The 51,559-nt window shown below is 43.4% G+C and overlaps 5 protein-coding genes across 9 annotated transcripts; all 5 read left to right on the top strand.

Moving 5' to 3' along the window:
- Positions 1-3,940: 3,940 nt before the first annotated feature.
- pask (PAS domain containing serine/threonine kinase) lies at positions 3,941-14,854 on the top strand. 3 transcript variants are annotated; one of them, XM_010894593.3, is made up of 21 exons: positions 3,941-4,300; positions 4,693-4,925; positions 5,682-5,917; positions 6,100-6,270; positions 6,473-6,610; positions 6,785-6,919; positions 7,016-7,259; positions 7,402-7,577; positions 8,209-8,347; positions 8,918-9,016; positions 9,108-9,267; positions 10,010-10,194; positions 10,291-10,974; positions 11,078-11,220; positions 11,340-11,516; positions 11,798-11,923; positions 12,129-12,263; positions 12,411-12,610; positions 13,350-13,483; positions 13,694-13,843; positions 13,988-14,854. In XM_010894593.3, exons 2-21 carry the CDS (start codon positions 4,706-4,708, stop codon positions 14,149-14,151), a joined length of 3,816 nt encoding a protein of 1,271 aa, XP_010892895.2. In that variant the 5' UTR covers positions 3,941-4,300; positions 4,693-4,705; the 3' UTR covers positions 14,152-14,854. The 3 variants fall into 3 exon arrangements, with proteins under 3 accessions (XP_010892895.2, XP_010892894.2, XP_019897545.2); XM_010894592.3 differs by having other exon boundaries at positions 7,399-7,577; XM_020041986.2 differs by having other exon boundaries at positions 3,942-4,300; positions 4,837-4,925; positions 7,399-7,577.
- A 203-nt stretch (positions 14,855-15,057) lies between these two features.
- mterf4 (mitochondrial transcription termination factor 4) lies at positions 15,058-17,839 on the top strand. Its single transcript, XM_010894595.3, has 4 exons — positions 15,058-15,132; positions 15,756-16,182; positions 16,599-16,783; positions 17,267-17,839. Exons 1-4 carry the CDS (start codon positions 15,109-15,111, stop codon positions 17,654-17,656), a joined length of 1,026 nt encoding a protein of 341 aa, XP_010892897.1. The 5' UTR covers positions 15,058-15,108; the 3' UTR covers positions 17,657-17,839.
- Positions 17,840-21,129: 3,290 nt separating this feature from the next.
- LOC109615080 (probable G-protein coupled receptor 148) lies at positions 21,130-25,436 on the top strand. Its single transcript, XM_020043495.3, has 2 exons — positions 21,130-21,408; positions 22,913-25,436. The coding sequence occupies exon 2, from the start codon at positions 23,014-23,016 to the stop codon at positions 24,016-24,018; it is 1,005 nt and encodes a 334-aa protein (XP_019899054.1). The 5' UTR covers positions 21,130-21,408; positions 22,913-23,013; the 3' UTR covers positions 24,019-25,436.
- A 547-nt stretch (positions 25,437-25,983) lies between these two features.
- Positions 25,984-27,552, top strand: LOC105024584 (probable G-protein coupled receptor 148). Its single transcript, XM_020042911.1, has 4 exons — positions 25,984-26,264; positions 26,535-26,795; positions 26,916-27,078; positions 27,157-27,552. The coding sequence occupies exons 1-4, from the start codon at positions 25,984-25,986 to the stop codon at positions 27,550-27,552; spliced, it is 1,101 nt and encodes a 366-aa protein (XP_019898470.1).
- Positions 27,553-28,941: 1,389 nt separating this feature from the next.
- On the top strand, positions 28,942-50,807 carry klhl24a (kelch-like family member 24a). 3 transcript variants are annotated; one of them, XM_020045386.2, is made up of 8 exons: positions 28,942-29,193; positions 30,910-31,002; positions 31,307-32,151; positions 34,192-34,376; positions 39,608-39,726; positions 47,191-47,379; positions 48,143-48,331; positions 48,910-50,807. In XM_020045386.2, exons 2-8 carry the CDS (start codon positions 30,928-30,930, stop codon positions 49,111-49,113), a joined length of 1,806 nt encoding a protein of 601 aa, XP_019900945.1. In that variant the 5' UTR covers positions 28,942-29,193; positions 30,910-30,927; the 3' UTR covers positions 49,114-50,807. The 3 variants fall into 3 exon arrangements, with proteins under 3 accessions (XP_019900945.1, XP_019900944.1, XP_010892898.1); XM_020045385.2 differs by having other exon boundaries at positions 30,906-31,002; XM_010894596.3 differs by having other exon boundaries at positions 30,899-31,002.
- Positions 50,808-51,559: the final 752 nt, after the last annotated feature.

Below are 51,559 nucleotides of genomic sequence, written 5' to 3'. Positions count from 1 at the left end.
CATAATGCGTCAAATAATGCACCAGTTTTCAATGGGTGACAAGTGTGGAATGCAGGCATGCCAGTTTAGCACACAGACTCTTACCACGGAGGCGTGCTGTTGCAATACCTGCAGAATGTGGATTGGGATTCTCTTGCTGAAATAAGCAAGGCCTTCCCTGAAAAAGACATGGTCTGGTTGGCAGCAGAAGTTGCGGCAAAACCTATATACAGTGGGAAGAAAAAGTATTTGATACACTGCTAATTTTGCAGGTTTTCCCATTTACAAAGCATGTAGAAGTCAGTAATTGTTATCATAGGTACTCTTCAACTGTGAGTGAAGGAATCTAAAACAAAAATCCAGAAAATCACAGAAATCATACAAAGTAATTAATTTGCATTTTATTGCATGACATAAGTATTTGATACATCAGAAAAGCAGATTTTAATATTTGGTACAGAGACCTTTGTTTGCAATTACAGAGATTATACTTTTCCTGTAGTTCTTGACCAGGTTGGCACACACTGCAGCAAGGATTTTGGCCCACTCCTCCATACAGACCTTCTCCAGATCCTTCAGGTTTCGGTGCTGTCGCTGGGCAATACAGACTTTCAGATTTTCTATTGGGTTCAGGTCTGGAGCCACTCCAGGACCTTGAGATGCTGCTTACGGAGCTACTCCTTACTTGCCCTGGCTGTATGTTTTGTTGTCATGCTGGAAGACATGACCCATCTTCAATGCTCTTACTGAGGGAAGGAGGTTGTTGGCCAAGATCTCGCGATACATGGCCCCATCCATCCTCCCTTCAATACGGTGCAGTCGTCCTGTCCCCTTTGCAGAAAAGCATCCCCAAAGAATGATGTTTCCACCTCCATGCTTCATGGTTAGGATGGTGTTCTTTGGGTTGTACTCATCCTTCTTCTTCCTCCAAACACGGCAAGTGGAGTTTAGAGCAAAAAGCTCTATTTTTGTCTCATCAGACCACATGACCTTCTTCCATTCCTCCTCTGGATCATCCAGATGGTCATAGGCAAACTTCAGACGGGCCTGGACATGCGCTGGCTTGAGCAGGGGGACCTTGCGTGCGCTGCAGGATTTTAATCCATGACGGCATAGTGTGTTACTGATGGTTTTCTTTGAGACTGTGGTCCCAGCTCTCTTCAGGTCATTGACCAGGTCCTGCCATGTAGTTCTGGGCTGATCCCTCACCTTCCTCATGATCACTGATGCCCCACGAGGTGAGATCTTGCATGGAGCCCCAGACCGAGGGAGATTGACCGTCATCTTGAACTTCTTCCATTTTCTATTAATTGCACCAACAGTTGTTGGCGGCCTATTGTCCTGTAGCCCATCCCAGCCTTGTGCAGGTCTACAGTTTTATCCCTGATGTCCTTACACAGCTCTCTGGTCTTGGCCATTGTGGAGAGGTTGGAGTATGTTTGATTGAGTGTGTGGACAGGTGTCTTTCATACAGGTAACAAGTTCAAACAGGTGCAGTTAATACAGGTAATGAGTGAAGAACAGGAGGGCTTAAAGAAAAACTAACAGGTCTGTGAGAGCTGGAATTCCTACTGGTTGGTAGTTGACCAAATACTTATCTCATGCAATAAAATGCAAATTAATTATTTAAAAATCTTACAATGTGATTTTCTGCATTTCTGCATAAAATTCCATCTCTGACAGTTGAAGTGTAACTATGATAAAAATGACAGGCCTCTACATGCTTTGTAAGTAGGAAAACCTGCAAAATCGGCAGTGTATCAAATACTTGTTCTCCCCACTGTTTATTGTTAATGGTGCCTTCACAGATATACAAGTCACCCATGCCATGTGCACTAATGCACCCACATACAGCACAGATGCTGGCTTTTGAACAGAGCACAGATAACAAACTGGATGTTCCCTCTACTCTTTTGCCCAAAGGACACGGCATCCATGATTCCCAAAAACAATTTCAAATTTTGATTTGTCAGACCACAGGACAGTTTTCCACTTCACCTCAGTCCCTGAGCTTGGGCCTAGAGAAGGCGGCTGTGTTTCTGGATCTTGTAAAACATGAGTTTTAACTTGCATTTGTGGATGCAACGACATAATATGTTCACAGACAATGATTTTCGGAAGTGTTCTTGAGCCCATGCAGTGATTTCCACTACAGAATAGTGTCTGTTTTTAATGCAGTGCCACCTGAGAGCCCGAAGATCACAGATATCAATTACTGGTTTTCCCTTGCATACAGAGATTTTTTCAGATTCTCTAAATCTTTTAATGATATTATGTATCATAGATGATGAGATCCTCAAACTCTTTGCAATTTTTTGTTGAGAAATGTTATTCTTAAATTGTTGAACTATTTGCCTGCACAGTCTTTCATAGAGTGGTGAACCCCACCCCATTTTTACTTCCCAGAGACTCATCCTCTCTTGTGAGTTGTTTCACCAGGTATTTATTTTTTGCATTGCACAACTTTTCCAGTCTTTTGTTGCCTTATCCCAGCTTTTATCCCAGCTCCCGGCATATATTTCTCAAGAAATAATAACATTTCTCAGTTTCAATATTTGATATTTTGTCTTTGTACTCTTTTCTATTGAATATAGGGTTTGGTATAGGGTTTTCTTTACATTTTACACAGCATTTGTTTTGGGAAATGGGGTTGTAGAAAGAAAATCAATGATGGGCAGCCAAACATAGCATTTCAATTGGGTTTTTTAAGTACTGACCCATTTCTCTAGTACAATTCATCATCTCTTCTGCTGAAAAATATTGCGGGCATGTACATAGTTCTAACATTGTGTAAACAGCATCACTTGACTCTATCTACAGCCCACAAAGCATGTACAGGAGCATTTTCATTTTAGCTATGACTTAGGAATGCCGTATATTATGCTCTTTGTCATTGCACCGGGGGTACAACTGAATACATGTCTGTTCAAATGTAAAATTGTATGATGACATCAGTATGCTTAGCCTTTTGGTTTTAGTTGAGACTATCAGTTGTTGTTAATTTGTAAATATATCAATAAATATCCAGTGTGAACAACTGTATTCTCTGTTCAGAGAGCAAATTAGCCAGCATTGCAAATATGTTTAAAAAGTAGGATTTATGTAAGACATACACAGATTTCCAGAAGCAAAATAAGGGAGCAGGTCTACAGGTTATTGGTGGTTATACCTGGCAAAAATAGAACAAATGACAAAACCAAATTGTATGATATGTTAGCATCAAAGGGGTCAATAAGTCACAATATAAAAACATTGAAACTGAAACATCAATATTTTCATAATTTCTTTGGCAAATATATATAACAAAGGTGATTGGTTATTTTTTTAAAGAAATTGTTTAAACTGTGTACAATTTTAGTTAGATTACCAGAAAATGTCCGGAAAATTTCGCCTGTCCTGTGTTGGTTTGAGGAGAAATGATCGAGTGCACGTGGGTAGGAGACTTTGAATAAAGGGCGGTGCTTGCGAAATGACAACAGAAGTCGATGCGACTACAAATCAAAGTATCTGAAATGTATTGTAAATTTATTGTAAATTTATAAATTCAGTTATTGATTACTTGAATATTAATTACTTGAATATCAATAACTGAATGTTTTTGAGAGGTCGATTTCACACTAGAGTGGATAAGCGTGCATATGACACATGCATTTGTTTTTGTCTGAATTCGATCGAGACTTGAGAATATACAAAACGAAATACCATCTAAATAAATCGTTCATTTGAGGTTTACTCTTCTAAACCGTTTTATTTTTCACCTGTTTATCTTTTGAAATAGTTGAGTGAAAGTGACCTTTGGAATTTCGTCAGCAAGTGACCACAGAGGGCATTCCAAACAAGTGGTAGAGGTGCGCAGTCACTCCACCCTCTTCAAATAGCCCTACAACCGTGGCAAATAATCTGCCCATCAGCATCACTCATTGGATAATTGCCCTGGACGACTTTGAATCATGATTCTCTGATTGGCTCGAGGTTCTTTCTCAAATCCGCCCGTGCTGTGACGTAAAGCCCGCGGTTTACAAACTTTCTTAGTAGCAAGAAATAAACAAATCAGATTTCATTATCTTTCTGTGATACAATTGTTTAAATTATTTTTTAACCAACTAATGTCACTCTACTCGTTACAGTGTCGGTTGTATTGCTTATCTTATAGGAGTCGTCGGTTTTTCCTCGGATTCTCTTCCTTAGCAACCAATCCAGAAGCCAGCAAGATAAGTCAACACAGAAGTAACGTTAGCGAGCTAACGATTATCAGTACTGTAGCTAGGTAGTTTAGCTATCTAAAATTGTTAACAAATTATTTCAGGTTACGAATATAAAGGTGAGTGTTGACCAGCAAATGTTCACCCGTTTTATGAGATGTGAAGCGAATGCCTGTAAACTAGCTACGGCGTTAACAATTCTAGTCGACAATGGTGGGGTGGAAATAGCTCTGGTCCAGACATGATATCATTTGACTGGTTTCACTAATTTCTAGTTACAAATGTTGCTAGAATGTTCAGGAACATTTATCAATATGCACCCGTGTAATTTCACGGAAATCCGAAACAGCAGTCAAAATTGCTTTGAACACTTATTTGTTTCTACAGACAGTTGTTGAAACCAGTCACTAGAACATAACAATATTGGACCAAAGCTACTGTGTTGGCACAAGCGTTTATTGTACCAGATAGACATTATTTTAAGACTGAATGAAGTGAATCCTTTCCATAGACCAAAACTGACAATGTCGCTGTGGGCTGAGTCTTGTTGGAAAGAATATAAAGGAACCCCTAATACTAAAGGGAGAACAGTTTGCGTTGCCCAGGATGACTCCTTGGATCTCTTGGATGATGAAGACTCATTTGACTTGAACAGGTCTTACCCGTGTGCCCGACGGCACAAGAACGGCCTGCAAAAGAAGGGCCTGGGACTAGGCCACTGGCGTTTTACTGGATCCATGACAGGTGAGTGGGGGTTGTGTGCACATTTTCCTCCTATCCATCTGTGCTGTTTATGGGGCATGTAAACTGGTTCCAAGCCAGGGTTGCCAGGTTTGTGTATAATTTGCAGATAAAATGACCCAGCAAAACCCATCCGTAAAGGCAAGACCCTACAGTCTTCCTAAAAGTCTGCCACGCAATCACTGAGCAACAGTCCTGCTTTACTTTCAGTGGTGAGCATTCACCCTTTGTTAAATAAATACACATACTTAAGCCATGTTGGCCTCAGTTCAATTTAGAAGTATCATAGAAAGCAACCTGTGGCCTATATATGCCTAACAAATAAAAATGCAAAATAAAAAGTATTGGTGTTGTGCACAAAAGTATTTACATTCCTGTTAGTGACCATTTTAGCCAAGTTAATCGGTCCATCTGCCAGGTGTGTTTACCCTGAAGGGATGTGACCTATTGAGGCATTTCTTTATTCCCAGTTGTAGGAACTCTATAGATCATAGCGTATTTGCTAAATTTAAACAACTTATTTCCTTATAAATTTAACTCAATAAAGGTTCTACAGGGCTATAGTTAACGGCTAAAATTGCGAAAGCTGAGTCTCCTGTCATTTGGAGTGTAACCTGGGCCAGCTCTGAAATGGGTGGGGACTGGCTTGTGCTGTGTATGGCAACATAATGCAGTGGGCACAATGTTATCCTGCAAATCTGCTCTGTATCACTGTCATTACAAACCCCTGTACCTCATCACAGCTTCCTGTCTTTTCAGCTGACTCTCAGGACGCCCGTAGCTCTGTAGCTATGAGAGACATTCAGATCTCTAGCCTGCATGGCTCAGGATCTCCCGGTCGTTCAGACAGCTTGCCAATGTACCCCTCCACGGTGTCAGAATCAGACAGAAGCCCGCTCAGCCAGCTGATCTGTGGAGCCTCAAGTCTCTCAGGACATCCTGCTGTCCACAACCCCAACAAGGCAGTCCTTACTGTGGACTGCAAGAGCACAAAGGTAGTGGGTGCTGGCCATTGCGCTACACAGCAAATGTTCCCACTCAAGGCAAATATCTTTGAAATCAGATATCCGGTTGTTTGCAGTTCGATTTAATATTTTGTCTATTGTAGAAGGAGGTTTTGTTAAAGTGTCGGGACTGAGATTTGCCTGCTTTTTGTTTGCCCTCTTGTTTTCTGAAGATATTGGCTGCCAATAAGAAGGCATGCACACTGTTTGAGCGTACCTGCAGTGATCTGATTGGTCGAAATCTGTCCTCCTTACTGAAGAAGACTAGTCAGGTCCTGGATGAAGCTTTAAGTGAGGCATATCTTCAAACTGATGGAAATGTGGCTGTGGTGTCTGGAAAAGTGGTGAGAATATTTAACCAAAAAAGGGCTTAGTCATTTGTGTATAATTGTTTTTAAAATGTTTACTTCTGCGCAGCCCTCAGTGTTATTTGTCAAATTAGTAATTGTTCAGGACTAAGTCGTCATTTTGTTTAAAATCGAAAGTCATACATTCTTAGACCAGTTAATTGTGTTTGAAGTACCCTGTCTTACTCCCGGTTTATAGATGGATGTGCTGAGTCAGTCTGAGGCTGAGGTCCCAGTGTCCATCTGGGCCCAGAGGCAGTCACAGGAAGGACAGAATTGCCTGGTCACAATTGAGCGGGTGGAGCGACTCTCGGCCCAGGTTTCCTTCTCTCAAGATGTAAGTCAATCACACTTTTGCACATTAAAAACATTCAAACCAACCGCAATTTGTGGGTGCTGTACCCTTGTTTGTGGAGACCACATCACTGTAAACTACACTATTCTTGAAATGGCTCCTACCTCTTACAGTCAAGATCAGATTTCTCCACTATCAAATTGCTGTTTCTTCCAGGGGAGCATCTTGAGCTGTGACCGGGCCTTTGCCCACCTGCAAGGTTACCGGCAGTCTGAGGAGCTGACGGGGAGGTCTATCAGAGAGCTCCTCCCCTCTCTACAGATCCCCCTCCACAGCCGTGCTCTCCCTAAGGTCAGCCCTCACATGAGTTAAACGCAAACACACACCTCTTCCTGTATATGGCACTCCTCTTGACCCGAATCTGAGATAACCCCTCCCCTTCCTCAGATGCTCAGAGTCCAGAAGGTGTCCAGTCAAAGCCTGGGGGGGCCCTCCTTCCCCCTGTGTGTTAGACTCCAGGGGGCCGTGGTGTGTGGGAAACCCCCGCCACAGAAGGGTGGACGCCGGTCAGGTTTCCCTGGAGGAATGGACAACCAGCAAGGTCTCCTCCCATCCCCCGTGTGCAGTTCACCACAGTCCCCACAACCGGAACACTCAGAGGAGTCCCAAGGAAATGAACTGTCTGTCTCTGGTAGGGTGCTGTGTTTTTCTTATTGTCAGTTATTTTTCTAAGGCATTTCTACTGCGCAATTATGCTTCATAATTCCTTAAGATAAAGGTTCCATCTGGCTTATTTCCTCATCTTTATGTGCCTCTCTGCCATTCGTCAGAAGTCGTAGAGGACAGTCTTCTCTCGCCAGGTTCAGGGCTGGTGTATTCTGGGACGGTGTGGGTGTTCGCCCCTCTCAGTTGTCTCTTGACCCTCCACCCTGATGGCTCCATCCACAGCATCCCCAACCAGCTGGCCCTGACCCTTCTGGGCTATGGTAATGCTGAGCTACAGGGAAAGGTATGGCTATGACAACGGTGTCATTTACGTTATGGGCCTTCATTTTAATAATTGGAACCCATGATGCTTGTGATACTCTATGACAATGTGATGGGTTACATTTGTGAGACGCATTTCCTTTTTTTTCCATAAATACTGTAGTTTAATTGCACAAAATGGAAGGATCCCCTTAAAAATGTGGAATATGTTTTCTAGATAAGTGGTGGAAAAAGTCGGTGACTCAACCCTTTAACTGGAAAAAATCTATAACCCCTCCACACACACACACACACACACACACACACACACACACACACACACACACAACCCTCAACTGGTCATATCTATAACCCCTCCACACACACACACACAACTGGACAATTCTTGCAGCTTACATTTTATTTATTTATTTTTTCAAAAAAAATCCAACGATCTACTCAGTTAGTTTTCTGCCCTACACACACACAACCCTCAACTGGTCAAGTCTATAACCCTTCCACACACACACACACACACACACACAACCCTCAACTGGTCAAATCTATAACCCCTCCACACACACACACAACTGGACAATTCTTGTAGCTTACATTTTATTTTTTTTTCAGAAGAAATCCAACAATCTCCTCACAGTTTGTTTTCTGCCCTACAGGATGTGACTTTCCTGATGCCTGCTTTCTATGAGTGGTTCTGTGACTTTGAAACTGGAACCTGTCCCCTCGACCGTCGCCCTGAGGGGGCTTGCTTTCTACACACGGGCTCCTCGCATCCATCCACCACCAGCAACGCTGGTGACTCGCCCCTGTAGTTCACTTCCCCTTTCTCTTCCACATGGGGGAGCTTGTTCCCACCTGGTGCCAAGACGCCTGATTCAGCTAATTTACTATTGATGAAGAAAGTCTGTGGCCGAGTTAGTGATGGTGTGGAGACCAAGGCGGTGTGGTGCAAACAATGGTGACCGGCACAAGGCCAATGAACCTCTTGGTTCAGCTCCAATATTGGCATTGTTTCAGCTAATACTGAACATCTTGGTTTGGCACACTTCTGGCAACTTAAGTTTAAAAAAAAAAAAAATCCTGGTTTTCCAGAAATCCTAGTTGTGACTTAGGGGTTTCATGCTTACCCCCACCTGATTCCTGTTGTCCTCCATCTGGGATTTTGGCTAAACCAGGGATATGTTCAGTTGAATGCAATGTTTCTGCCATTTGTTTTACATTGTTATCCAGTTGGCCCTTTCCCCTTCATGAAAACAAACGCTTATCTGATGGTGACCAGATAAGTGTTTTTGTCATGTTCAGTATCTTTGCTTCTTGCATGTCAAGTAGTAACTGTCTTGTTGTTCTCCATCTCACTCCTTCCAGACCCCTGTAGATGCTCTAGTCCTGGTGCCCCGGCAGCTAGCGTGGCCCCCCATCCCAGACACTCTCTCCCAATGGCCTGCAAACCTAAAGATGCGAAAGGTTAGCCCTCATCACTAACCTCCATTTTTCATGTAACCCGTGATCATTCCTGACATGAATTCTGAGCACCAGTTAATAAATGTGTTTCCAGACCCCAGCGGTCTGCCGGCTGGTGACATGGCACTGGTCCAGCGGTCCGGCCTGGGGAGAGGCAGGATCTACACTGGGACCGGTTCCAGGCTGGAGCAGCCAGGCTACCCCCCCTCCACCCTGAGCCCTCCTGGGGTGTCATCCACCCATACTCATATCAGGTGACTCCCTTATGGAAGGGTTGGGTCTGTTCTGGTATGACCGCATGGTGAGGGAATGCACCCAGTCATATTCATGCTGGTTGTCATGTCTGCCTTCCCTAGCAAATGCTATTGATTGTCTTTCCACATATAAATCAAATACTAAAGGGGTGGGTTGGTTTGCTAATACATTCGTTCCGGTTCAAAATGAAGATCAATGGTAGGGCAACACAATGATTCGAGTTGTCGGAAATGCCTTGTTGACATGGGCAATATCCACATCACAGGAAATGGTTAATGAGACGTGGGAAAAAGGTGAATAAGAAGGGCACTACTCGAGCCGATGGGCGCGCATCATTCATCCTTTATTGACGTAATATTGGTTTCTTGGCTATTGCATTGTTTGGTTCAGATACTTCAGTGTCAGTTTTGAGTTCACACTGCACCTGCTAGAAACATTTCTGCTTTAAGCAGGTCAGTGGCACAGAGATATTCTCCCTCATTCCCAACAGCATGTTTATTAAGCCTGCTTTAGAGAGGACGTACCTTGAAAGCGGTAGTACGTTTTGCATCTTTAAATAACTTAACTTCAACTTTTTATTCAGTAAGCGCATTATGTACGTGATTTATACAATATCGTTTTAGAAGAGAAGTTATCAATGCTGCTTACATCTGTGTTTAATTCCTAATCGTTGTTGCGAGGTTTGAACTGCGCTTGACTGTCCCGGAGTTTCCGTAGGCCTGACTCGGTCTCTCTGCACAGGGCTGAGGATGCTACAGAGCTGGTGGAGGACGCATCATCGCTGTCTTTGTGTCCCAGCCAGGGTGACCGTCTAGACACCACCCGTGTCCTGCTACAGACCTTCGCCCTGGTGGAGGGGGGCGAGACACTTTGTCTGTCACCTAATAATCCTCCAAGATGTCAGCTCCTCAACGGGGAGGGACAAGGTATGAGTTTGGCAAAGTTTGGCAAATTCACTTCACGTCTACTTCTGAGAAAGGGCTTATGTGGTATGGAATTTTTTTCTTCGGTTGCTCCCCAAGGCACTCCAACGCTAGACGAGCGGAGCCCTGGCCGACCCTGCCGCCCCACCCCGCGCCATGCCAAAGACCCAGGGCACCAGGGTGACCTGTCGGCCCTGCACAACTCCAGCTTTGAGATGATCTCCCTGGGCAGCCGCTCGTCGTCTGGGTTCTGTGAGAAGTGTCATGGGGGGTCCAGTCCGGAGGTCAACTCGCTGTCAACTGAGGTTGTGGATTCTGTCAGCTGTTACCTGGAACTGGGATCTAATGGGGAACTGGTGACCCGGGCCATGGCTGACCTGGACCTCAGTGGAAGCGTAGAGCTGTCTGATGATGCGGGTGAGGATGTATCCCGCACCTCTGTTGATACTGCTGAGCTCCTGCGCACCCCCTCTCCATGTATAGTAGAGTCCGAACCGGATGAGGGACCCATCTACGTGGAGGTCCGGACCGATCCATTGAAAGACGCTGACGGGGAGGAAGAGCAGGACCAATGGGCTGTGTTTTCTGCTCTCCAAAATGGCCACAGCCAGGACTCCACGCAGATGACCGGGGGAACGCAGTTGCCTTCAGACCCCACTCATACCACCTCCACCCCTAAGAAGCAGCAGGGGGACGGCTGCTCTCCGCCCTCCTCGGCCTCGCGTCAGATCTCAGAGGGGTGCTATGAGGGGACCATGTACCACAGGGATGGGGCAAGAATCGGTTGGTACCTGTTTTGGTCCTTGACCTGACCCCTTCGTCAGCGACTCCTTAAGGTGCAGTGTTCAGTGCCTGGTTTGATGGTGTTGGTCTTGTCTCCTTCCAGAGGTGCAGTGTGAGATCCGTCGGGCTGATGTCCTCGGGGGGCGGTGTGTGTTCTGTGTGTGGTTGAGCAGGCCTGGTCAGCAGGAGGCCATGCATTCTAATGGAGCTTCCCCACAGGACACGTCCGCACTCAGTCTGGGGGAGGTCAGTATACTGGGGGGTGGGGGGGTCGTCTTTGTCCCGTGTGTTGATTCGGCCATGTGATGAGCACATGTATTCACATTCCTCTTCATACCAATGAGACATGTACCGTTTTGACTCAGGCTATCATGGAGGCCAGCCGCGGCGGTGCCGGCGAAGCGCTGCTCTCCACCATGGACCTGGAGCATTCCCATGCGTGCGAGGGCCAGTTCTCAGAGGAGTACCGGCCGCTGCATGCCGTGGGCAAAGGAGCCTTCGGCTTTGTCTGGCAGGCCTGCCGGATCTCTAACGGACAGAAGGTGAGACTGACCTCCCGCTGCCCTTCTGCTGGTGAAGATGAAGACGAGCACTACTGACACATGGTCACGTCAGTCCACAGTCTGGTGTATTCAGTACATCTGAGGTTAACAAGGCAATGTGCTTCATTGTGTGAGCTACCCAAGATCACTGTGTCCGATCTAGAGGTATAATATTTGATCCAAACGGCTGCCAAGCCTCCTGGTTCCGGACCCGTTGTTTCCATTTGAGAAACGAAAGACAAATGAAGGGGTCTGTGCGGGTGTGTGTTTTGTGAGTGCAGGTGGTGGTGAAGTTCATCAGGAAAGGCCGGATCGTGAGTGACTGCTGGGTGGACGACCCCGTGCTGGGACGAGTCAGCCAGGAGATCGCTATCCTCACCCGCCTGCAACACCACAACATCGTCAAGGTACTCTTCAGCAGGAGGGGGATCACAGATGTTCACCTCTTTTTTTTACCTTCTGTTTTCTCCTCTCTTTTTGTGGTTTTTCTATGTGCTGGCTGTGACATCTATGTTGAAATGCATGACAGTCTTTCCCCTGGGAAGTCCTTCCCCTTGTTTTATTAATGCTCTTTGGCTCTATCTAATCTCATTGTACATCTGTGTTTTCTAGGTGCTGGAAGTGTTTGAGAATGAGGGTTACTTCCAGATGGTGATGGAGAAGCATGGAGAGGGGCTGGACCTCTTCGAGTTCATAGACAAACAGCCCCAGTTGGATGAGCCTCTGGCCAGCTATATCTTCAGACAGGTACAGGGCAGGAGAAGATTGACATTTATTTTTGTTGTCTGTTTGACTATCTGAGAAAGGATGGGTGCTTTGTCTCTTCACCTTTGTGTATGACGTGGGCACAAACAGAAATAATGCTGGGTGTTCTACACTGTCCTTGTTCTCCAGCTTGTGGCAGCGGTGGCGTATCTAAGGAACAAAGGGATTCTCCACAGGGACATCAAAGATGAGAATATTATCATCAACACTGAGTTCCACATCAAACTCATAGACTTTGGCTCTGCCACGTTGCTGACCGCAGACAAGCTCTTCTACACCTTCTGTGGAACACTAGAGTACTGCTCTCCAGAGGTTCTGCAGGGCAACCCGTGAGTATGCATGCGTGCGCGCACAGTTCTCGTATCTGAGGGGGATGGAAAACATGACACAGTTCCAAAGATTTGGATTTGGAAACATCATTTAATGTAGTGTTGGAGTAGTACATCCAGTGCCTTGCAAAACTGTTCAGGCCTCTGACCAATGTTCGCATATTACTGAATTACAAATGATGCATTCAAAATTTTCACATTTTATACACTGATTCAGAATGTTATGTTATTAAAAGTTATTACTATAATGTTGCAATTATTTATTTTTTAATAACAAGGACTTATTTAGCCTTCGGCAGTGAGCCATTATAGTTCATACATGTCACGTAGGGATAAAAGACCCAAGGATCATTGGTCAGGGTGTCAATCTGAATGAAAATGAAGACTAAAAGAATTCTACTGAAGTTACTCTGATACAAATGCATAGATTAGAAAATAGGGTACAAAATAATATCCAGGTGTAATGGTGCACCAATCAACCATATCAAGAGCTCTGCGTTACACTGGATGGTGGCAAGAAAGAAGCCAATAGAAGAAAGAAGCTCTATTTGCTTCAGTCTTGTGATACAGTCCAGCCCCTGCCACGTCCCAAAAGTCCCACACACAAGGTCAAAGCGATATTGGAGCCCCAAAATCATATTTTCCCCCAGCACTGTATTTGAAAAAATGAAAGCACAATGTTGTTTAGTTCCCTCTTTGGTATGTAAGTGTTTGTGTTTTTGTGCTGTGTGTTATGTAGTTACAAGGGCCCGGAGTTGGAGATGTGGTCTCTTGGGGTGCTCCTCTACACATTGCTGTTCAGTGAGAACCCCTTCTGTGAATTGGCAGAGACCATGCAGGCCGAACTCAAGCCCCCATTCTCTGTCTCCCCAGGTAGAGCCGCTGTCATGAATTCCATATGGTCTCACCGCACCACAGTGTTAAGCTTAATCTTGCCATTTCAGGTCATACATTTTTTGGGGGGTAAATCATGCATTGTATCCTGTCACTGTTTTTGACTAATTTCAGTTTTTCAGTCAAAACCCTCCTACTGAACAATCCTGTTGTGTCTTAACCCCTGACCTTTCACCTGTGCTCTTCTAGATCTGCACGCTGTGCTTTTAGGGCTGCTGCAGTGTGACCCCCAGCACAGGATGACCCTGGAGCAGCTCCTGATGCAGCCCTGGATTCGACAGCCCATTTGTCTGGCCGATTACAGCTGGGAGGAGGTGTTCCCCGACAGCAAGAGCCAGGGTCAGTGGATAGGCTCTTGAAGTATTTTGTTGTCGTTTCATTCTTATCACCATCGCAGCTGCTAGACAGGAAACCACTTCTGTATTAGACAACATCCATTTTAGGCCCCAGACATTCACCAATAGTAACTTCTTGTCTTCACAGCTCCCCCAGACTACCATAACTCTGAGTTCCTAGGCCAGGGACTGTACCCAGATGCTGGTGATGATGCATCGCTTCCTTCTGATGATGATGATGATGATGAGGATGAGAAGAGGGCCATGGATGCCCTGAAAATTGAGCTTATGAAGTACCTTGCTGATGAATGAAGTCTAATGTTCCACGTTGCATCTACATAGTCTGACACTTCCTCTCATATTCCCTTTATAAACGCCACCCTGATCTGAAAACTATCCCGATGGAACCTACCTTAGACTATTGAGATGCACCCCCAGATCTCGTCCATGTAGATACACCACTAACAAAATTCTGGGGCAGCATCTACAATGTTTTGGATTAGGAGTTCTTGTCTAGGATCTGTTCATGTTGTCATTATGATCTTAAAGACAATACTGTTTGTAGATCGGCACTGAGAGGCTTGGTGAATATATGCCTTGGACTGACTGAAGAAATGTTAAATACCAAGTCTGCCTTTACTACCTAAAAACAATTTTACTATGGATTTGAGGGCGGGGTTGTGATGTAGAATACAACATATTTATTGACTTTGAGTGCAACCAAAGAAAGAGAACAAATTTAATAGTGGGTGGGCTATTATTAGCTATAGTCTATAAGAACTGTGTAGTATAACATGGAAATATCAGGGGGGAAATGTTGCTGACAAAGCCTGCTTATTTATTATAAGCTGAATAATAAGGTTCACAAAATAATTATTTATCCACAGAAATTAAAATTCAGTAATAAGCAGTAGTCTAAATACAATCACTTTGCTTTAAGCTGTTATCCGATATATTAAAGCAGACACCTTAATCAGGTATAGTAGTGTCAATACCTTATTTAATGTATTTAGTGAAAAGTTGTAAATATGTATTTTAATTTTTTATTAAATTGATCAATATATTATTGAATAAATGCTTTTATCACAGTTTGAATTATTTTCTTGCCCGTTTTAAATATATGTCAATTTGTAACTGCTTCATTCAATACAAAAGAATCATGTTTTGCTCTTTGAGTTGTTTGTGTGGAGCCGGAACCAACATTCTATATATTTTTTTTTCTGAACGAACGACACAAGTCTAGAGGAACTATTTTGCTGACGGACGAACATGAGCGTTGTTCCCGGGCGACAGGTAAACTTCGGTTTTTAATATTTCTAGAAATATGACATTTGGAAATAAATATACAATATATTATGGGTGTCTAAACATTTTCCTCATAATACCTATCTGTGTAATTTGAATCAGTATTGATGGCAGGCGCAAGGCTTAATACTAGCTAGCATGCTTGATAGATCAACTAACCTATCTACCGGTATGTTGTATTTTGACATTCAGGTAAATGCCTGACATGAAAGTCAGTCGTGGTGTGTTATGTCGCCTAATTGAGTATGCAATGCACATGTATTTGATTCAAAGTGAACTGCTAGTGGATGTGCCGATCTTGTAAAGGTTACGTATATATCTGGAATTTATTTTGACAAAGTATTGTTTTAGTGACCATTACGTAAAACGTTTTTGATTGTACTTCAACAATCTGGTGCCGTTCCTAACGTTGCTTTTTCTCAATATTTTAATTCGAAAAACATATAGTCCATATTGTGTTATAAATGCAGTCTAACGTAGGAGGATTTGTAGTTTGTTGGCTGGAGGTACTGTGTATGTATGGATCTAAAACCGCAAGTGCTTGATTTTAGTATGAAAAATGTTGTCCAGTTTGAAAGATAATGAAGATTTCTAAAAAACATTGCCTGCAGGTTCTTCAATGGACTCTGAGAAATGCAACCTGCCCTGTCCTGAGTATAAGAACCATCCTTGGAAGACACAAACCAGTTTTCTCAATATGCAGGCTCTACTGTTCCACCCACAACCAGGCTAGCACCCCTCATCAACCCACCACCCTGTCACAGCAACAACTGCAGCCTGGGAGGGAACTGTCCCTGCAAGCTCTCCTCGACATGGGCTTCACAGACACCCAGGCAGATCAAATGCTTGAGCAAGCAACCCAGGGTAGAGCAGGGCAGAGTGAACATGCCACTTCTACTCTTATGGTTCTGTTTGTTCTGGGCTTCAAGCCATCTAATGTGCTGAAGGTGTTGGAAAAGTGTCCAGAGTTATTCTGTGTGAAGGGCACTCATCTTGAGCAACGTATGGACAACCTGAGGAGACTGGGTCTGCTTGAAGGTGAGTCGGGGCCTTCTTGAATTTACATTCTGTAACTTTTTAGTCATTTAGCCAATGCTGTTGTCCAGAAGGATGCTCAGTATGTGCGTCCATTTTAAGAGTGCTATGTGAAACACGGCTTAGTATGTAGTGCAATCTAATCAATTAATTAGGTGTCGCAAAAGTAAATCCCGGAAAGAACGTACCAAATAACATAAACAAGTTAACCTAAAGAAAATACTGTATTACACTGTGTTTCCTCAGGTTATGCAGGTCGATGGGGTTCTCAATGTTGCTGTTACCACTTGAAATGTTTTGATTGGCCATTGATGTCCAACATCAAGGGCCAGTCTACCGTATTCACAAAACTATTGGATGTGTGTGTACATATGGATAGTTTGTAGTACAATCTCCCCTGTGTCTATCACTCGTTCCAGGCGGTCTCCAGCGGGTGGTGATTCACTATCCTCAGATCCTGACCCTTCCTTTAAAACGGGTGAACACAGTGGCCCGGTTCCTCAAGGAGAAGTGTGCTTTTACTGTCCAGCAGGTCACCGACATCTTGAGGGACTGTCCTGCTGTGGTGCAGTATGACCTGGGTCAGCTGGAGTACAAGTTCCAGGTCAGAGGTCACCCACTGGAAGTTGGAATTATGTTTCGTTTTTAAATTGAATTGGTAGGGCATTTTGGCTACTGTGTCTTTTCAGGTCAGGAACAGTTATAATAGGGAGAATATACACATAAAATGAGACTTCACTGCATTTCCACAGGAAAGAGAGAGATGTACACATACCTTATTATGTTAATTGTGTCAGTTACCATGCACATCGAATACCTTAAACGCTAAGAAATTGTCACCAGACTTATCTGTAATCCCTACAAAGATCAACATCCAAACATGGAAACGTTATGTACACTTCATAAACTAGCAAGCCACATTACACATTTTGCTGACAACTAATCCCCAAACATATGCTATCCAGATTTCAGCTGTTGGATAGGATTAAATACATGTAAATATAATAAATGTGAAGTCACATTTATTATATTGGTCTATGTTTTACCAAATGTCTTTAATACCTGTTATATTTATTCCTCTTGGCAGTATGCCTATTTCCGCCTGGGGGTCAGGCAGTCGGAGATTGTGAAGTCCAAGCTGTTCCGTGTCCCTCTGGATGAAGTACGCGGCCGTCACTGCTTCCTGGAACGGAGGGGTCTCTACCAGACCCCAGACAAGAAGGGCCAGACCCTCATTGTCAACCCCAAACTAAATGACTTCCTTGCTGTCCCAGAAGAAACCTACGTAACCAACGTCGCCATGGCAACACAGGAGGAGTTTGAGGTGTTCAAGAAGCTGATGGCAAGGGAATGGCTAGAGTACGATGATTGTCAGGAAAGGGACATGGTAGCTGACAGTGATGATGCGGAAGATGACGATGACAGCGAGGATGAGGACAATTTGAAAAATCCGTACAGGAAAAGAAGAAAGCGATGATGGTAAAGACTGAGTGTGACATCTGATATCTGAAAAATAATCGACATTCAAAATGATCTAGCCTGAAATCACAATACAAAAGAGGTTGATCGCTTACATTTTGACTGTTATATGAACATTGAGTACCACTGTGTGTCATCAATGACTGTCCATTCATTGAATAAACGGACAATTGTAAAAACACTGACATGTGTGTTTGAGAACATATCACTTTGGCATAGCAACTCATTCTTAAAAATACACCTGACTGCCCAATGCTCATACACTTTATTTACTTTTCCAGTTTTCTCCGAGCCGCCAGGTATCCACGGCAATGCTAGGGTAAAGTGAAGTGGACACGCTGAGACCAATATTGACTTGTGTTCCCTTCAGGATTGACCTGGCCCTGAGCAACATATGGCCGCTTAGCCTTTAGTGTCTATCGGTCTCATGCGGATATGAGACCACGATGTCAAGTCCATGAGGGCTAGTAGATAAGAACACTTTGATCTGTGGTGGTTTACATCTGCACTGTTGGTTGACTTACAGCTGGAGGGGAGGGGTAGAGGGCTTTTTCACTAATAGGTCTTTCTATAAACTAGTACCAGTGAGTGTTTCTTCCAGTGGACAGCTGTTTGGTTGGGTCAAGTCATTCATAATGATTTGCCTTTTTTTTTTTTTTTCTTAATGTGAATATATTAAAGAAGCATTCTGGGATTTTGGGCCGCTGGTAGAAAAAAAAGGCCCTGTCAATCCAGAATAGGTCCCCAAAATGTGTGTATTACACTCACCTAAAGGATTATTAGGAACACCATACTAATACTGTTTGACCCCCTTTCGCCTTCAGAACTGCCTTAATTCTACGTGGCATTGATTCAACAAGGTGCTGAAAGCATTCTTTAGAAATGTTGGCCCATATTGATAGTTGGCCCAATCTTGCAGTTGATGGAGATTTGTGGGAAGCACATCCAGGTCACGAAGCTCCCGTTCCACCACATCCCAAGGATGCTCTATTGGGATGAGATCTGGTGACTATGGGGGCCATTTCAGTACAGTGAACTCATTGTCATGTTCAAGAAACCAATTTGAAATGGTTCGAGCTTTGTGACATGGTGCATTATACTGCTGGAAGTAGCCATCAGAGGATGGGTACATGATGGTCATAAAGGGATGGACATGGTCAGAAACAATGCTCAGGTAGGCCATGGCATTTAAACGATGCCCAATTGGCACTAAGGGGGCTAAAGTGTGCCAAGAAAACATCCCCCACACCATTACACCACCACCACCAGCCTGCACAGTGGTAACAAGGCATGATGGATCCATGTTCTCATTCTATTTACACCAACTGTCCAATTTTGGTGAGCTCGTGCAAATTGTAGCCTCTTTTTCCTATTTGTAGTGGTGATGAGTGGTACCCGGTGGGGTCTTCTGCTGTTGTAGCCCATCCGCCTCAAGGTTGTGTGTGTTGTGGCTTCACAAATGCTTTGCTGCATACCTCGGTTGTAACGAGTGGTTATTTCAGTCAAAGTTGCTCTTCTATCTGCTTGAATCAGTCGGCCCATTCTCCTCTGACCTCTAGCATCAACAAGACATTTTCGCCCACAGGACTGCCGCATACTGGATGTTTTTCCCTTTTCACACCATTCTTTGTAAACCCTAGAAATGGTTGTGCGTGAAAATCCCAGTAACTGAGCAGATTGTGAAATACTCAGACCGACCCGTCTGGCACCAACAACCATGCCACGCTCAAAATTGCTTAAATCACCTTTCTTTCCCATTCTGACATTCAGTTTGGAGTTCAGGAGATTGTCTTGACCAGGACCACACCCCTAAATGCATTAAAGCAACTGCCATGTGATTGGTTGATTAGATAATTGCATTAATGAGAAATAGAACAGGTGTTCCTAATAATCCTTTAGGTGAGTGTATGTCATGTATATGCCGATGTGTGCTCCATGGCAACAAAAGCGCTCATTTTCATATATGGGATTTAATGGCTGACTGAGGTATCGTGGTGTTCTACATGTAGATTAGGCTCTTAGAAACAACATATTACGTCCATCCCAAAATGGGTGGTCAAAAAAGAAAATAGTTTTTTGCAAAAGTCCCAGAGTGTACTGTATCTTTAAGATGTTAAATGGGGCCATGGATACAATTCATATAATTAATAGCTGTGTTTCAAAATAAGTCTCCAGGCTTTATTGAGTTCAACCTGTGGTCTGAATTGAACGTTCAAAAGTTCAAACCTGAGACTGTCAAAGATCTTGAAATGTAATACATGGAGGCGTGGTCCACGATCCCTCCAAAAGTTTGTGCCAATCCTATCAGGCTTTATAGGAAGAGGCTCAGTGCTGCTTTCATCACCAGCCTTCACAAAATATGGGTGCCACACATTTTTGAACCTATGTATTTCAGAAAAATATAATACTCCTTTTTGTCAAGTTTTGTGATTGAGAAATATAGTGTTGATATATAAGTATACGGCTCCCCACTTATGTTTGAGGACAAAATATATTTTGCATTAACTTTTTCTGCATTTCATGAAGGGTGCCAATACTTCTTGAGTTGATTGTATGTAATATTACTATTTCCACATCAAAAGGGCTAAAGCCATGTTTTCAGTAAACACCTTTCACACCGAGTTGTTTTTGCACAGTCTGTGTATTATGATCAAATGGGTATCATAAGCAGCACTTAAGTGTGGTGGTTGGTTGATCAATTGATCAGTTGTGGGGGTCACTGCCACTGTCTTATCATGGTAATGGTTGTGAAACGCTTGCTTCCTCTGATGCATTTCCTTTTTTCAACACATCCTCTCGTACCTCCTAAAACACCATTGGATGAGGCCAGACACCCCTCTTGCAAATTCTTATCCAAGTTGTTTTGTTAAGGGAGGAGGGAAAGAGGACATGAGGAACCAAAGACTTCTCCCCAAAGTACGCTGAGGGGAGGGATTGACGTTTCCTCCCATTGGACTGCCATGCGCTTTCAGAGAACGGCACAAGGTGGAACAAACAAGAACATAGGAAACAAATGGACCTGATTACTAGACATAACAACAACAAAAAATGCAGGGCCCTTGATTTATGTAGACGCTTTGTGGTTGCAAGTTGGTGTTAATCCATCATTGTGTCAATCTAGACTTGTTTCTGTAACAGTGAATATGCAAGAACATTGTATTTAAGTGTTCTGTATACTCTGTCATGTTGACCCTGATGTTATACATCGGCCCCTCTTTTTATAGAAATAACATGCCGCTCTATGGGTGAATTTAATTTAACTCAATTGCTTTCATATATGCTACAGGACAGGGGAAAGCGATATACTGACAATTGTGAATACTGACTTACATTAATCATGTTTCTCACCTGTGATTGGGACTGAGTAAAGCTGGAGGGGAGGAGACATAACTCTGGAATGAAACTCAGCCTCGTCTCTGTGAAACTGCTAAGTGGCTACGTCTTTTTACATCCCCTGTGTTATCCTGGGAGTCAACAGAACGCGCATCAGAGCTGATAAGGACTGTGGTGTTAGTCAGTCCCTCAACGGATCATTGATTCATCGAATCGTTAAGACTACTGCATCGTTGATTTATCAAAACAGTAAGACTACTGGGTCGTTGATTTATCGAATTGTTCAGACTACAGGATCGTTGATTTATCGAAGCATTAAGATAACTGGATCGTTGATTTATTGAATCATTAAGATTCCTGGATCATTCATTTATTGAAGCGTTATGGATGAATGTCAGTCATTGCTGTGAGAATTAGGTAAGAAAACCCCCTTCAACTTTTGTTTGTTTTTGACGGAAAATTATGAATGGAAAGTTGCCTTTGACTTATAAATGCATTGTGTGTGTGTGTGTGTGTGTAGTGCCACATTGCATTTAATTGTAGTATACCGGCCTAATTCAACTAACTGCCAAACTTTATTGCTGTTATAAACCATTTACCAATGCAATTATAACAGTAATTTTCATTGTCATAACCCTGTTGGACAGTTTCATATACCAAACCTGTTACACTATCATTATTCCTAAATAATCAATAGAATGTTGTGAAATCTCTTTGGATTTGAAGCCGAACAACATAGTGAGCAAGATTCATGGGTTAGCTGGCTTTCTTTTTATAGAAAGATACAGTTAAAAGTAAGTAGACCCCCTGGAAAGTTTTCTTTTTTAAATTTTTTATTACATATTTGGCTGATTGAATGGTCAGGATGGAGGGATGAATAAACAGAGCAAAATGCAGAGAGGTCCTGGATGAAAACCCTATCCAGAGGGCACAGGATCTCAGACTGGGGTGAAGATTCTCTTCATCGTGTCAAAGACCCAAAGCACAAAGCACAAAGACAACGATGGAGTGGCTTTGGGACAAGGGGGTGAATACTTCTTAGCACTACTGTACATTAAGAACCTAGGGCCGTGCTTACTTTTTTAACACTATGATATTGCATTTCTGTAGATTTTTGGTGAATACATGATTGCAAAGTATAATCAGTGTTATTTTTTTCATTGGGTTACTTTTATCCGTCAGTATTGTTGAAGTATAGAATACATATGTTCAAATATGTAAAACAAATAAGACAAAACAGTCTACAACACTGTGTGTTTTATCAAAGTTTCTGTAGCTGATTAACTCTTATTAAAACTTTTTTTATTCTTCAACTAGCCTAAATTTTGTTTTAGTTAACCAACCTTGTGAATCCATGTAAACAACAAAAACTGTTTACTCAGAGACCAAGGTCCATAGATATGACTTTGATAATAATACACCGTAGTTGGAACTGATGCAGGAAAAATCATGTTAATTTGAATATCTTTGCATAATGCAAAGTAAAATAACCAAGCATTTAAATTACCTTCTTGTGGAACCAGAGAAAGGAACAGGGATAAAAGATTACTTTTCATTGAAATAATAATACTGCACTGTAGCCATCTGCTATGTTGTAGATTTTTCTTCTTTGCTGAACTCTCCAACCTTAGTCTCTTGTTAAATTAAAGATCATATAATGCAGATAAGAGTCAGTGATAAGATAACAACCTTCAGATGATTACCGCTGTTTTGTTTTATCAGTCAGTTAATTAAGGAACACAGAGTGACCAAGAGGGTCGTCATATGGTTCAAATGAGTAACGTCTTTCCTAGTAACTCAAACAGACTGTGAGATTAACATAATTTAAAATAGTGTTTTCAGTGATTTACCATAGAAATTAAGTCTCATCTATTCAGACACACTGCACCTGTTAACTGAATTATTAAACATGTGTCTACAGGGAAGCACAAGAGAAAGCGAGGACTGCGTTCCCCTGATATACCCGGCCCAAGGAGGTATGATTTATTCGCCTAAAGAAGCACTTTGCTACATGGTGCACTAATGAATACAACCCAGGACCTAACCACAGAGTTCCAGACGGTTCGGTCGGACAGCATGACATCCAAGGCCAACGTCTCGGACCAGTGGTACGACGCTCTGCAGCGCTGGCACCTGGAGCTCTTCCTGATCCCCACCTGTCTCCTCACCCTGGCTACCCTGCTGGCCAACCCCGTCCTCCTGGCATGCATCCTCCTGTCCCACTCCCTACGCCAGGAGACCCGTTACCTGCTCTTAGCCAACACCCTGGCCGCGGACGTGCTCTTCGTCTCCCTCAACCTGGTGAGCGTGGTGTGCAACGCCCTGGAAGTGGCCGTGCTGAGGGTCCTCTGTGAGCTGGTTACGGCCGGGACCGTGGCGGCGTACTGCTGCGCCGTTCTGACGGTCACCCTGAAGGTGGTGGACACCTACGTGGCGGTGCGCTGGCCGCTCCGCTACCACGACCTCCTCCCCCCGGCCCGTACCCGGAAGATCCTGGCGGCCGTGTGGCTGCTGGCGGCCATGTACCCCCTCTCCCTGGTCATTGTGATGGAGGCGATGGAGGGCGCCACACCGGATAAGTCCAACGTCTGTCTCGTGCTCATCTCCGTCGGCAACATGGGCGGGGAGATGACGGTGGGCCTTCACATGTATCTGACAGTCGGGGCATTCGTCTGCACTGCGCTCATCCTCTTCTGCTACTTCCGTCTCTACTGGGTCACCAAGACCCAGGGCATCTGGCAGAACCGCTACTCCCGGGCCCGGGTCACCCTCCTGGCGCACGGGGTGCTGCTCCTTCTGTACTTCGGCCCGGGCTTGGTCTTCACCGTGGAGCTGGTTCTGTATCAGCACAGGACGGTGAGCCAGGACGTGCGTGTGTGGATCAACACAGTGAACATGTGTGTCATGGTGCTTCTCCCCAGGGCCTGTGCTCCCTACCTGTACGGTCTGTGGTACCGGGACATCTCCCAGACTCTGCTGGCGATGCTGCGCAGACACCGCAGGCTGAGTCAGGTCACCGTGGCCTAAAGAGGCTGAGACACAGCCACAACACACTCTGACATACCCACAACGCACTCTGACACACTCACAACACACTCTGACACACCCACAACACACTCTATAGCAGAGGCTGTCAAACCTCTCCCCGCGGAACCCCAGACGTCCCAGGTCCTAGCTCGGCTGTAAAAGTCGTCGCAAAAATTTTTTGTTTTTAGTCAGCTCGAGAGTTTAATTGGTACTATTACCAAACTTTTACTGTTGTAGTCTTAGCTAAAATGTCTTGGCTGAAGACACTTTGAAGCTTCTTTTAGGGGAGTCTGGGTTTGGTTGTTACAGGGGTTGTTTTTATTGGTGTTTATTGGTCAGAATCCAGGGAGTCTGGTGTTATAAATTCAAGGTAGAAATGTGTCTACAGCCACGTGGTCAATCCAGGTGAATATCTCAAAATATTGAGGGGAGAGCAATTTCTTCATTTTCATGAATACAAATAAATATTAATATTCTTTTTATTTATTTAATATGTAGTTGTATGATGAGAGTATCCAAATAACCTGTTTTAAAAGAGGAAAGGTGGAGCTTTGTTTTAAGCCAATTTGTGAGTGTACAGAACAATCCAAGAAGTATACCATAATTCAGTACAGAAGAGTTGAATTCAGCAGAGGACAAGAGAGGGTCAGTACATCTATGACTGGTTCAGATTTAGTTCGGCGTAGACCTGCTTCTCAAACTGAGTCATGCGACTGACTGAGAGGCAGCTACATTTAGGGCTTAGACTACACACATCATTATGGGGTTTCAGTTGAGAGTTCAGCACCAAAACCACCAACATCCAATCGATTTCATGGACGACCTTTATGTGTCTCCCTTTAGAATTCCCTCCACAGCACGCACACGCACTCCTGTTTGAAAAATAATTCCTTGTTTGAAGAAACTGTTTTGTTAGCACAAATGTATACAGCTTTTTACTTTATCAAAGAGTTTCACTTTCCTCTAAATATCTGTTGATGACCGTTTGATTAGAAATACTGTTCAATCAAAGGCATTCATTTTTCTAAGAACATTTAATAAGGTTCAATGTAATTATGCTGATATAAATTAATGGCCAGCACTGTGATTAACCCCATACAGTGTGTAAACCAACATTTCTATGACATTTGATGGCTTAAAATGCCACAAGGGAATCAGGTATGAGGATCGATGGGGTCCCATTTCAACCCAAGACTTTGGGCTTCCTCTTAATAAAGATTATGGAAAGAAGTTGTGATACTGTTGTTGAGAAATACTCTAATTAGTCAAAGTATGACAACCTCCCCTGGTCTCCCAGAACCCTCCCTGATCACTCTGCCAATGCATTTATTTTTCAACATGTCTGACATATTTTAGGTTTGTGCCTGTTTTGGAATGTACTCATGTCTCTCAAAGGAATTAAAACATTCTTCCCAGTTTCTGCAACCTCTTATTTTCACATTACATATTCAGCTTTAAACTTGGAGACTTTATTAAAAGGGCTTGTGTTTCTTTGTTTTTTGTTGGGTGTACAGAAGTAGAGAAAGTAACTTGTTATGGTTGTTTTCCAATATACTTTTTCTTGTGTCTCGTGTCATGAACTGAACTGTGAGCATGTTTAAGACCCATTTTAGGGGGGTTGAATCAATTGTAAGTGACCTAAAAGTACCTGTAACACGTGTAATGTCAACAAACCACCTAGGCACCTAACACTTAGCCCTGCTTTATGACAGCAGTATCATCAAGTAGAGCAGCAGTTCTATCCATTTGCCTCGAAAAACGTGTTTGCTTTAAACCAGTCGTCCACGGAGACCAATAACCGACGAATGCCCGCCTGTTAATCGAAGACTTCACTCTCCACTGACATCCCTCTCTGAAAGGGGCGTAGACAAGAAAAAGCCCCATCTCCTTTCACTCGGCGCTGACACAGTCCGCTGGGCATGGTGGGCAGAGACGACGGAGTCACTGCGCGTTAGCTCCATATAGATGGCCACTGAAGTGGACCAAGTGGTTTGGTCTCTCCTGTGTGCCTTCGGGTCCTGGTACAACAGCTCTGGCCAGGCGGAGAGACATAGCAGGATCTCCTCCGAGACACACAGCAACACCTCATACAATGACACCTTCCAGAGAAAGGTGGCGCTGTTCACCCATGAATGGCATGTCTTCCTCCCTCAGCACCACTCCAGGGCGTTTCTGATTGGCCCCATCCTGGGGTTCCTGGCTGTTTCTCTGGTGATTCCTGGGATACTCGCCCAGGTCTTTATTAGGTAAGTCACCCCAGCTCCCTAAATGAACCCTTATCCACCAGGCAGACCTGATGGATAAGCCAGGTGTGGTGGTGTGTAGCGCTGATGAAGAGCTAGTTGTGATGATGTAAGCCACTCCCTCCAGCTTATGAGAAGAATGACGAAGGCATTATTTTATGGTTTGCGTCTATGAAATGTGTTCAGCTCTTCAGAAGAGTGACAGTGAGGTTCATTTGGTATTAGCAGAATGAAACATTATCGTCGTCGTCGTAACCTTCCTCGTCCTCCTAGCCCCCGGATGCGCCAGGAGAGCCGTTACCTGCTCCTGGCCAACGCACTGCTAAGCGACCTTCTGTTCGTCTCACTCTTTATGGCGAGCACCTGTCTGAACGTGGCGGGCGTTTTGATGTCAGAGTGGTCGTGCGCTGTGCTCCTCTTCCTCCTGGGGTCGCTGTACAGCGTGGGAATCCTCAGCACCAACGCCATGGTGCTGGACACCTCGCTGGCCGTGCTGGCCCCACTACGCTACTACGCCCTGTGGCCCGTCTGCAGGTAAGGGAATCGCGGGCCAGCGCCGGGAGGCGCCCGTCCTCGTCACGGCACTTTGTTACGACGTTTAGAGAAGCCAACCCTCTCTGTGGTAACGCTCCATTCCACCTCTCCTCTCTGTAGGACCCAGAGGGCCATCGCCGGCATCTGGGCTGCGTCGCTGTTTCTGCCCGCAGCGTTCGTGGGGGTGTTTCTGTGGTACCACTCCACCGAGCCCTGCTCCATGCACATCTGCTCCCTGCCCCTCCTCATGGTCCTCACCGTCAGCCAGTCCACTCCCATGCAGGTGGCTCCCGGCCCGGTCCGTCACGTTATATGGAACGTCAGACAAAATGGATCCTGACTTGGTGTTTTCTGTCTTCAGGTGTCCATGCTCCTGACGGTGACTGGCGTCCTCCTCATCCTGCTCCTGGTGTTCTGCGGCTATGTGGTCCTGTGCTGTCGAACCAGCATGTCCGGCGTGTGGAAAGGGGAGCACTTCTCCCGGGCTAAGGGCACCTTCCTGATCCACTACCTCCACCTGTTCCTGTCCTTCCTCCCCATGATGGTGGTGCTAATCAAGCTACTGCTCTACTGCCACCTGGACGCCATGGACCTGCGTGCCGACCTGTGGGTGTCTATGGTGGTTTGTAACATCCTCCTGGTGCTCCCCAAAGCCTTGGCCCCCTACATGTACGGCCTCAGGTACAGGGACCTGCGTGGGGCTCTCTTGTCCTTCTATGGGCTGAGGCGTCCCACTGCTACCTGCCCTGCCATGTGATGTTTGGCTGAAGGGGCTATGGGAGCACAGCGGATTGTAAAGCTGTCAATACAACATCTCCTCTGGACTAATGAGAACGACGTGCATTAACCAAGCTGCCTGCTCAGCCTCTTCTTAATGTTGACCTCCAACAGAGCAGATGAGTAACATTTGTCACTGGATGGAACAGAACCACAGAACCCAACATCTGTCGCTGGATGGAACAGTACCACAGGACCCAACATCTGTCAATGAATGGAACAGTACCACAGGACCCAACATCTGTCAATGAATGGAACAGTACCACAGGACCCAACATTTGTCAATGAATGGAACAGTACCACAGGACCCAACATCTGTTGCTGGATGGAACAGCATCACAGGACCCAACATCTGTCGCTGGATGGAACAGTACCACAGGACCCAACATCTGTCACTGGATGGAACAGAACCACAGGACCCAACATCTGTCACTGGATGGAACAGAACCACAGGACTGTCAATTTCATGTCACTGTAAAGTATGAGTGCTAATAATTTTCAAAGAAATTGTTTTATTATCAGATCTTTATCAGAATGCCACAATGCACACACATTGAATATCCACCAGAGGGCGTTTCAACTGATGAAATATTTTAGAGAGGTTATGGCAAAACAAAAAATGGGTCAGAGACCAAAAACCAAAGTCATTCAGAGAACTTAAGGAGTTTCTAAGAATAGCAGTTATCTTAGTTAGATTGTGAAACATTGTAATGCTGTGAAGAAATGATGCCATATTAATTTAATCCCTCCCCGTTTCCCACTGTGCTATAATGTAGAGATCTTATACAACAGCATGTTGTGAAGCTTCTTGTCTCATAGCACACCACTGGCCCATATCAGGTTACAGACAGAAAACAACCCTTTGTTCACCACAAGGCTGCAGTTCCGAGGGTCTTAACTGTTTTGTATGTCTCATTATAATCATGAAAATCATGACAGGGTTTAACAGATTAATTTGTCATCAACCAGAGTGTAATGTAACTAATTCAAATTGCTGTTTTCATCCAATTAAAATGTAAAAAGATCTTTATTGTCAGCATTTAGCAATGGAGTTACTGTGTGTGACCATGGTGTCATAACTCATAAGTGACTGATGAAGAATCATTAGCCTAGACTGTTATGCAGTCCTATATCCAATATGTTTTGACAGCTTAGTTTCCTTCTTTTTATTTTTTTTTAAAAGGTGTTCAACGACAGCAAAGTTTTGTTTGCAAACAAAGGCCAGCCACGTGGAGGACTGATGTACTTCGGGGAGTGCTGTTTGTGATTGCACAGCTTTAAGGCACCTGCCCTTCTTTTGAAATACACTACCCATAAAGCACCAAGAACTCCGGCGGACTGGGTCGGCTTCTGAGCATGTGACATATTTCTCTGCTCAATGTTTACACTGTACAGTTCTTTGTCTCCACGACTGCGGCAATAAAAAGTAACGATGTCTGGGACGTAGATCAAAACAGATTGTTTGTTTCTCTTTATGTATAACTTACTGTATTCATAAAAAATTCTAATAATCATATTTCATCATACAATATTTTGGGCATCATTATTTTAAGATCAACTTATTCTTGTAACTTTTTTCTCCACTACCGCAAATTGACGCACCAGGAAACTTCTGGATAAGGTAATGGACTTTAACAATTATACAATATCACTGTTATTGCAGTATACTGTTGTATGCAGTTGTTACACTGGATAATCGCGTGTAAATGTTTGCCTGTGTGCCTTTCTTATGACTTTGTTGTTGCGCAGTTTCCGAGAATATAGTTGTTATTGCGCATACATGCATCTTATTTTAAACATTATATGTCGCCATTATCCACCTACATTGACGCATCAATATTGATATTTTATCATTAAGTTCGATTCCATTTTTTATAATATTAATTTTCAACCTTGGTTTGGACCTGCTCTAAGTGTTTAAGGAATAACTATTCTATATTTAGAATTTACTGATACACTGTCAGAAAGGTTCCACATTTTTGTCTGAACCGAGGGGAAATGGTTCCCTAACCAAAAAGGGACATTCCTGAAAATAAGGGACATCAACGGGGCAACGCTTTTTGTGTTCAGGAAGAAAGGTTTTGGGGTTCGAGGAAGAGCTAAAAAAAACAACAACAGGTTTTCCCAAACGAAAACAAAACGGTTCCCCCGCAAAGACATCTGAAGAATAAATAGGGAAATAGTTTTAGGTGTTTTGATAGCCAACAAGGAATATTTTTACAAATTGTATGTTATTGAAGGGTCTGCCAGTGGCAAATCCTGTCCTTTGTGTGGCTTGATTAGAATGCGGTGGTGCGTCTGCGACACGGCTACAAGCAGTGTTCTTTTGAGCAGCTGTGTGTGCACCGCCAGGTTAAATATAGCGTGTAGAAGAATTACCTCATTTATCATTACAGTCAGATCCATGCGCATTTGTTCGTTAAGGGGACCCACGTGACTGAGTGACAACGGGCACTTCTGATTAGACAAAGCGCGCAAATGTTACTTTATCATTGTGCAGTAATGAGAGGCATCTATTGAAAGAAATGATCATGTATAGTTCATAACATATGTGAGTTGATGAACTAGCCAGATGAACTGTTGCTATATTCTTTTCTCAAGGTGAACAAAGACTTTTCAAGCGGGACCTTGAGGCTCCCTCCCAGAATGGATTAACACCTGTCTTGTGTGAGAGTCTGTTCAGAAGACTTGGCAGTTAGACACAGGCAGATAGAGGATTACTGTTGACTAAACCATATCCCAATTTGCAGCAGGTTTTACATTTCAAACATTGTTAAAAACATATAATGACTCTCTTTCACCTAGTTTATTTAAAAACAACGTGATTGACATGTGGGTTGGCTTTAATTACCCTTGCACAACAACCTCTCTCCCTCTATAGTCTTTGAGATTACTAACATTTTCAAATGTGTGTGTGGCTCAAGTTTCTGTCATCTAAACAAAAACAAATGCCCTCTACTGTGATGCAAGTTACTGTGTCTCTACCCCCAAGGCATTTGATTTGTTAGTACAACTCCTTTCTTCTCTCTGTTTCTATGAACGTTCATGTCTCCTGCCTCTGGTGTGTATTTGTTTACTCCGTTTTGTCACGGCAACAGGGGTTCCAGATCAGTGGTTATGTTCAAGTACAAATAACGTCTGAAACTTGATTTATACATACTGTGTCTTGTACATTTGATCTAGAGTTACACAGGCTTAACACATAAATGTCAATAGGGTGTAGCAAAACAAGCTGATTTATATTGGTTTGTATACAGACAACACTGTGATTGAGATGTACAGCTTTATCACTTATATCTACTTTTCCTGGGTTGGTGTTCTTCAAGGTATCTGGTAGCTCTGTAGAGCAGCAAACATGGTGTTGATCCTGGGCAGAAGGCTGAACAGGGAGGACTCTGGGACCAGGGACTCCCCCGCCGTCAAACGAAAGGTTCTGACTACCCACTCATGTTGTTTGAACTCAATTCATTTCAGCTGTTTGTTTTGTCAAAATGGACATTGAACTGTCTGCGCTTGAGTGCTTTTGTGTCGATTGTAAAAAAGGGGATTGGAAGTGCAGTGTGTAGAAATACTATTCCCATTGGCAAATAAGAACATACCAAAAATTGGCAGAGTAGCCAAACAACAGTTACATCTGCCAATACCCCCACTTGATTAGTTTAGAAAACAATGCAGGAACACCCTGTTGGGCCCCCAGAACTAAACTCATCATCATGACTCTTCTCCTCTCCAAGGTGTTTGAGGTGGACTCCAAGACCCTGAATTCGAATGAAGTGCTGGACTTCTCCTCTGGCGCTTCCCACTCAGAGGCCATCTTGCAGGTGTTCAATGAGTTCCGCGACAGCCGGCTCTTCACCGACGTCATCATCAGCGTCCAAGGCCACGAGTTCCCATGCCACCGTGCCGTGCTGTCCGCCTGCTCCTCCTACTTCCGTGCCATGTTCTGCAACGATCATCGGGAGTCGCGCGAGATGCTGGTGGAGATTAACGGCATCCTGGCCGAGGCCATGGACTCCTTCCTCAGTTACGTCTACACGGGACGTGCCAAAATCACAACAGACAACGTCCAGTTCCTCTTCGAGACCTCCAGTCTCTTCCAGATCCCGACACTGCGCGACGCCTGCGCCAAATTTCTAGAAGACCAGCTGGACCCCTGCAACTGTTTGGGCATCCAGCGCTTCGCAGACGCCCACGCCCTGAAACAGTTAGCCAGCCGCTGCCGCTCCTACGCCCTGGCCAACTTCCCTGAGGTTGCCCAGCACGAGGAGTTCCTGGACTTGAGGAGGGACGAGCTGGAGGAGTACATCTGCAGTGACGAATTGGCCATTGGGAAGGAGGAGGTGGTGTTTGAGGCTGTGATGCGCTGGGTGTACCACAGTGTGGAGCCCCGGAGGCCCATGCTTAAAGATCTGCTCCATCACGTTCGGCTGCCTCTGCTTCACCCCAACTATTTTGTCCAGACAGTGGAGGGGGATCAGATCATCCAGACAGCTCCAGAGTGCTACCAGCTCCTCCACGAGGCACGGCGGTACCATGTGCTGGGCAACGAGATGATGTCACCCAGGACCCGCCCTCGCAGGTATGGCACAGGGGATGTTGGGAGGCGTAGTTCACTTGAGTTAGCCTTTGTACCCTCAATTCAGTTGTAGTCAATGAAATGTTCATGTTCTAATCAGTGCTGAATTCTCATGCATTTCTTCTGCTTCTGTTTGTGTTGTTGTCACCGCAGCTATTCTTTTTTATTTGTTATTTTCCATATATGCATTCAAAGGACGTATGTTGGTTGTGTAAAGTACTGTTCCAGATCTGTCCACTTCCTGCCAGAGAGCTGGAAAACAGATTGTGTCATCTTTATTTCCTCCTGGCTTGTAAATCAACTGACATAATAATTTCAAGAGAATCAACTGTAAAACCCCAAAAGTGGGATTTGCATGTTTTTTTGCAAACAACCGCTTGCCATTTATCTCAGGTTTAGACTCACTTCAGATGGATTACCACCCAGCTTTGCCTATGTGAGGGGAAATTTGGGACAGAGATAAGACGATTAGATGAGAAATAAGAAGAGGAAGAGGTTCAGTGCTAATGTTCCACTGTTTTCTCTTACATAGGAGATGGTTTAGGGTTACAGCAAGTTCCTAAACTCTGTAACCATTTGAGTGGGTGCCCACAGGGCATTTATGCAAACAGAGCCTCATTGAGACAGGGTTTGTTTTGTAGTCCTATTTTGAAATGTAAACGTGTCACGGGGTAACGAGCTTGTCAATACCATTCTGGTTAGCTGCCAACATTTTTTTAGTCTGAACCATACATATGCTGGGTCTTGTTTTATTTACTGTCTCGCATACAGTGAGATGCATATGTAATTATATGATAGCTGTTTTTCATTATATAGTACGTACGTTTACATAAGTTCTTGTGTAAGTGGCTCTGACGTAGTCCACAGAGAAAAACCTGCCACACACATATCTTCTGTTTAGCCGTCACTGGTTTCTACTGTGCTGTTCACTTTTCCGTGGAGATGTCAAGGGTTAAGTATTATTTTGGGTGTCAGTTAGCTAGCATGGAGGTGACGTGTCTCTCAGGCGTGCTGTCTCAGTATCCAGGCAGGTCAGACAGATGTCTGCCTTTGTCTGTTTGTAGCCTGAGGGGCCTCTTGTTTCAGCTTCGGCTAACAGATGCATGGCATTTCCCCCCTCCTAAACACCAACATGGCTCCCTATTTCCAGAGAAAGCACGAATGCAATGTCTCAAATTATATTTTGGGTTCTGCAGTGGTTCTTTTCAATTCAAAATCAGGATGTTTGCTTGTTTTTGATAGTGAAATATAGGGGAGGCAGTTTATTCAAAAATTATATATAGGTTGTGATTTGCTCACAGCTCTTTCTTGATTAAATGTGAGTGGGGGTGTCATTTAAGTTTATTAATGGTTTCAATGAGCACAACAATATGCAATAATTACAACACTATATGTCTGACAAGAATTATAAAGCATTATGGATCTTTAAAAGGATCTACAAACAAACTTTCAGATTAAGGATGGGTTTTCATAGAACCATTCTCAATAAAGGCTCATAAGGGTTCTTTGGCTCTGTGGAGATGTATTTGCTTCCGTGTAGAACTATATGTGGAATGTAGTTCTACATAGTTGAAAGATCAAATAAACCATGACAACTAGCTTGAGAGTTTGCTTAAGATATTATCCAAGTAGTAATATTCTGAAGTGTCATTATGCAGCATTAATCCTGTTACTTATTTGACAGTACCATGGAGTTTGCATTTGCAGAGAATTCCACCCGCCAACCATAAGAAATCTTGTCATAGCCCTGACACACGCTTTCTGAACAGTGAGGTTGATAGGAAAACATTCAGATTGAGGTAATTGTTATTCAGTGGAGCACTTAGTAGGCCATGACAATGTGTACTTTGCTTTGTACACAAGTACAATTACATGAATACCAAGCCTTGTCTCTGACATTAGTCAAGAATCAAGCTGACTGAAATTGTATTTTGTGACGGTCTTGTTTTTCCACCCTTACCTGTATTTTGAACCTTACCCTTTCTCTCTCCCTATCCCTCGCTCCCTCTCTCTCTCTCTCTCTCTCTCTCGCTTTAACTGCAGGTCAACTGGATTCTCTGAGGTGATTGTGGTGGTGGGGGGCTGTGAGAGAATTGGGGGGTTCAACCTGCCCTACACGGAGTGTTACGACCCTGTGACCGGAGAGTGGAAGTCCCTGGCCAAGCTCCCAGAGTTCACCAAGTCAGAGTATGCTGTGTGTGCCCTGCGGAATGACATCCTGGTCTCAGGTGAGCCTCCTGCCCTGTCTGCTCCCTGGCAGTCAGCCACCCGAGAGGGAGATGTACTGGATCTGTCACCCAAGAATTTCATAAAGATATTTGAATAGGTTGTATGTTTTCGTGAATAGGCTGTAAATCAAGAAATACCAGGAAGTACACCCGGAAGACACCTACTCTGGCTTACTAGAAGGAACCGTCTTTCCTTGTTGAACTAGAATTACTAAATTAGTATTTACTGTAAACTGTCACCCGATCAGTTATCTCGAAACGAAGTGAGGAATGGAGAGACTTAAGTCCACCTGGGGGAAAGGAGACTACAGCTGCGAAAATACCCTTAATGAAAAAAACCTTAGGGTACTTACAGCTTCCATTGCTAAAAATTAAGTAATGTGATGGCAGTTCGCCATGGATGTTTTCCCTGCCCAAACTCCTTTGAATAAGCGGAAAATGTGAGAGCAACATCTGGACACACTCTGCTGGCGTGGGGCCCAGGAAGGCCCTGACTGGTCTGTTTACTCATCCCCCAGGAGGGCCACGAGGCAGGGCCAGGCAACTCTTCACTCCGTCGTTTTCCAGGATGAAGTGCCTTCCACATGCTTATCTAGGGCCAGTTGTTCCACTGATGGTTGAAGTTAGGGTTTAAGGGAGGTACAGCAAGTTGATCCAAGATCAGCTCCAACTGACAACTTCTACCCAGAGCATTCCTAAGCCTTTCAACCGGGCTGATTGACCCTGGAAGAAGTGTACTTTTCAAAGCCCCTCTGGGCCCAAATTAAGAAAGGATCACGTCATTTACAGTGTCTAATGAAAACCGCGTGCTTCCTGTTGCAACACCGCTCCTCAGGCTGTCCCTGTAATGTGCTCTCAACAGTTTACATGGAAGAAGCCCTGGTGTTGTGGTGCTCTACCAGCGGGGTCACGCAGGACACTAAACCAACATCGAATGGGTCTCTGACTGAAGCAGAAACCGATCTCCAACTAAGCTTATCAAACGCATTCATCAGAGAAACGTCTAGCAATCTATCCAACTTTGACAACTGTGGGTTTACGTCAGGGCATTGGTGCCAGTTGGCCATAGTTACGCTCAAAAGCCTTTCTTTATCCACCCAATAACAAACACTTTTGAAAGTACAGAGAGTAAATAACAAATGACGTTAAAAGAAGAGCGAGCAGGAGGGGCGCGAAGTCCACAGTCTTCCCCAGAGGGGAAGGGTGTTTATGTCTTGTGCCAAGTCCTCACGTGTGCACATTCAACCCGCAGGCCAAGCCTGGAAATGTCAACACACTGTTCCTATCCCTCTTTGCTTTCCTCTTTTCTGTTTGCTCATTCACTCATTCACTCACTCACTCATAATACTGCGCTACTTGATTAGCTCCCTCTCTCTTCATTTGTTACACTGATTTTTTTTCTCTTCTTAAATAACATTATCTACAACACTTAGGAAACACTCACATCTCCCTTTCTCTTTCACACTTTCTTTCTCTCATTGTATTTCTCTGCATTTTTACATCTATTGCCCTCTCATTTCTGCTAGTTCTCTTACTCTCTCCCTCTTTCTCTCCATCTCTCACTGTTTTCCATTCTCCTTTCCTCTCAGTCCTTCTGGTTCCCTCACTCTCTCACCCACACAGGCATACCCTGGAGGCTGTCCAGCTGCACAGCTGCACTGAAGCCCGGTCTTAAATGGGATCAGTATAAGATTGTCATGAAACCTCCAGTGTGTCTGGACAGTTACTATGACCATGACCTGAACAAGTCCATGTATCATACTTTCCTTCTCACTCCAACTGTATTGTTCCGCACACTACACTTGCTGTGTTAACTACCACGATATGACCAAAGGTTTCATTTCTCTAGTCAACACGGTTAGGAATGTGGAACTGGAGTCACAGCAACGGAAGTTGTTATTTAACGACATTAGGTAGGTGCGTGCGTGTTCTGCAGTGAATGTGGACCTGAATCAGCATCACAAGTGTTATTAACTAGGAAATAAACAAATCAACTTTTTCAACTTTGTAAGGGACAAGAATTCTTGAGTACCATGGATTTCTTCATTTATTATACTTGTCTGAAGAGACACAAGAGATTTTCTTGCTATAGCACACTTTCTAAATGAATTTTAGAATTTTTACTTTCATGTAGTTAACATGCATTGACGTCATGCAACCAAAAAAAACTAAACAACATGACTACAATACTTGATCTGTTAGTTTTCCTAGATTCCTGTTTGACATGTTTTGTATAATAGCAAAATAACATTCCATAGCTGAATTTGGCTGATATTTATCAATTTTTTTCCTGGATATTGATGTTTATACTGGTACCGTAACAACAGTCAGTGGGCATTTTAAAGATGTCTTTTGAAAGCCTTTTCAACCACAAAGACATATTTTAAAGTAATTTCCAATTTCCTTTTGATCAGTGGGTGAGGTTAACTGAACCTTGTATACATATCCAGTTATTCCAGATCAAGTTATTGGCAATCTTTTACTGTATTAGAACATCTCAGAGGTTGATCTAATAACAGGGTATAATCACATTGATCAGAAGGCTGTTGTTGCCACTGTTGTTTGGCATGCCACTCCATTAGGCATTTAACCCAGGGTTTATTTCACGATGCTGGTCCACCCCCTACTAGCTAATGTGCCGAAGGTCGGAAGCTCAGATTAGGCTGCACTTGCTTCCCCTGAGAACCGGCCTGGTTTAATGGACTGAAGAGTAGGTTAAATGTCATGGTGCGCTCTGGTGTTTGGTTTGTTTCATGTCTAGAAACCCCGTAATGGTCATAGGTTCTGTTAGTTCTTTGGAGAAGGCACAAGGTTGGAATTTTCTGAGACGGAGGGGCCTACAGTATGTGATTATGGATAGTTTAACGTCATTTCCTGGTGTCCAGTCTGACTGACATTTTGACAGATAATGACAGACAGACAGGCAGAATGACAGACAGAAGGGCTCTGAGGTAGACGACACTTAGCTCTTAAACAACTCACTAATTGCACTTAAGTGCGTTGGTATCACTACTTATACACAACCTTTCCTCAGTGTCCACTAAACAACATCAGTCAGATGGAAGCAGTGAGACATTACATGTACGTCTCAAAAAGGGCTTGCAGTCTGTTCAGTGGACAGAAGGCCTGGAATACAGTTGGAGAGGCATCTTGCAGCTGGTGTGTCCATTGTTTAGTTTGGGTCAAACACGGTGTCTTCATGTCCTACAGACAAGGTGACAGCTGCTTGTTGCTGTGTGGAGGTAATTATTCTAATAGTCCTCATGAGTTCAACTCAATGGGCATGTGACTACATCACATGATGTGGCGTGGCTTTATGCAAGACAGGAACGCCCATTCTAAGCATAGCAGACCGGGAGAACCTTTTTTTCAATTATGGGTCAGTGAAATAATGGGTCTTCGTCTTCATTTTTAGACGAGCCCAACAATTCTACCACGGCGTGTCTGCATTCCTTATTTTGCTTCATTTGGGAGTCAGTGGGTTCAGAAGTGGATGATTGGAATCTAGTCTGGCTCATATTGTTTACCAGCTATCTGTTTTTGTCATTAAGATGGTCATGATTGTATGATTATAGCCCACTGATGGATTTATGTCACAATGACTGGAAGGGTTGTTAAGTGTATTTCATCTGATTATGTAGAATAGGCATGGCCTCCTCCCCCCCCTCCCTCCCCCCCCCTATCTCCCTAACCCAGCTTCACAAACACCAAAACATAGTGGTTTTACCTCTATTTGTTTGGATTTATCTATCTGTCTTAGTTGATTGCTTGATTTAGCTGAACCAGTAGTGTTATTTAGTGCAGTGTCTATGTTTCTACAGGAACAGCAGGCAGGTGTGAGACGAGGTGAATGGGGCGGGATAGTGAGGAAAAGGTGCTGTGTGTGTGTGTGTGTGTGTGTGTTGAGTCAGGGCTTGTTCTCAACATGTCTGAAACCTGTTTGGCTGAGCTACAGATGTTGATGTTCTTTCTTGCTAAAAAAATTATTGAAAAACACATTTCTTGGAATGACGTGTGTCCAGAGACAGACACCAGAAGATATTTACTGTTTGTATGTGTTGTAATAAGACATTGTGTGTATGTTCATGTGCTATATGTGCTTGAAAGCCTTGTGGAACATCAATGTGTGTGTGTGTGTGTGTGTGTACCTTGCTCTGTCTCAGGGTTGCTTTTATCAGCAGAATTCCCCATACTTATTCATACCTCTAACTCAGTGTCAATGTCAGGTGTACCACAGTACATTCGGCACTGACTTTTAAGTCTAAAAACAAAGCATTTAACAACTGGATGTTGCCCAAGACAGACGTATGTCTTAATGTTTTAATTAGGTCAGCTTGGTTTTTCTATTGGAACCAATGTCTTATTTTGGGATTAATACAGCTGTTGGTTTTTGGGTGTTGGGTGCAAAGTGAAAACAACCAGAGAAGCAGAAGCCCAATGGGCACAGTGATGACGTCAGTGCCTCACAGTTGAGCTGTGACATTACGATGAGGGTTCTAATACTAGTGGCAGTGCCTGAGCACCTATCAGACCACAGCGCTAATTTGCTGTTTGGGGCTGATGGAATGTGAGACAGGGTTGCCTCATTGCCACCTTGTCGCACTCTAGTAAATACATGTTGTAGGTCGATGCACGCAAGCTCAATCATGACATGATGAAAACTCACTATCCAGGTTCAACTGACAAATACCCAATTTAAATGAATATACAAAATACTGGAAACACCACAGTAACAGTTATTTTCTATGTTTGCTGTTTCTGTGATTTTGGTTGGGTTTTTCTGTGAGTTTCTCTGAACCCTAAAAACAAAAAGGTCAAGGGACCATGTGTCTGTCTGTGACTCTGAGCAAGCAAACCCACGAGACTTTGGCCTAGAATTTAACGTGTATCTCGAACCCTGACCTCTGACTAGCATATAACTGACCAAAATGTGCACGCAAATTTAAAAAATGTAACATGTACAATTCATTCTGTTATTTTCATGTGCTACACCTTTTAAAATAGATGTTTCTATTGATCTGTTGAAACATGTTTTTGAAAAGTATTTTGTTACAAAAATCTAGTGGATTTCAAATGTGTGTGAATGTTGAATATTGTAAATGTGTTTGGTTACATTGGGAATTACAAATTAGCTTGATTAACATTAATGATGACATTAATGATTGATGCAAACTAAGTGCTAACTGTGTGCATGTGATTGGTTCTCTTTGTGTGGTTGTGTGTTGTTTCAGGCGGTCGTATTAACGGCAGAGATGTGTGGATGTACAACTCCCAGCTCAACCTATGGATCAGAGTGGCTTCCCTCAACAAGGGACGCTGGAGGCACAAGATGGCTGTGCTACTGGGCAAGGTAAACAGATCTCCGTTCAGACAGGTTTATTCACGTAGTTTGTTTAATGACAGTATATATTCATCATTCACGATGGTTATTCACTATGTGAACAAGAACTGATCCTATTACATCACTTGAAGGATGCATCATTCCTTTCTCCCCTTCCTCAAATAACTTAATGTTGATGACGTGACCAAAACAAATCTAGAAATATTTCATATTTAGACATATCATTTGTGCACAGCTGTTACATATCAGTGTCAAAGAGTTGCAAAATCAAGATTCCGTTTTTTACTTAGGTTTGAGTGTGGCAGCAGACTGCCAGCAGCAGTGACCTCAGGATCTTATCTGGAATCGGGTGTGTCTGCCAATTAGAGAAAGAAAATACAAGAAGACGAGCAAATATTTACCCAAACAGTTACTGTTATGACAGACCATTCACCTTATTGATTCTGAATTTCCTCTTGGGTGATGAAATGGTGTAACAAACGGCTCCTCAGAGGCCATTTTACCTGTGCATGTGCCTAAATATATTAACGTACATCTTTCCCTGTTGTATCCAGGGGTTTGGTTGTGTTAGCTAGTCCATGGTAAACAAATTCACCCTACAAATGTGTTGAACAAATGTCTGAGTCTAGAGGTCTAGCTGTGATTGTCCCGATCAGTTGTGATCTTCTCAATTGCCTGTTTAGCTCTCAGGATTGGACTCTCTGTAAGTGGAGTGGACGTGCCATGGCTATTAGGCATACAGCCACTGCCAAGCCTGGCAATGACAACTGCAAAATGAAGTCATATTTACTCTGAGGGGTGAGGGAGATATTCTGTCACTTATAACATATAACCTTTATTAATGTTACTGCTGATGTTACAGTAGCTAGGGTTGCTGCCCTCACCACTTAAACTCTAGGTTAAACCAGTGTAAATATGTGACATGAGTTGATCCCGTTACTTAATGGAGAAGGAAGCGTGCCAGGAGACCAACACCTGGGTACAAGCTACCTTGCTCCCACCGTTCAGTGAGGGAAGCGCTATAGGCAGGAACAATGTAGATATCACATTCTTATCAACCTTGTACTGTCAAGGTAGAACAAGGGCTCAAATTTAAAAACAATTTAGTCCAAATTGCTTTTTTGTCTTGGAAAGATTATGGCACTATAAAGTAGGTAAGTGTAATAGGAACTTCATCATCAAGTCACCAAATTTACTTTAGATGTGCACTTTTTTATTTGCAATGTTCTCATTAGCTAATAGCGGCAACCCTAACCCAAATCACAGAAACAGGTAGTGTGTGTCAGTCCTGTCATGGAGTCATCTACCACATTGGCTTCAACATGATTTCCATGGAATCCACTTCACCACACCTGTGTTGCCAGAAATTAGCCTTGCAAGAAACACCTGCAGTATTGCAACACATTTCCTCATGTTTTGCTTGTTACAATTTCCGTCTTTGTCTTTTTATCACAATCTCACACTTACTTCGCTAGCCTCTGGCTGTACAAACTGCCACTCACTTGAGAAGCAAGACAGTATGCAAATTCAGAAATCCACCAAATAATTGATATAGATGGCATATACAGTGTCTACGGAATGTCGAAACCCCAGTGAACTTCTTCACGTTTGGTTGTCAGTCCCTCAGAGTTATGGAACCCAAACCCAATGATATTCAAAGACAATTGAACTGTTTGCTTTGCAAAAGCCCTTTTCTGAAATTTCAGCTGTTTTAAATTGAGCTGACATTGTTAGATATTCCTAAGCTTAGTACCTGGTTTTGTACAGCTGTATTTCAGCATGTCTCCACACCACCTGCACCTAAGGTGTGTATTTAGGTGAATTAACAGTTGACACTTGCTGGGTTATGGACTGTGAACATACAGTACTTTATGTATGTCAGAACTGGATCAGTGGCCTAGGGGCTCTGTCAACACTGACATACTAATAAACAAGAAACCAGGCAAGCCTAGTTCAGCTGGCCCATAATAGAGAGATTTGCCATCTCAAGATTCGAACTTGGGTCACCCACGTGAAAGGCTGTGTCGTTAACCACTACACCATGAAGCTGAGCAATTGTTTCCTGTCACCTGGCTTCTGTATATCCTGAACAATTCCTCTTTTGTCACTGGCCATTTTAATAGTTAATTGGTCATCCGTGAATGACATTGATACAGTTATACTGACTAACGTTTCTTACTAAGTTTACTTCCACCGCAAATAGCGGTTATGTATTGCGTTTGACACTGGCCGTTCTAACAGCGTTTTAGCCAGTAATAAGCTTTACCGGTATCTACTAACTTACTGGAATAGTCATAAGAATTGAGCTATTGCTATCAAAGCTATTTCATTTCATGGCATAAGAAAATATTTTTTTCTTTCATGGCATAACAATGTACTTTTTTCTTTCAATCGTGAATGACATTTATACAATATCTATTCATATAGGCAACGATCACTAACTTTTTCATCAAGTGAAAACACGAGAGAATCGTGGAATCTACCAGAAATAATTAATAAATGTCGTTGCTCTCAATAGATTCAAACTCAGGTCTTCCACATGAGAGTCACTATCTTCAACCACTACGACATTGCATTACACGTTTCAGCAGTCACTAGAAACCCATTGAGGATTATGTTAAACTGATTAACGTTTCTTATTAACTTTACCTCCACCATAGCGTCTACGAGATATTGCTTTTGCCACTGGCCGTTTTAACAGCTTATTAGCCAGTAATAGGCTTACTAGTATCTACTAACATCCTAGGATTAATCATAAGAATTAAGCAATTGCTAGCGACACTGAAGATGAACTATTCCATGCCAGAAACAATCGCAATATCACTGTATACAGTTTCAGGTTTAGCCAGCAAAGTTTTCGTCTATACCGAATAAATCATAATGCATATTCTGTTTCCCCTGCGAGGAGATACGAACTCAGGACCTATAGTTCTCAAGTCCGCTTCTCTAACCACTACACTATTCGACAAGGGGTATTCAGTCACTCACTCACAAATATTTTCCCTAAATCCTAAGATCCCTCTCCCTGTCATTTTCCTGTCTGTCGTTATTCACAACAGCTGACATTTCTTTGTCCTTTTCTGTTCTGAACTCCACGATGCATCTTTCTTTCTTCATTGTCCTTCCATTATTGTCATTTTGATCATTCCAACATTTTTTCTTTCTTTATCTTTCTGTTTTTTCTTCATCTCTGTTCTCTCTGGCTACATCTGAGATGGGTATCTCTGTGATGTGCTAAAGATACTGTTGAGTTTTGTCCATTCATTTACTTCCACTGAAAAATTAGAAACGTTTATCCTGTTTGTAATCTCTTCTACCGTTATGGATATTTCATGGCGGTTTTTCTTCCCCCGTGGCTATCTGGTTGAGGCAACTACTGAGTTCTCTGTAGGTTCCTATTTTCATCTTTGATTCTGTTGCTACAGGGCTAGAGCCTGCGACTTTCCTGGTGTTGTAACTGTCCTGCACAGCATTGTGTGAAACACTTATTTGCTCTTATGTTCATTCTGTATTAGTTTGTGACTGCTTTCTTTCTCCAAGGTGCAGTTTATGGAGGTCAAATGGAGGGCAGACCGAGTGGCTCGTGTAGCCTTTTCTTTCCAACTGACCCTTGAATGGCATTGAACCCATACTCTGGATAGAAATGCATGCATGCACACACACACACCCACACATACACACACACACTATGACATGCACACACACATTTACACACATTTACACACACACTCTGACACGCACATACACTCACACACACATACACACACATACATGCACACACTATGGAGTGAAAAGGGACTTTAATCAGCTATTTAAACGACCTAACGTGTATGCACGGTTGAATACGCGTATTGTAGTATACACGATCGCATACGCGTTGGTATACACGTTAGGTCATTTAAATAGATTATTAAAGTCCCTTTTAACCTCCCATACACATACAGTCACACACACGCACAGACACAATAACATGCACACACAAACACACACACTATGACATGCACACACACACACACACAGAAACACACACTGACACCCACACACACGTATACTGACACACACACACAAACAGTAGTCAGTAACATCCTGCTGGACTAGTTTCCTGCCAGAGACGGTTATGTAAGAGAAGTGTTGTTTTCCTTTTTCTGGAACGTGCTCAGCCGTTGCTGTCCTGTGTGTGTGTGTGTGTGTGTGCATGCACGCATGTTTGTGTGGGTGTTTTAGTGTGTTGTGGGACATAGGTTAATAACTAGTTTATATATTGTGGTTAACATCTGCATTGTCTGTGATGACTTACGCGTGGCCCGCATGAGGTGGATTCTGTTTGAAGGGTGTACTGAGTCAAGTCTGTTTGAAGGGTGTACTGAGTCAAGTCTGTTTGAAGGGTGTACTGAGTCAAGTCTGTTTGAAGGGTGTACTGAGTCAAGTCTGTTTGAAGGGTGTACTGAGTCAAGTCTGTTTGAAGGGTGTACTGAGTCAAGTCTGTTTGAAGGGTGTACTGAGTCAAGTCTGTTTGAAGGGTGTACTGAGTCAAGTCTGTTTGAAGGGTGTACTGAGTCAAGTCTGTTTGAAGGGTGTACTGAGTCAAGTCTGTTTGAAGGGTGTACTGAGTCAAGTCTGTTTGAAGGGTGTACTGAGTCAAGTCTGTTTGAAGGGTGTACTGAGTCAAGTCTGTTTGAAGGGTGTACTGAGTCAAGTCTGTTTGAAGGGTGTACTGAGTCAAGTCTGTTTGAAGGGTGTACTGAGTCAAGTCTGTTTGAAGGGTGTACTGAGTCAAGTCTGTTTGAAGGGTGTACTGAGTCAAGTCTGTTTGAAGGGTGTACTGAGTCAAGTCTGTTTGAAGGGTGTACTGAGTCAAGTCTGTTTGAAGGGTGTACTGAGTCAAGTCTGTTTGAAGGGTGTACTGAGTCAAGTCTGTTTGAAGGGTGTACTGAGTCAAGTCTGTTTGAAGGGTGTACTGAGTCAAGTCTGTTTGAAGGGTGTACTGAGTCAAGTCTGTTTGAAGGGTGTACTGAGTCAAGTCTGTTTGGAATATGTACTGAGTCAGGTCTGTTTGGTGTGTGTATTGAGTCAAGTCTGTTTGGAATATGTACTGAGTCAAGTTCATTTGAAGTGTGTTTATCAAATTATTTTCCAAGAATGTGTGGAGTTATCTGCATCAAGTACATGGGAAATCTGTAAATCTTCTGCCTTTGTCTGTTGTGTGTGTTAAAAGCTTCTGTGTTTGAAACATTTGTGTGTATTAATTGAGAGTGAGAGGAGTTTACGTTTCAGATGGAGGGCAACTGGGAAAAGGTGATGCAGCCCTATCATTCCTCTCAGCTAGGGCTGTCTGTCTGTCCTTAGAGGGGTTAGAACGGCAGATCTACAGTGTCCTTTTGTCCTTCTGTTAACTGTAGAGCATTGTTAGGGTCACGTGGCTCTCCTCTGACTCTGGGTACCATGATGCGTGGTTTAAACGCACGCACACATAAACACAAACAGACAAAAATACCTCCATTTCCTCCTCGCTCACCCCCAACAACCCTGGTTATTGTTGGATGTGGCATAGGGGCAGGAGAGACAAAGAGTCCATGGGTTTGTTGATCTTTTTCTGTGTCTCTCTCTCTCTCTCCAGTGTTTTCACTTTGACATGTAGACATAGTTACAAACTGCCTCGGTCATTATCTGGGCTGCTTCTCTCTCATTCCTTGTTTCTCTGCACTCTCTTATCCCTGTCGATGTTTCTAGATGTTTCTGTCCCTTCTTCCTTCCCTCCCTCCTGATCCCTTCACAAGCATCCACCACCAGTCTTCTGTACAGTAAAGACCACATTGTTTTTTACCGTATTACTGTCCGCCTAATCGGCATTAAAAATACGCTGTGGTCTTATTTATGCAGCTAAAAGCCTACCCTGGCAAAACGTAATTCACCTCCTGTCATCATTTGCCCCCCCCCCCCCCCCCCGGCCCTCTTCCACTCCACCCGCCCGGTCTGTTTCTGCCCCCTTGGGGAGTCATAATGCACAGTGTTCAGACGTAAAGGGGGGCAAAGTTGGGCTTCTGCTGTGACTGTTGTTGTCTCTTCATCCTGACCCGAACTGTTACTATTCTCTTGCTCGTTCGTTGCTGATAGGACTGTGTTGTTTTAATTCACGCAGGGCAATTGTTTTTTGATTTATTGTCTCCCACTTACACTGCAATGGCAAATCGTCAACAGCCACTCCGCAGAGGAATTCAGAGAATCCAGATTGGATGTGTGTGTGTGTGTGTGTGTAGTGATTTAGGTGGGGAGTGTGATTGAGGTGAATAGCTAGCTCATGTGAGCTGGGAACTGTTCTTATTGAATTCAGTTGTGAGCTGCCCATGTAAGCCAGTGCTGGTGCCATTTGTTTTGAAGGAAGCATCTCATCATCATTCACAGTTTTACAACATTACCCATGACCAGTAGCTTCAACTGAACCAGCCTGTCTATGTGCAGCAGACAGTGACACGGTAAAGAAAACAGATGGTATAGAGTGCGGTGGATGAAAGAATGTCTCAGCTTCCATTTGTTAGTCTGTGACCCGCTGGATTAGATGGATATTTCTAGTGGGGGGAGGGGGGTGGGGGGCGACTGAGGCCAACAATGCCATGATTCCCAATCCAGCCCCTCTGCTCTACACAACGGCTTCCAGAGAGTGGACAGGAGATCAAGGAATCCATCAGCTTAAGGGCACCTTTAAATTATGCAATTAATGTTCCACTTACAGAATAAAAAAAAAAAAAGTCTAGCATTCAAATGAGAAAATCTCTCCTATTCTTTTAGAAGGAATACACTGGCGTAAGCCTACGTAACAATGAATGTACTTCGCCCTTGTCCCCTCAGCATTGCCAATTCACTGGAAGGGGCCACTGGAGGACTTTACTAGCCCCTCCACCTCCTTTAGCTTTGATGCACTTGGGTGAATGGCGTAGGCGTCTGAATGTACAAACGGCATGGACGGGCTCCATTTAAGATTTAAACACACAGCGGAAAATACCACCGTCTTTACAAACTCAGAAATACAAGTACCGGTGTGTACTTAAATGGGTACAAATGCTTGTCGCTTGGGGGGGTACCTTTTTGAGAGACAACTGTGTACCCTTTAGTGCCAGTCCATTTTTGTACCTCATCAAATTGTACCAGCAAATGACCTACACACGTTTTCAATACTGCAGGGTTTCAATACAGCACATTTGTTCTTTCTTTTTGTTTTGATTCACTCTTTATCTTTGAATTCAATTGTACCTTTGAGGGAACATTCTTTAAAAGTGCACCTGTAAGTACAGAACTGTTCTTGTTTTGTACCTCCGTTTTTTAGTGTGTATGGCCTTCGGCACCATTATGCCTGTTCAGACAGGACCTTCATGGAGGAGCCCGTGTTGACGACCCTTGTCTGGGGAATTCGTCCCATAGGTTGAGGTTCATTACACCCTCTGTCGTCTAAGCACCGCGATTCTGTGTCCTCCCCAGGTCTATGCCGTAGGTGGGTATGACGGCCAGAGTCGTCTGAGCAATGTGGAGTGCTACGACTCCTTCTCCAACCGCTGGATGGAGGTGGCTCCATTGAAGGAGGCGGTCAGCTCTCCTGCCGTGGCCAGCTGTGCTGGGAAGCTGTTCGTCATTGGTGGAGGGCCTGATGACAACACTTGCTCCGATAAGGTGGGTAAATTATTTATCATGCACTTGAATAACTTAACGTTCACATGCACCTCTCATAAATACTCGCGTACACCTTACCCTACACCTTTACATTACACAAAGATGGAGCTATGCATTTCAGATTCAGATCAATTCAGTATTGTCCTTTTGTTTCTTATTTGATCCTCCAAAGGAAATTCTTTCCACAATTCGTTATGGTTTTACATAGATTCAAGGTGTAGGCTGTTGAATCTGAACACTGCCAAAATGATCACTGTGAGTGTTAATCTATCTTCACTGTGCAGACACATGGTCTGGCCACAAGCCCTTAGTGTCTTTTCATAATCACACACCACAGCTAATGTGGATAATCACACACCACAGCTAATGTGGATAATGTGGATAATCACATACCACAGCTAATTTGGATAATGTGGATAATGTGGATAATCACACACCACAGCTAATGTGGATAATGTGGTTAATGAGGATAATCACACACCACAGAACTAATGGGAATATTTTTCCTTTGCCGTAACATGTTCTGCTACTGAACAGATAAGAAAGTAGGTCAAAGGAACGATCCAAATGATTCATCCTCAGTAGTTTATGTGTGAGGGCTCTGTTCAGTCTGGATTGCTGAAGCAGATGGCAGGAAAGAAAGGTCAATATCCATGATGTAATGTGCTGTATGCGGTTTTCATGGGCTGTCATCTTGGTCCAAGATGTGGTCACCACACTTTTCAAACCCAAAACAACCAGTCCATCTTTGGGGTCTGTGTAGGTCCAGTGCTACGACCCAGAGTCAGACACCTGGGGCCTGAGGGCTAGCATCCCCATCGCTAAGCGCTGCATCACAGCGGTCTCCCTGAACAACCTGATCTACGTGTCGGGGGGTCTCACCAAGTCCATCTTCTGTTACGACCCGGTGGAGGACTTCTGGATGCACGTGGTGCACACCTTCAGCAAACAGGTACCAGATCATACCACATGAAGCAGCTTTGTCAAAGAGGTACCAGACCATACCAGATGAACCCAGTTAGTCAAACAGGTACCAGATCATACCACATGAAGCAGCTTTGTCAAAGAGGTACCAGACCATACCAGATGAACCCAGTTAGTCAAACAGGTACCAGATCATACCACATGAAGCAGCTTTGTCAAAGAGGTACCAGACCATACCAGATGAACCCAGTTAGTCAAACAGGTACCAGATCATACCACATGAAGCAGCTTTGTCAAAGAGGTACCAGACCATACCAGATGAACCCAGTTAGTCAAACAGGTACCAGATCATACCACATGGTCCAGCTATGTCAAACAGGTACCAGCCCATACCAGATGAACCCAGTTAGTCAAACAGGTACCAGATCATACCAGATGGTCCAGCTATGTCACTGATGTTCCAAATTAATATTTCATTAGAACTTCAGTGACTTTTTCATTGTAACTAAAGTTTTGTGTATTAAATCCGCAATGTAGCAAACATTTTTTTTTTTTTTTAAAGATTATTGATTCCCTGACTCCCTCCACTTTGCTCCCCCTCTCCAGGAAAGCTGTGGCATGTCTGTGTGTAACGGGAAGATCTTCATCTTGGGAGGGCGCGGGGAGAACGGCGAGGCCTCGGACTCCATCCTGTGTTATGACCCGGCAACGGGCATCATCACCGGCGTGGCCGCCATGCCCCGCCCCATCTCCTACCATGGCTGTGTCACCATTCACCGCTACAACGAGAAGTTCCACCACCGGCCGTGACCACATGGATGCGGCCTTCTACATGAACACACCTTTACACACACACACACACACACACACAACCAGATTCTGTGACACACACACACACGCTCATACTCTCACCCGTTTGCACTTATCAGGCAAGCAAGGAAGAGTGCATACAGACAAACAAATATACTGTACACACTCCCCCATGAGCTTTTCTCAAGAAGCAACTAATTCAGACATTCAGACCACAGTACCAGTTTCCATTTATAGGATTTCCTAATTATCATATGTAGCAAACCTCATTGGTTAGTACTGGTGGAATTCCTACTGTGTCACTCCAGACCTGTCTCAGTCTGCCAGTATAATCTTGTTGTTATATGGAAACCCTTCACAAAGAGGCTCTAATGCCTTCATTATCACTGTCATCAGACGGAGCCAGCAGAGCAAACAGATACCAGACATGCCAGTGACAGTGTCTAAGGGCCAGGGATAGCTCCTCATCTCCTCTTCCAGAGAACAAGATACTCTGCTTTTTGATTGACTGATACGGAAAGGTGGTAATGAATTCAATCGTTTCGTTTATACATTTCTTTAGTAATTCGTGTCGTCAAGTATAGCAGTAAAGTGATTGTGAAAGTGAACAAGAGCAAAGCTTTTATTACTACCTGAGAAAAATTCAAAGGAAGCAGCACAGGAACATTCCTAGGAAGCGAGTTGTCAAAGGCCCGATGGAATTAGCTTCAATCCTCCAACATGATAGTGAACTCATTCTTTGGTGACCACTTATCATGCCAACCTGGAACAGAGTAATGGAAGGTTTTCACCTGAATGCTGGAGGGAAGAGATGTGGTTGAATTTAGCTGTATGACTTCAAATGTCAATGCCTTATGTGCCTTTTATATTTTTGTACAGGCCTTGACTATAAAAAACGCTTTGGTTTCAATCTGACCTTTTTCAAATACATTTATAACAAAAAAGAAAATTGTTTGGTATGAAACAAAAAGCTAACCTCAGCTTTTCCAGAAACAGAGACCATGTCCCATCTCCTCAGAAACAGAGACCATGTCCCATCTCCTCAGAAACAGAGACCATGTCCCATCTCCTCAGAAACAGAAACCATGTCCCATCTCCTCAGAAACAGAGACCTTGTCAAGGCTATTCAAATCAAAGGAAACAACGTTTGGGAGGCTTCTGCTGTGGTTTGAACTGTGATAACCTAATACTGATAAATCCTAATCCTAATTTCTGTTTGTTTTTAGAGTTTCTCTCTACTTCCTCTTACTTATCTCTTTCCTTTACTCATATCCTACCTCCTACCACTGATACTGTCATGATTAAACACACACACCCACACACATGGACATTGTTTTCATAACACACACTGATAGTTTTTACATTTGAATTTATTAAATTATGTCTGTTTGCCTTTTTTACAATTTGATATTTGTACTGATATACAAATACACTTTACCAGTGTGCTTGACCCTATGTAATGTTTAAGTAGTTTATTTGGATGTTGGGTGTGTGGGTAATGTAGTAAATATTAGATGCCTTTGGTGATCAAAACTACCAAGACTGTTCTAGAAGAGTGGTAAATGATGTGACTTCTACTATATGTAAAACAGCTTTAAATTGTAATTGTTTACTATTGTGCTGCTCACCGAGTGGCCTTGCCTCATGCAAATGTTATAGAATTCTATACAATACATTAAAACCTGTCACCTGCACAGTGACATAATAAACAGCTCCATGTAGCTTGTGGTGATGAACCATGGAAACCTCCAGCTGTGTGTGCTATTAGATCAGTCTGTAGGCTGGCAGGCTTGATGGGGGAATTTAAAGTCTTTCTTCTGGTCAGTAATAGTCGCCTTTTACTTTTGATGTTGATAGAATAGTGATGTATTGCTGTGAATGTGGTAACTTTGAAGCCTTCTCTTTACTAGTTTTTTTATTTAAATGTATCTCCTTTTTTTTGCTGATGGTTTGTTTTTGGTGTTTTTGTATCCTAGAGCCAATTGTGCACTTTTACTATTACAGTAATAATGATAATATCGCAATTTAAATATTTGTACTTTTTTTTTTTTTTTACTGTATCAGTAAATGTTCTTTGTTTTCATTGAAGTTTGTGAGTGGTGTGCATGGAGCATGGTAGCGCCTTCTAATGGTATGTGCCTGCTATTGCTTTGATTTCTTACGAATAGAACAGTAATGATGTGAGATCCCGATCAGGAAGAGAGAAATGGGTTTGATATATATATTTTAAAAAAATTGGAGTACTGCATGTGAAACAGCTTTGGTAATCAATTAAGAGTTTACTAAATAAAACATTATTCTAAATCCAAAAAAGTTAAAATGTAAAATACAATAAACATCCTATTAGGTATTGTTTTTGTCAAAATTAAAGAATATTTTGTCAAAATTAAAGAAAATCCCAATCCACATTTCTTTTGAACACATCGAGTATACCCATTCTCTAACA

Source organism: Esox lucius, chromosome 3, assembly GCF_011004845.1.
Source record: "Esox lucius isolate fEsoLuc1 chromosome 3, fEsoLuc1.pri, whole genome shotgun sequence".
In the NCBI taxonomy this organism is placed as follows: Eukaryota; Metazoa; Chordata; class Actinopteri; order Esociformes; family Esocidae; genus Esox; species Esox lucius.
Note: the sequence above shows the minus strand (reverse complement) of the source record. Positions and strands in the feature narration are given on the sequence as shown.

What these genes read in the sequence shown, in the direction of transcription:
- pask (XM_010894592.3), top strand. Translation starts at nt 4,706, where the DNA reads ATGTCGCTGTGGGCTGAGTCTTGTTGGAAAGAATATAAAGGAACCCCT. An exon ending in CTGTGGTGTCTGGAAAAGTG is followed by an intron (nt 6,271 to 6,472) that starts GTGAGAATATTT and finishes CCCGGTTTATAG; the next exon opens with ATGGATGTGCTGAGTCAGTC. An exon ending in CCCCGACAGCAAGAGCCAGG is followed by an intron (nt 13,844 to 13,987) that starts GTCAGTGGATAG and finishes TTGTCTTCACAG; the next exon opens with CTCCCCCAGACTACCATAAC.
- mterf4 (XM_010894595.3), top strand. Translation starts at nt 15,109, where the DNA reads ATGAGCGTTGTTCCCGGGCGACAG. An exon ending in GCGTTGTTCCCGGGCGACAG is followed by an intron (nt 15,133 to 15,755) that starts GTAAACTTCGGT and finishes CATTGCCTGCAG; the next exon opens with GTTCTTCAATGGACTCTGAG. An exon ending in GAGACTGGGTCTGCTTGAAG is followed by an intron (nt 16,183 to 16,598) that starts GTGAGTCGGGGC and finishes CACTCGTTCCAG; the next exon opens with GCGGTCTCCAGCGGGTGGTG.
- LOC105024584 (XM_020042911.1), top strand. Translation starts at nt 25,984, where the DNA reads ATGGCCACTGAAGTGGACCAAGTGGTTTGGTCTCTCCTGTGTGCCTTC. An exon ending in GCCCTGTGGCCCGTCTGCAG is followed by an intron (nt 26,796 to 26,915) that starts GTAAGGGAATCG and finishes TCCTCTCTGTAG; the next exon opens with GACCCAGAGGGCCATCGCCG. An exon ending in GCCAGTCCACTCCCATGCAG is followed by an intron (nt 27,079 to 27,156) that starts GTGGCTCCCGGC and finishes TTCTGTCTTCAG; the next exon opens with GTGTCCATGCTCCTGACGGT.
- klhl24a (XM_020045386.2), top strand. Translation starts at nt 30,928, where the DNA reads ATGGTGTTGATCCTGGGCAGAAGGCTGAACAGGGAGGACTCTGGGACC. An exon ending in GAATGACATCCTGGTCTCAG is followed by an intron (nt 34,377 to 39,607) that starts GTGAGCCTCCTG and finishes GTGTTGTTTCAG; the next exon opens with GCGGTCGTATTAACGGCAGA. An exon ending in TGCACACCTTCAGCAAACAG is followed by an intron (nt 48,332 to 48,909) that starts GTACCAGATCAT and finishes CCCCCTCTCCAG; the next exon opens with GAAAGCTGTGGCATGTCTGT.
- LOC109615080 (XM_020043495.3), top strand. Translation starts at nt 23,014, where the DNA reads ATGAATACAACCCAGGACCTAACCACAGAGTTCCAGACGGTTCGGTCG.